Genomic DNA, 64826 nt, shown 5'->3' on the forward strand with positions numbered 1-64826 from the left:
TCCAGTTAACCTGCATTCAAAGAACATATTTTGTGGTCATTTCTACAAAAGAAAATTTGTATGTCGATCATCCAAATCCTTTGTCTCCTTATTAATACGGATGGAAAAAGAGTTCACATGGCCCAGATCCAGTCTACTTTTTTTTAGGCATGAAGACGTCCGATCTCCTGCAATATTTGATATGTTCTTGCAAGAGGGAATAAATATGTAGCAAGAAATGTATTTGCCGAGAGCAGCAAATGTCTTGCTGCACTGAGCTTTATCCATGTCAGGGCAGTGATAATTGCCTAAATATTTATTCTAAAGAGGACATCAACCTCTAAAGAAAATCAAATGAATGACGATGATGAAGATGAAAACGATACTATTGACTAATAGCGAAAGAGCGTTTGAGCAAAGGGGCAACATAAAGCTTAAGTTGCCTCACTGTTATTCAATGTAAATATGTATATTATTATTGATTTTGTGTTTTGTAATAACTCTACTAAATGGATGTGTACTTAAGTTCCGTATGAGATGATAGTGGTAGTTTAGAAAAAAAGAAAAGACCTTGCTAGTGATCTAAACAAAACAAAAAAACACAAAAAAAACAACAACTTGCTTGTGCTTTTCGACCTTGACGTGGTTGGCAAGCTTAAGAAAATTAAATCATATTGTATTTATAACTGTCGAACTAACAGGAAAACCAAAATAACATAAATTTTTAACTGTGCTGTAAACATGGTAAATATGCGCTTTAGAGCAGTTTTGCGATATGTTTTAATATTATAATAGTTTTATCAATATTTTGTCGGTATAAAAACAAGATAGGCGAGGAATTAGAACTTAAAAAACTAGTAATATATGTTAATAATATAAAACCAATAGAATTTGTGTGTGTTTAGTTGCAAAATTAAATATTACCGAGCGTTTTGCGTCAATAGCCGTAAAAATTATGATTTTCACAAAAATACGAGATTTTTTCATTTTAAACACTTTTAAAAAAAATGAAAATTTCAGAAACAAAAATTAGATAGATTATAGTTTGTCAAATGATATATTTCATATTATATTGCAGATGAATTTGTTCTTAAACTGCATTTTTCGAACAATATTGTCAAATTATGACTTATATTTTCCCCCCTTTTTTGCCGTTTTTTGAAAATGTGACCATTTCCCAATTTGACGACTAGGCAATTTCTGAATGTACGATCAAAGACCTTTCAAATGATATATCATATAGCCGTGTGTTAGGTAGGTGCATTAAAAACCTCCGAATCCTTGTTTTGGCGCTCGCCTACATGCTTTGTTTCAGTTGTATAACATTTGCGATTACAGGGCCTTTTATAGTTGACTTTATACCATATATGCCGCATGCGGTATGGGTTTAGATCATGGTTAAAGTTGTACTGTGACCTATGGGTGTAAGTTTCTATGTTATTTGGTCTCTGTGGAGATATGCCTCATTGGCAATCACACCACCTCTTCTTAGTTGTATATTTATGACGTCATTTGATATACAAATCAGGTGATGGAGTATGATTCCAATGGGCGACTATCAACCAATGAAATTTCAAATGAAGTGGATGTAAGCAATTAAAGGCAACCGTGCGACCTTTAACAATGAGGAAAAACCCATACTGTATAGTCGGATATGAACGGCCCCGAAATAACGGAATAATCCAAATCATAACAAAAAAAAACACACTTTTATATGACAAACATGACCTAACGACAACAACTGAACTACAGACTCCTGCTTTGGACAGGCACTAGTATTGGCTGTGTTAAACATGTTTGTGAGCGCTTAACACTCCCTAACTTGGAACTAAATTAGAGCACATCATGAGATAAAACTATAAAACCCAGTAGAAGGACCGAGACAGATCGTGATAACTCTGTTTAAAAGAATCGCTACTAGTATTTTCATTTATCAAAACTGGCTTTATGTTATGACTTCCAGCTGTATGTACTAATATTCAACATACAGAATCCTGATAAATGGTACAAATACTGAGAACACACTGGAGTGAAATGGAAGTTAAGTGATGACAATAGCTTGCGGATATCGGATGTTCACTGATGTCAATCATAGATTCATGTTTTACTATCTAAACCATGTTTGTGTAAAAACACACCAAAAACCTAATTAAATGTTTAAATGATATAAGTATAACACCAAAACTAATTTCTATGATTTCAATAGATTTATTATGTACAATTTGTAGATAAATAAATTATGAATAAATAATAAATAAATAATAGATAATAATTATTAACATTAACAAAAACAACAATTTGGCACTATCTTTCTTTTGCGTAGTGTTATTCATAACATCACTCTATTTCATAGAAACTAACGTCTGGTCCTCGGGATTCCTTCTGATTACCCATAAAGAATTTGAAAATACTTTTAAGTGGGTTTTTATGTCTTTTCAGGTTTTTAATTTGAATTTTGTTTGACTTCTTTGTTAGAAAATGGATGGCAAGATCACACTTAGATTCTACGTTAAACCTCACAGCTTTCATGTTGGGAGTTGTTGTCTTTTGTGACTTCTTTTCAATATTGGGATTTGTTGTCTTTTGTGTCCTCTTTTCAATGTTTGGAGTTCTACTTCCAGATATACATCTTTTGTTTGGTGTGTGCAGATTCGAAGCAATGGCCGAACGACGTTCCACGCCGTTCAGGGATGCTAGGCTAGTAGACTGAGCACGGCATCTTGTTATTCTACGATCTTCAAGAACATTCTCTGTTTTAATCTTTTCAATAGCAGCTTTCTGTTTAACCTCAAGTAATAAATGCTTATGTAAACATGGTGCGAAGTGGTTTGGGCTCCAATAATTTTCACCTTTGATTCCATTCGTGTTCGTCCAAAATACAGCCAGTTTTCTTTTAGACACCTGCTTCCTAGGAAATATGATCCTGTTGAGTTCTGGGCGTATTGATACTGTGCTTTTTAGTTTAGGGTATATAGAATAAAGTTTACATCCGACAACTGATGCTAAAGCGTACAAATGCCAGATACCACAATAGTTCCCTCTTTTAGCTGTCTTTATGGCATCTAGTTCATACACGTTTTCAATTGATTCCGGGTCAGAGTTCATTCCAGGTTTAAAATTTGCGCTGTAGGTTGTTATTGTGGAACAGTACGGGAAAGTGTCAAAATCGTAAATCTTGTGGTTAACGTCATTAAGATAAAAGTTCTTATTCAGTGCTAATTCACATGCCATGCGTACTCTCATCTCCACATTGTGATGTTGGTCTCCAAATACTAACATAGAAGCGCTCCTTGGCAAGCAATTTCCATCCCCAGAAACCTTAATTGGAACTAATTCTGGAAATTCTTGGGATGGGAAAATGTCCATTGATACTTTGTCTAGTTTTATGTCCAATGCATCTTGTGATATCTCCAATGGAAATCCCTGAAGTTTATTCTTAATCAAAGTTGCACATTCCTTAAAAGCATGGAAACCCTTGCCCGATGACAATGACAAGTAGATTAAACTGTCGTTGAAGAATTGGAGTCGCTGCAAGTCTTGTCCTGTCCTATAAGTAAAAGAAAAAAAGTTTTAAAATAACATTCAAAACTAAAGATCCTGTACATCAACTAAATAAAAAAACTGTAATAATAATAAAAAATGAATCATCGATCTGACATATAAAAATATTCCGATGTTTGATTTTTCAAAATATGTTCATTGACCATATAAACTTTAAAAATGTTTAAAACACCGAACTGACATACTAACTTTTTGGTAATTTATTTTTTAAATATTCTGAAGGTCTATAAAGATAACAAATAATGAAATGAAAATAATAATAATGAAATTGCAATTTGTAAATTTTTTTTTATCATGAAATATTTTTCAACATTGATAAACAGAATATTATCCTATTTTTGTAATTTATAGGTTGTCCCTGAGTTTTCAATCTTCATCAAGTTTTTTTTTTTAATTATAATTTGTTGTTTTACTAACCTGTGTTTTGAATCCATCGTTGTTCCTTTCGTCCGTAAGTGATGAATAAAGTCTAAGTCACTAATGAACTTTAATAATTTCATTTTCAGTTTATATGTATAAAACGAAGCCAATTTTTATGACATTAAACACAACTGATTAACCCAAGCGATAATTTATTACACCTTGTTTAATTGTAGTGCAATATTTGACATCTAATTAAATTATTTTAATTGTTTTGTGATTAACTGCCCACTGCCGATTCTATTGTTAACCGGTCAACACATTTTGCTTGCAGTTTTTAACAATTTTCTGTCATAAGTGTCATTAATAAACTACAAGGCATTTTTATTGGTACAGTAAATCATAACATATTATCAAATTTGTTTATCAACTTTTAATTGTTGTTACATATGTATTTAAGTTAGTACAAATTGATATCTATATTCCCACCAGCTTTTACATGTATTTGATATACTTACATTTTAGTTTGAGGCAAACATTTAATACTCCTATTACACAGTTATATATAATTACATTGTAATGTCTTGGTTTGTGGTGAAGTAACTTAAAAAGCTATCTATATTGCGGACAACTCAATTAAATATTTGGTACTTAATAATTTGGGAGACAAAACACAAGGGACATCGTTTTTTTGGCTTTTAAAACATCCATGTAAAACAGTACCAAATATTACGCTGGTTTTCATGAAAGAACCGGGTAACATCTCAAATTTAAAGAATTGTTAAAAAAAAAACTAATTTAAGGATGATTTAATTTTCTTTGAAGTACAATTAGTTAATTGTAATATACATATTACATAGTTTCCCCTAAATGTGTTTGCTCAATAAAGATTTAATAAAAGTTAAATGGTTCATAATAACTGTACTGTTATATACTAACTTTGAATTCAAATAATTTAACTTTAAAGTCTGTATAGTATCACTGCAATTTGTACTTTTCGATTTATGATCACACAATTTGTTTTCAATGGTACAATTTAAAAGCAGTGCTGAGAGAAGTAACGCTAGATTTTTTTTCTGTTACCGGGTACCATCTTGAATCGTAAGGTTATATGCTGGTATACAATTTAATTAAGGATGATTAGATTTTCTTTGAAGTACAATTAGTAAATTATAATATACATTTCCAATGGCTTTAAATAAAATTGGATTTTTTTAAAACACAGACCTTTCGCTTAAATGTATTTGCTCAATCTTTAAGTCTACTAGTATATCGTATAACTGTAATTTCTAAGTTCATTTATGAACTCACATTTGCTCTTTTTAATTGGTACACTTGTTTTTCACCAATTTAAGTATACATAAATAAGCTGTTTGTCTGCGAGAGACGAAACACGATTATTATTTGTTTATTTAACTAGAGACATAAACAGATTGAAAAATATCGTTGGAAAAAGTAAAATTTGTTTTCTTATATTGGAATAGATGATTAAAAATATGAATTATTATGGTAATATATAACTATTGTCAAGCTGTTAATTTTTTCGTTTGCATTGGTTCACATTTTTATGTCGTGACCGATAGTACTGACTCATACGGTAAAGTATTTATCATTGTTGAAGGCCATACGATGACCAGCAATTGATTATATCAGCGTCGTTTAAACTCTGATGCATAGATAGTTGTCTCATTAGTAACATCTCTTTACAATTTTTACTGCAGTTACATAATAAATTCCACAAAATAGATATAAAAATGCAGTAAACATGAACGATCTCGACAACCTAATATGCTCAAGTTTTGAAAATTCAATTACCCCGAGTGCTAAACGAGACATCGTGGTGGAACCTATTTTTTTTTAGAATTTAAAAAAAAATCAATAATACGCGCGGATCGGAAAATGCAGTTTATTGTTCATCATAACCTCATACTTTTGTATCTTTTGGAATTGAAATGTTCATGTTTTTTTTTACATTTTAATAACATTATTTGCATATATATATAAAGACAGGACGATAATTCATATGTTTCAATTTTTCTAAGTTTAATTTTGTCCTAGGTCTGACCTCTGAAATATTCATTTTATTGTTGTCGACAAGGGACGTTTGCGCTTTTTCATAGGACATTTGCGCTTTTATAATTGGACACTTGCGCTTCAAAACATTGGACATTTGCGCTTTTACATATGACATTTGCGCTTTTGCAATATTTGGTTGTTATGACATCCCTCCTCTTTTCCGGGGCTAAGTCCGACAGGATTGTAATTTCCTCAGACTTCCCAGTCTACACAATAAATACAAGGGGAATATAGTTCCAATTTTTAAATCCATGACTCAGTCTGGAATAAATCTAGTATAAAATATTTGCGCAACAATTAAATGTTCCGTCCGTTTTTTAGTGAATATGTTAATTTTTCTTACTTAAAATATTAGTATTCCCATTGTCCGTTTTAGTTCTAGCATTACACTTTTTCACGGTACAATTCCATGAAAGATCTTCACTTTTGAGAGTTTGACCAAACAATATGAAAATCCATCATGACATATACATTTTTTACCTTTAATAAATTAAAAGTCTCTACAACTTTAAACTCTATGTCTAAGGCCGTGTTCACATCGGTGCATTACGTTTGCGCGCATTACCATTACATTTGCGCGCAAAAATCATTACGTTTATATTTTTACCTGAGATTACCTGTAAAACAAATGCGCGCAAATGTAATCAAAAGCTGCGCGCAAACGTAAAATATTTTAATCCCCAAATGCGCGCAATTACCATTACATTTGCGCGCAAAAATCATTACGTTTGCGCGCAGCTTACGATTACATTTGCGCGCATTTCTTTGGCAGGTAAACTCGGGTAACTCAGGTAAAATACAGGTAATAATGCTTATCAATTTATTAATTTGCTTAATTATTTGTAAGGATCAGTACCCCTTCCGTTAGTCTTAGTATGTTGTCTCTTTGACACATTCCCCATTTCCATTCTTGATGTTATCATAAGGCACATATTTTGAAAGTATTCAATCGGTATTTTTTTAGGGAAAATAAAGGTAATAATGCTTATTTTTCTATTAATTTGTTCAATTATTTACAAGTATCAGTACCCTTTCTTTAGTATAAGTCTCATAAGGCAGGGACAAAAGAGATAAAACCGCAGATTTTTATCGATTTTCAGACACAATTCAATAAGTCAAAGGTGTATGCAAAATTTTAAGAAAATCCGTGACATAGCCCATTCATATATTGTAACTTGACCTTAAGCTATAACGGAGTTTTTACTTGCTTTTAGAATTCAATATGAATAGTATTATATATAATTTGACTGATAAACATACTATTTTTAAAATTAATAATTGATTAATATGAAAATACAAAAAAAAAAGTTATTTATAACTTAATATAATTTTTATATTTTTACCTGAGATTACCTGTAAAACAAATGCGCGCAAATGTAATCAAAAGCTGCGCGCAAACGTAAAATATTTTAATCCCCAAATGCGCGCAAACGTAGTGCGCCCGTTCACATTGACCTAAATTCGGTGTTGTGTTAGTGTAACTCACACGTAAACTAAACACAATTGCGTTCCCATTGATAAAACTCATGTGAGAACAAAGCTTATGTACAGGTAGCTAAACAAGGTGTATAGATGTGAACAAATGTAATGTGAAACCAGTGTACACTACAGTAAACTAATTGTAAACATGTTTACTCTACACGGCGTTTGGTGTGAACACGGCCTAAGACTTTGTTATTGTGAACTAAATAATGCCAAATATAAGTTGATTTCATTTACGTAATGCTTACTTCTCACTAAAATTACAGGTATACGACTATAGGTAAAAAGCGCAAATGTCCGGTCAATTTAATACAGGTGAATCAAAATTTAAAGCGCAAATGTCCTATCGATTTACAGGTAAAAAGGCGCAAACGTCCTGTGCCCATTGTTGTTCTGTTGTCACTACTAGGATTTTTTTTCCAGTTCTTGATTTTATCTGGACCATCTGCTTTGTAAGATAGAACCATCTGCTTTGTAAGATAGATCTCATTCTGTTATTGTATTTGAAAAGGCGATGTGTTTCCTTATTTCGATAGTTGGCTTTTTTCTTTTTTCTTTTTCGGTTTTCTTCCCTGTGTTGTTTTCCCATACATATTTAATCATCCGACTTAGAGCGTTATATATAAGTGGTTGTCATTTGGGACCTTAAGTATCCCACTTTATGAAACTAACTTATTAAGACGTTTTGGTTTTTCTGTTGACTTGTATTGTCTGTTAGTGCAGCGATGGATGTGTTGTTATTTTCATACTATATGATGTATTTAAACAAGTTCTTTATAAAATTGATAAAATGTAAGCAAACAAGTATTTAATTGATGAATATTTTAATTTTACATTACTAATATAAAAGTGTGTGGGCTAGCTGTACAGTGATGTTTATTATTATCAATTTTCAATATACATGTATATACATATATATATTTTTATCCCGTCTCTCATAATTCTTTTTCGAATGGCATTAATATTTTATATTATTGTATGTATTCTTGTATTATGTTTATATGTATTTTAATATTAATGGTGAGACGTAAATAAACTATTTGTATTGTATTGTTGTATGGTAAACGTCAATGATATAGCACCCAACTACAAAAAAAACGAAAGACATTTAGATGACAATAAAGAGTTGAACAATAGACAGGTGCTTATACATGTACAATAGTGCCAAGCTTAATTGTTTCCATTTCATATCAAAAACTGTGAATAAATTAAACGGAAACAATCAAAAATATGGAATTAACATGTATATTTTCGATATTCGAAAACAGTTACACGCGTTGTTTAATTTAAAAAGAGAAAAAACGGCGGGCGTCTTTAATGGCGAAGAAACTGTAAAGTTACCCTTCTGCAGAAAATTGGATTTCACCCCGGTTTTTTGTGCATTTCCTTTTGCTCAATCTTACGTTCTTGGTGAAATGTTTTGTTATTGCTGTTTGTCGTTTTGTAGTTTTTCGTTTTACTTTGGCAATGGTGTTACCTGATTTTTATTGGATTGATGATTTTTGTTTACCCCGTAATGCCTTTTCTCTCTTTTCTACAGTTTTCATGACTATCAATTTTCCAACCTATACTTTCGTGATGATCCATGGTATTTGTATAGTTATATCCTTTCATCGTACCTACAGGTGTTCTATTTAAAATAAGAATCTTCAATGTTCGAGTTCCAAGTTTTATTTTAATTCAACTTTGAAGACCTCGTGCACAAAGGTCTCTGAGATATATGCAAATTAGATACATTTTAACCATTTACTTTTAAAACATATATACAATAAGGTTGATAATAAGTTGATAAGAATGTGATACTATTTGAATAAACATATAAAAAGGAAAAAAGTGAGACAATATGTGAAACATATATTAAATGCATGAATAAGTAAAAATATGACAGACAACATAATATTATGCCACCTATAGACGTTAAGCACGTTATTGCGTCAATGCCGTGAAATGCGACAGAGCAATTTGATAAATAGCTCTTCTATGAAAACTAACTAGTTCAGCTTTATGAAATTTATATCCATAGATTAGGCAGGTATTAATGTTTCCAAAAATATCAAAAATATTCTTTAACTTTTCATAATAGTTTCAAATAATGATACAAATAATACCAAAACGTCAAAAATATGCGTGTCAGACGTAACAAGTTATTCGCAAAATAACTTTTGCGGGAATTTTTGTGGTCTAATAAAAAGTTTAAAATCCGCGAAAATTCGGATGAATGATAAACGTCTAATATAATTTATGACGCCATTGCTGTTGTTTGTGTTGATCGAACGGTAAAAAAATATTTTTTCAAAAATGAATAATTCTCGCCATGGTCAGGTTTCTGAAAATGGTAAGTTATCAAAATTTATCGCTTTTTAAAATATTAGATGATATAAAAAAAAAAAATTAAAAAATTATTTTACAAATGTGCTTAGATAGACCATTTCAAATCCGGAATTTTACAGCACTCGCACTTCAAATAAAAACGCATTGGCCTCTGGAAAATGTCTTGCAAGATTGTCCAATGTCGAATTTCGCCGCTTTTTACAAAAACACTGTCAGTTTTAACGTCATTTTATTAAATACTCAATTTGTAGCATATAAAACAGTGCTTTTTCGTAATTGTGCTTTCACCCCACAATACGATAACATACTTTTTGATAAGCTGTTAAGTCGAAATGACTTCGTTTTTTTAACAAATCAAATGTCTTGCAAGTTTGTCCACTGAGCAATTTTCTTACGTTCTGAACGTTTTCGATTCGGGACGCTATACGTATATGTGTTTTCAAATTATTTCTAAAAGTTTGTTCTTTGTTTTGGTGTTAAACACCACATCATGTATAAGCGACATTTGTTGTATTTTATTGACCTGTCATCAAAGGTAGGAGAAGCCGCGAACTTAAGTTAAAATAGTTGCAATAACTGTTGATTAGGATCGGAGTCGAACAAATCTCACCACGAGCGTATCTTAAAATTACCATGCTTTTTATAACTTTATATGAACTCATTAGGCCAATCATCCTCCTAGGCCATCGAATTTGAAAGCAGTTCGTATTATCATATGATATATGAACGATATTTCATTGTTTCTAAATAACAAGTACGGTTCGATTTTATGTTTTAAGATCAGAGGACAAAACAAAATAACCAAATTACAAATTTCGAAAATAGATAGAATCATATAAACCACGATAAGAACTGCAATATATAAAAGTAGTTATAATCAAATAGAAAATGAATAATTATCTAAAATGGAAAAACAACATATGGAAATTTGTCAATAAATAGGTAAACTATTAATAACAGAACAGAAGAATTTCATATCCGAGACAGAGAGAATTAAATATTGTAAAGAGATAAAGAAACTAAAAAGAAAAGAGCCAAAAAATAAAAGTTGCAATAAATATAAAGAAAAATACAACACAAGCCGAATCAGAAGTCCGAACAGTTCATTTGCTTGCGTATCTACCAGTAGCAAATATTTCATACATATTCAAGACTTTGAAGTATTCATATCAATCAAAAATGATCACAATCAAAACGAACAAAGTATACTCGACTACCGACGTAAAACGTCAAATTTTGACGTTACCAATTGGGACGCAATATCGTGCGTAACGTCAAAGCACAATTTTGCAAAATTTTGTGGATGCAACAGCGATCCGATGCGATCGGTGTTGAATAATTATGCTTTAACTTATTCTTATCGGGTCTGAATAGATCTTTACCAAGAGTTAACAATTTTACCTCAGAGACATCAAATTCAAGCCTCACATCTCAAATATAACCCTTTTCGATTGGAAGTATGTAGGACATTGAATATTCATTAATGACAGAAGTTCAGAAATTACACAGAAAAAAACAAAACACAGATAGAAAATAAACAGCATTTTTATTACTGTCCATTATCTTAAAGTGAGGCCTTGCACAGAGAGAAAACTCGACTCTCACCTCAATACAAGATTGAGACAGCCTCTAGCACCGGTGTGATGGTGAATTATTTGCAATCTAACGATCACGACACAACTGTGAATTGAAGAATACAGTCACGGAGCAATATCAATAAAAATAAATCTGTCAAAGAAAAAAAACCCATTTACTGTCATAACCATACCGTAGCGCACAAAGACAATACAAACATATAGACAACCGTAGGGCTCATCAAGTATAAGTTACATAACTTTGACGGAAATAAAGTATTTGAATTGCCAATATTTTGGGTAGCATTTGTATGATATAACACCGACACCCGGACGGAAAGAACATACGCGGAAAGCAACTTACTTAATTTACACCATAGTAAGTTCATATGCATACGCTCAAGCGTTTACATTTCAAAATACGTAATTACATATTTATAATAATTGATTACTAGTTCAATGGAAAACTTTTTGGCAAATAGAACTTAAAGTAAAGAAAAAGAAACATTAAAACACATCTGTATAATTTGTAGATCTGGTCTCACTCATCATTTTTGCTTTTTGTAATGTTTCTTTACATGTAAGTTTTTAGAGTTCCTTTAGTTCCCACACTCACAAAAAGGGTAAAATCGTAATTCCTTTAAGGACTACATGTATTTTGTCAATTCTGATCCTTGACCTATATGATATTTACGTCAAGAAGTGATAAAAAACCCTGTTCAAGCTCTGGTTTGCTCTCTGCTTACACACTTGGCTCATTATAGACATTTTGTTCTCACTACTGCTAATTTAGGTCACGGCTGCACCGTATTGACTTCTACCGTAGATATACAAGATGCACGGATTATTTCTATACGATTTGGTGTAACTTTCTCAGCTTCAGATTGCAGACACGGAAATGTATCCATGACTTCTTTTCTCATTTTCAGATCTCGCCTCAGATAAATCAATGGCGTAAAACAACTTCCAATCTTTGTCACTAATGATGGAATTGAAGTCACTAAAGGTGGTAGGGCAGTCGTACTCATTATTGACCAAATCATGGTTATTGCATAGGGCGACCAGCATAACAGGAAAGCAGCTGCAGTATGAAAACAATATAAAGTTAGACGAATTATCATCAAATGATAACACATGGTTTGAGAACTAGACGCGCTTTGTCTATAAAAATCATCTGATGCGCTCGAATCAAAGAGCAATTAAAGTGCGAAGTTGAAGAACATTGAGGACCCAAAAGTTCCGAAAAATTTCACAAAATAAAAAATGAATTTATGATAACTTCATACTAGTTGTCCTAACTAGATTAAAAATGTTAAATACAAATTGGAATCAAAGAGTTATCCTCTTATATGGTATAGACGAAACGACAGATGCATTAAATATGATAGGAACTGCTTTCTGCTTTTAAGCCTTTCCTATCGTGACATTTGACTTTATATGGAATCACATGGCGACTTACGAATGCCTATTATACGAGAAGCTTTGCTTTCTCTACCAAAGCACCAGACATAGCTTTATTATGAGTTCATGCGGTTACCTCCCTGTTTTACATCGATGAAATATTGTGGCATTATAATTTAGTTTTCTTGTGTTACTGTACATTACTTCATTCCGGTATTCGGCGGAGTGTGTGTTGCTCAGTCTTAAGTCTTGTGAGAAGTGTTTGTGGACATCAATTTTGTTTTTTGTTTTTAATAATTATATAAAAAAAGTATGAGATACTAGTAAGTTATTCATATTATAAGCCTACAGATTTACAAATTTTTTCCTTGAAGTGTTTAAATGCCCCAAAAATTGCTTTTGGCCATCCACAAGAACTTGCGGTCATCCGATGTTCAGTACTTCAGTACTTTGATTATACTTGTATTCGTTATTTTCGATACGAATGCGACAATAATCGGCGCTTTCAACATATTCACTCGACTTTGTTCAGCATCAATCATTTCAATATCATATACTTATATATAGCGTGCTTTTTAAATACGGAACGAATTATTTAGTTTACGTACCCACAATATAAACTATCGTAAGAGCTAGTGTTCCTTCCAGGTTCATATTCTTATGTCTATTCACTGATATGGCAGATATGCTGATGTTTCTGTAAACATCAAAAAGATGTTTTCGAGTCTCTGAAACCTTTAAAAGAGTACATTAATACGATATATAGATATAAGAAGATGTGGTAAATATGCTTTTGGAAATAAGTATGGCGTTCATTATCACTGAACTAGTATATATTTGTTTAGGGGCCAGCTGAAGGACGCCTCCAGGTGCGGAAATTTCTCGCTACATTGAAGACCTGTTGGTGACCTTTTGCTGCTGTTTTTTTTCTTTGGTCGGGTTGTTGTCTCTTTGACACATTCCCCATTTCCATTCTCAATTTAAATTATTAATCGATCTGTTTATTTCATAAAAGCTTGTAAAAGAAAAACACATTTTAAAAAAGAACAATCTGCCTCATGGCAATGCCAAGGTAACCTGTCTGCAATTTAAAGAAGAATTGAGGTACGAAAAATGACAGAATGATATCATACTTTGCCAAAATGTATTTATATCTGCTTTTACAAAAAAAAAAACATTGTAAGAAATATAGGTCACCGTTCTTAGTTTCAAGCAAAGGGTTTTGCAAAATTGCCTCATTTTGTAAGGATTATACATGGGGAAAATGTTATAATACGAAAAGAGAATTTTCAGTTTTGAAATTGAATATTGAATTCTTTCAGAAATGAAACCAATAGGTTTTTTTTCTTGCTATATGACAGAATAGAAAAAAAAGATTACCATACCTTATTTTTTTTAGATTAATTAGACAAACCTACGTTTTAAAGAACAAACAATATTTGATTATTATCACCGCAAGGCAATCAGATATTTAGTATGTTTATGTACAGTAGCGATTTACCTTTGAAAATATTTTCCAGTAACAAAACATCATACCAGAAACTGGAAGAAAAAATGCGACGAACAGCAATGTTACTAAATACGATCGGTACAAAACATCTGCGTTTTCTAAATCCATAGAACAGGTAGTTCCTATTCCTTCTAGCACATATTTGTTCCACCCAACTAGGGGACCAACAGCTATAACCAATGACATAAGTAGACTCCCTGAGATGGCGATGATGCTGAATAAGTTAATGGATTGTTCATTAAATTTACGGTGCACTACTGAAATATACTGGTCCACGGATATTAATGTTAGGATAAACATCGTGCACAAGCCACAGCAAGTCGTTAAAAAGCCATAATAGACGCAACCAGTCTCGCCAAACAGCCAGTATCCTGCAAAACTGGACGAGACCACCATAGGATATCCTAGAGATGCCATTATAAAAGCTAAAAGGCAGACTACAGCCATATACGAATTTATTCTAGTCAGTACATATTGGGGCCTGGTAAAGAAAACATACAAGACAGTGCCATTTGTAAATAAGGATATTGACGTAGTTATCAATAGAATACACCCAACAACTAAATTGATCCATGATTCGTGCCGAGATCCTTGTTCAGCTGATGTCAAGTTCAGTGTCCCTTCTGATTCGTTCTGGGAAGAGTTGATCATAATTGTGGTTGATTTCTTCTTTCCACTATATTATATAGTTTCTTGTATTTACTATATTTAGTAGGTCCTTATGTTAGGAGATCTACAAAAACACAAAAAAGACTTATAAAGGAATCATTAAAGTTTACAAAGAAACCGTATATATTTCTGTATGGCATTAATCAAGTATCAATAGAGACTTTCAGTTAAATCAAAATTGGGATTGGAATAGGGGAATATGTCAAAGAGACAACAATCCGCCGGCCAAAGAACAGATAACAGCTGAAGGGTACTAATAGGTCTTCAACGCAGCGAGAAAATCCCCCGACGAGTTTTTTAAGCGAGAATTCTTGCGAGTTTTATTTATGATATACATTAACACTTTATATGATCAAAAGGTATCTAAAAGAAATACCAGCAGCCATATCTACCAAGTGCTTCGCTAAGCAATTTCAGAAAAGTTGATCCCCCCCCCCCCCGAAATGCATTTAGTTCGGTGACTTTTCTACAAATTTGAGAAGTATTGACCCCTTAAATACATTTAGTTCGGTGGCTTTTCTGTAAAAACAAGGAGTATCTATAATTTACGGATTTAATAGACTGAAGTCCTTTGCATGTTTTAAATGACTTAGTCCCTTTTTTCTAATTTCAGGGTGGCTACATAAATGACTCTATGATACATTCTTATTTTACATTAACGAAGTTAAATACTTTTAAAAGTAGTTTAAGTATCAAATTATAAAAAAAGATCTTAGAAAGTTTGCGCAGTTGTATTTTTACCTTTATTTGTCTTTACTATTATCTATTATTGTTATTCATTCAATTAATTAAAATGTTATTTTTCTACAAGATAAGCATACGCCTAACGGAAGAAAAAAAAATCCTACCTGAAGCCAATTTGGAATTTATTGTTCGTCAACTCTGGTGATGCTCTTCATAATATTACCAAGTCATTGTTCATAAATTGAAACACGTGTTTTAACCCGAGGTTCATTCCTGTTTTTGTTGTTGTTATTGAATCAATTATTTCATATAGGTAATCAGCATGTTTACCAGTTATCACATTATTAACCAAATGTGTGAGATAATCGTTCTTGTGTTTTTCTCTTTTAATCTCTGACTAAGGTCAGATACATATCGTTGAATTTATTGTGTTTGCATTTAATAAGAAAAGAAATCGCTTTAAATAACATGGTTTATTTCAAATTAAACTTTGCTTTAAATTTCTATCTCTATGAAAATGAGTATCGTCTGAGGAACATTGATGAAGCTAGAATTTTTTTTTAGTAAACACATGAGGAATGGACAAAATTTTTATTGGCACAACATGAATAAAATCAGAGGATTCCTGATGTTTTGCAAAAAGTTAAAACAGGCATCTAGTATGTAAATATTAAATTTGAAATCATAACATGTTATTCTATCACTGACTTTTGCTTATAAAAATATGTTAGCTTTACCTTATAAGTGAAGTTAATTTTTGTCACAACAGTAGTTGGTCTGAAATACTTGCAGACTAACCATTCTTGTCAATATGTTTTTATTATGCAATTGTTGTTTTTGTTTTTTTAGATGAAAGAGTTCGCGAACTTGTTCATTATCAAATCATTTATGAAAATTGGATATGATATATATTTGGTACCTATTTCCATTAATTGTTCCAAAATCAATACACTCAGCGATATTGTTTTTTGACGCGCAGGTGTTCTCTTAAATAAATCAATTTACTATCCCTAAAGAAGCTTCGATTTACTTACGAAACAGCCTCATATGAAATAGTTCCTTTTTTGAATGAAAATCTAATATACAAAAGCAAAATCTCGAATTAAAAGTATTTTATTAAATTAAATTTTATTGAGACTCAGTCACCGCTTGAACAGCTAAATACACCTGTCCACACCCATATCTAAATTGCGCTAAATTGATGATAATTACAAAACAGTTCATCTTATTATAATAATAATAATAGACGTAATTTTGATAATTTGTGAGAAAGATTGGTTGTCGTCAGTTGCAATCTGTCATATTTATCTGTCATTCATAGTTGTGGTATGAATTTGCATGATATATTTTTTTAATAATTGACAACATTTTGTTATACCCGGCTTACTCTTCAGTATAAGTTCTGCTTATTGTTGAACTTCGTACAATGACCTGTATACTGCACATCTTTGTGCGTTGGTATTTATCCGGAAAATTGTAGAATTGAGAATTGAATCACACCTCCAAATTTTTATACTAAAATCGGTGTTGTAGTGTTTATTTTAGAAATATTGTTGCGTTCTGTGAATATCTTTTTGACCTTAGTTAGAGGCGGATAAAAAAGTGATAGATACCAAGGATGCTACCAAATCATTAGTTTAAAAAAAAACCAAGACAACACCATGATAAGAAAAGGAAAAGAAAAAAGGGTCTGGGTGTAAGTTGTTTTGGTCTTTTAAAATACTAATTATAAAAAACCAAACGAAGCGGAATCGGCAATAGAACTCCAGTTTTCCAAAAAGGTTGACCACTTCCTGATAAGAGAAGTCACTTCTCCATCTCCAAAATCGTAGATTAGGCCCTGTCTAAATATAAGTTCAGAAAAATCTCCCTCTGTAAAGACTACATAGAATACTGAAGATGAAATCCTAAAATTGTGTCGACGCAGTCGGTCTTGCTCCACTTAAAGGTCAAGGGATTTTTCTCATTTTTAAGCTCAACAGTGGTCAAAAGGACAAAATTAGCTATATTCATTTCTTGTCGTCTGTCATCCGTCATGTTTTAACTCTTACAAAAATATCTTATTCTGAAACAACCTGGCAAATTGGAACCAAACTTCAACATACTCCTCGTTAGATTATTTATTTTAAATGATATGTCCGATGATTCCGCCTGGCAAAAACATACTAGCTAAAAAATTAGAGGTGAAATGCAAGTTTTGTCTATCATCTAGAAACTGCTTTAGAAACAAAAAATGACAGCCACAACGAGAGATTCGTCATGTGGAACACTGGCTTTTTGTATAAATTGGTGCATTATCATGAACAGTACGAAGTGCGCACCTTATATTACTTTAATGGAAAATTATGTTGAAAAGGTATTTAGTTTTTTTTTTAAAATAACATTACAAAAAAATAATTTTGGTCCTTCGAGATAGTTCAATACTCTATTGAATTAGCTAAAAGTTATCAACCTCGACTATTTATAATATTCTTTCAATCTTGAAATAAGTTGCCAGCATGGGGACCCGATCTCTTATTAAGTTATTTCAGTAAATCCGCTCTCTCATTCAGTTTTTTTCCATTATTCGTGTAAAATTAAAACATTAGTTCAGCCCTTATATTCACTGTATCCTCATTAACAAACAAAAACACCTTACTCTTTTAAATCTGCTCATGTAGATTCAAGATTCAATATTTCATCATAGTCTTACCACATACAAACATAAAATGAGATTCACATAAATAGATTTAAAACATTAAAACATTTGCATTGTATGCACCAATCTTAAAAAGATTTATGAGAGACTTCTAAGATATAATATAAACATATAGGGGTAAATTCAGTAAATAAATATACGTCATCAGGGACCGCCCATTTAGGTGAGAGCTTTCTGTCTAAAAGTGAAGTCATGTGCTCTTCTGATTGGTAGATAATGTTTGTAATAAATATTTTTTGGTAGATGGATCAAAACTAGAGTTGAAAAAAAAAATGCTGAATGTACTAAATTTTTTCCCTACAGGGTTGAAAAGTAATGAGGGTCAATATAAAAATTCGGTGCTAATCTACATTGTTTGTAAACAAGGCCATGTGAATGCCCAAAAATGCCGCATGACCCTATGTTTTTATTGTTGCAAAAGATAGGGCTACATTTGTACTTTCATGAATGATATATGAAAGTTTTTAATTTCTAAAGGTAAATCAAGTATTATTTCCACACATAGATTAGTACGGAAGCGTATTAGCGCCACACATTTTTTTTTTCCCTATGTTTGCGTTATAACGCAAACATAGGAAAAAAAATAAAAAAAAAAAATGTGTGGCGCTAATACGCTTCCGTACTAATACGCTTCCGTAGATAAGCATTAAAGTCAATGGGAGATTTGTTTACTGAATTTACCCCTATAAACATATTTTTACACATTTATATTTGAAATTTACAATATACATATTTTCTTAATGAGAGTAAAATATTTGTTTCTTTGAGAATTAGTAAAATAAAATACTATTTCTTCTTAATAAAATATTATTGAAAGTTTTGGCAACTATAGCAGCAACATTGTCGTTACTTCTTTTCTTTCATATCTTCCAGTTTCTAGTTTTAGTGGAGCTACTCCACATCTTAATTTAGCAAATGACCTTCTGTTTTTTATTGACATAATATTTTTCAAATAATTTTCAGTACAATAGGTAGTTTTAAACAAGCCCTCAGTTTACTTCCCTCTGCATATGCAGCAACTTTTGTACACCAGTTTGACTTAAAATTATTAAATACATCTTCCTCAATTTATTAGATAAAACTTTTGTTCAATATATTTAATTCAAAATTGTAATTTTGCTCATATTTATACAATTTTAACATCTCTATAACTCTGAAACTCCAGTTATCAATTCTATTATTACACTTTCGTATGGACCACTTAAAATTTTTAAAATTTATCATGTGCGACCCGGGTCCATTATGGAACAATGTCTCAAGACACTTGACCATTGTTAAACGCATGGAGGTTTACAGCCCATATCACCAGCTATGGCATCATTTGGTTTGTTTTTGCCTACATCCATGTAAAATCTCATGCCCCTGTTTTGGACTGCATTTATGCAGGAAAAGTCCCTGGTTCCCAAATTACCTGCACCATAACGAATAACTGACCATATGATTGTATCGTACAGTTTTGATTTTTGTTGTGCTTGAAACCACCATGTGATTTACTCTTCACAATTAACAATGCTTATATTTATATATATATATATTAAACATTATAGATGATACAATACAACCTTGTTTCAACCCAGAATCAACATTAAACCATTCATTCATATTACCATTTACACGTACACTACATTCTACATTAGAGTTTTTATAAATCTTTTTAAGAGTACATAATAGTTATCAAAGGTACCAGGATGATAACTTAGTACGTCAGACACGCGTTTCGTCTACACAAGACTCTCCAGTGACGCTCATATCAAAGTATTTATAAAGCCAAACAAATGTAAAGTTGAAGAACATTGAGGATCCAAAATTCCAAAAAGTTGTGTCTAACACGGTTAAGGTAATCTATGACTGGGATAAGAAAATTCTGTTATAGATAATGCATATTTTAAGGTTTTTCTTGTCGTAGAACACACCGAGGGATGTCAGGATTGATCAAATGAAAGACCGACCGGAGGGAGGTCTTTCTTTAAACAATCCTGACACCCCGAGGTGTGTTCTACGACTAGAAAAACCTTAAAATATGCATTATCTGACTTATATACCGTCAAAAAATATTAATTTTATGAGATTTGTAAAATTTAGTATCTTTTTTTATAAAAAATCTAAGTTTTGTAAACAGGAAATTTATAAAAATGACCGAAGTGTTGACTACTGGGCTGGTGATACCCTCGGGGACGAAATGTCCACCAGCAGGTGCTGTAAATAGTTATCAAAGGTACCAGGATTATAATTTAGTACACCAGACGCTCGTTTCGTCTACATAAGACGAATCAGTTACGCTCATATCCAAATATTTATAAAGCCAAACATATAGAAAAGTTGAAATTTTCCAGTTTGTCAAACAAAAAAACCTCTATTAATTAAGTCATATGCTTTCTTAAGGTGGTACCTAACACTTTAACTAAAATTAATTTGGCTCGTTTAATTTTCTTGAAACTTTGACAAAGTATTTACTTTGACCCTTTCATAAAAATATATAAATTTCAAAAAATTTGAACCAACCGTTTATTCAGAAAAAATACACTGGTTATATAGCAGTTTGACAAACACTTATTTTGATCATTGAAAAGCTAAATATTCCCTTATGAACACAACGTCATTAAAACGTTTTGCTGATTTTACAGAGTTGTCTCCCTGTAGTGTTAGGTACCACCTTAAAGTCTATAACTCTATATATGTTGACAATTTACACTTTTCCGGGTTTCTATTATTAATGTGTTAGTGCTTATATGATCAATTGTGTTTTTGCCTTTCATAAAACCATTTTGCTTAATATCATTAATTATCTCCCTTTCATATAACCATTTGACTAATCTTCCAGAGCACCTGATTTCACTCCCGGTTTTTAGTGAAGTTCGTGTTATTTCTTAATTATTATTTACAACTGTTGATGTAAATGTCCTTTGGTTTTGTGAGTCTTTGTTTACTCCTTTGTTTGATTGTTATTGTCTTTCATTTAAAATACTACAATACATGTTGTATGCGATTGGAGCTAGAGTTATGACCCTATAAGAGAAAGGATCTCTAGGGTCTGATTTAGAACATTTTGGTATTGGGGTTATAATTCTGTTATTCCACATATTTCATTCATGACCAGAACTGACACATAAGTTAAATAATTTATGTAAAATAGAAATAATAAAAATATTCTTGCTTGAATAAGGTCAATACTTGCACTTTTACAATTTTTTGCATTCATTACAACTTTATGAACCTCATCAATCGTAATTTTCTTATCTAAATCAATACACATAATGTTTTCTTCAATATTACAATTTTCAACCTTATTATACTCTGCCTTGTATGTATGTAGAGGCTACATTTCTTTTTAAAGATAGCAGTGAAAAATCAATGCAAGAAAACCTCCATTGTTTCGGACGTTAATCAATCAACAATCAATTAATCAATTGTTTGGTTTTTTTTGCATGTTATCCGGGTTAAACAGTATCAAATAACAAACAATCTTGTTTTTTTTTATTATTATTGTAACATTACCATGAACATATATTTTTGATTTTTTTAGTTTATAAATTTATAAAAAAGATTCATCCAGCATCTACATCAGTAAGAAATATATTTGGTTTGGTTTATGACGACGTGTTTATTTATAAACATGGTTTTGCGTGCAAATCAAATTACATAAACTGCTTGATAAATGAATTAGGTATAGACGATTCATTTGTAAACTAAACAAATACCCCCCCCCCCCCCCCCCCCATCGACACTTATTAAAGAGGAAATCCGGGATAATCATACGTCTGTTATTTGATCCTTTGGAATTTTACCCAAAGATGAATAACTGAATCTTCATCACTGTGTTGGATACCTACAATACATAAGAGTCTTTACACACAAAGGTATATTGATGGGTCTTCCAAGTGCGTCACGGAACATCTTTTAAAATTATTAACGTAATTATTATCGGCTTAAAAGTAATTGAGAAACTGCCTATATTCTATAGGTAGCGGGAATCAGATGTCGATAGTAAAAAATTCCAAAGATATTTTTTTAGAGTACACACAATCGAAGACTTTCATTTTGTACTTTATTTGACCTTTTTAACTTTTTGGGATTCGAACGTCACTGATGAGTCTTTTGTAGACGAAACGCGCGTCTGGCGTATACTAAATTTAGTCCTGGTGTCTATGATGAGTTTATTTATTTGCAATAGTATTAAAATATTTGACGTTTTTTACACTTACCACAAGTATTCCCAAGTCCAAACTAGTTAAAAGACCAATTGATAGAGTTGGTATTATTTTGTTTCATAAAAAGAGTGGTCAAAGTAGATACAAGTATCTTGTCTTAGAGAGGTACGAATAAAGGCAACAGTATTATACCGCTGTTCGAAATGCATAAATCGATTGAGAAAAAAATTTAAATCCGGGTTACAAACAAAACAGTCATTATCATGAATAAGTCACGTTCGGTAATTAAAAGATAAGACGACGTAATGACAAACCACAATCTAACACGTTGTCAAAATGTCCTTAGTTAGTATGGACAGACACATCGGACGGATCAACCAATTCGTGATGGTGTCCGTAAAATTTACGGAGTGACATTTTTAATCTGTCCTCCTCATAACTTTGTTCGAGCAATTACTGCTTTAGGAGCACACTCCTGTATATAAAGTCAGTAAAGTGTGAACATGCACGGGCATAACGTATCAACTGAGATATGTACACACCATAAGAAGGGGCAGAGGATATGGTTTTGCTGAGAAATGGGAAGTTGATAATGGAAAGTTAAAATCGTCCCATTTATCATAGATTTTAGTGTGAAGTCGTCCATCTGTGTCCAGATCACTCCGGTTAAAAAAAATATTCTCCGATTCAAACAAAGAAAATTCTCTCCGATTCAAACATTATTAAGATGCTTGATTTCTTAATTGACGACATATTGTAACGTCGGGAGGACGTGTTTTTCAACAAAATATCGGCATTTCAATGAAGACCATTACAGAACAGGTAACACTTCCAATTCTCGATGGGTTTATCGTGGTTCGTGTTGCTCTGTCACTGGTTTATAACTGAAAGTTTTATTAAATATTTTTGTTTTTCTAATTGTAATTGTTTGGCCAACTTGTTTTGTTTGTGTTAAATATATTGTAACTGATTTGTTTTTATGTTAAACATATGGTCGCCTGATTTATTTCTTCTTCTGTGTTGTTTCTAAATTATCAACGCCTTCACTGCCTATTACATATCTATCATTTATTACGCCTATCTCATTATTTCTATACACCCCTTTTACCAATCTATTAATTTAATATTGAGAAATGAATAAACTCCTATATCACAATTATTAAACGTTCTTTTAAAACTACACTCCAATCACAAATTAAACGTTCTTTTAAAACTACACTCCAATCACAAATTAAACTCAAAATCAATTTTTTTAAGCGGATTGCAGGTGGATATCTACATGGAAGGATGTATGATAAGATGCATTATTTGATACCGAGATTGGATAATAGTGTAAACTTCAATCCTTTAAAACTCCATCAGCAGTGGCATCGACCCAGTGGTTGTAAATGAACACATCATAGACCTGGTATCTATGTTGAGTTTATTTACAACCACTGGGTCGATGCCACTGCAGGTGCAGTTTTAATTCCCCGAGGGTATCACAAATCCAGTAGTCAGCACATTTGTGCTGACTACTGTTCTGACATGGATTATCACTCTTCAGCTTTGTACTTTATAGTTTATTTGGCCTTTTTTTTTTGGATTCGAGCGTCTCTGATGAGTCTTGTTGTAGATGAAACGCGCGTCTGTCGTAAATACCAAATTAATCCTGGTATATATGATCAGGCTATTTAAGATCATGGTAATTTTAGTTATAAATAAACCGGTGGATACAATCTGGACGCATACGCAGAACTGTCATGACATGTTATACCTAGTTTTGGAACAAAATAGATATGTGCATAATCCAAAAACAATTTTTTCACTCTTATGAGGTTGGTTGACTGTTATGGAATAACTGTGTCACATATGATTGTGGATATGCCCCAATAAATAGAGAACATATACCAAGACGCACATTCAATATCATAATTTGAAATTAAACTGAAAACACTTTGACGAAAAAAAAGATAAAAGAGACAATCAACAGTATACTAACACAAAACAGAAAACTAAAGACTGAATAACACGATCCACCAAAAAAACAGAAGTAATTTGCCGTAACCGCAATCTGATTGGAGACAAACTGCATTAGCTTGATTAACTTTTATCTTCCTTTTGCATATTTAAGCAATTAAAATATTTTTAAATTAAACTGCAGTTCCTCGATTGTTCTACCACCAAATGAATTTTATTAATAGATTTGTACATGCATGTGCCACAACTAAGAAGACACTGTACCTCTTCCGGAGCAACTGAGTACACCACTTGTTTTTGGCACGGTTCGTGGTGCTCAATTTTTGTTTTTTTATGCAGTGTTTTATGCGAGTGTATTCGCCTTTCCATCGTTTTTGTATTTTTGTCATAGCATTGTCGATTTTCATCGACTTACAAGAGTTTTTAATGTCCCTCTGATATCTCTGCCTTTTGTTAAAAAATTAATTTAAAAAATACAACATGTAGCTAAACTTTACTTGCAAAAGTTTTAAGGAAGATCTATATATAAAGGCAAAGCCGATGATTAGTAAGCTTCTGAACTCATTACACCTACATTGGCTTAAATATTTTGATACTTTTGATAATATACAAAATTATTTTACCAGATAAAGAAAAATTTCAAATGAAACATTTCGCAATATTTCAAATCGTTATAAAGTATAACTAGCTAAAGATAAGATACAATCTTGTTAACTATAATAAAAATGATCAACAAAGACTGCCGATGGTTAGATTAACCGATATAACCATAATAATTAAAATATTTTTCAAATTAGAGATACCAAAAAGAAAAAAATAACAAAATACTAAACTCCGAGATATTCACAATATTCACATGAATGTTTAGTGTTTGAGACCAGATGACAAATTATACAATAAGTTTTGTGGGAAAAATCGTTGCAAATAATAAAACCAAAAAATTTCATAACAACAAGCGATAATTCAACTGATCTTCATTTTATTCATTATTTGAACCCGAAGCAGCTTTTTGCATTCGAACCACTATTGAATTGCTTCAGTAATAAAATATTCTGTAATATATATCGATGGCAATAACAAAAAACAAAAATTCATAAAAAAATAATGTATCCGAGAAAAGTTTTAATATATTGGTGCTTGGTGTTTTCGAATAGTGTTTCCTAAACTACGGTTTCATTTATGGTTTGTCCTAGGCCTGTCTTACTCCTTTTAGACATTTTTTCCGGGTTACAGCTACTTTTTGTTTTTGTATGTGCTTTTGTAGATAATGTATTAACATTACTAGCATTACTAGCAGCTGGACGAACTATTTCTTTCTGATTGAATATAAAGTTCTCTGATTCTGACCTCAGACACTCAAAGTGTTCCTTTACCACTCTTCGCATTTTCCGATCTCGTCCCATGTAAACCAATGGTGTAAAGCAACTGCCAAGTTTTGTCACTAATGATGGAATTGAAATTAGTAGAGGTGTTAAGGATTTTGCATCCACTATTGCCCAAATCATGGTAACTGAATAGGGTGCCCAGCAAAGCAGGAAGGCAACTGCATAATTAAAAAATAAAATATAACTTTAAACGAACAAATTCTTTGATTGAAAAACATAAACAATTAAATTGTTACAAATATTTGCTGAGTACTAGTAGAATGTTCTTTAATATCACATTAAACACGAACTATAATACAGAATCATTAAAGCATGTTGTATACATGCAGGCATCAAGACTGATGCAACTATTTAAACAGTAGTCGGGTATCATTTCGAAGCATCTTTTTTTAGAATATGTTTCTTTAATTTTTGACCGGTGTTTTTTTTAATCTTCTCCTTGCATTGGTAACTTCATATATATTTTTGCACAAAGCTTTCGCGTGATCATTCAAAAGGGATGAATCTAATTCAAAAAGTTCATTCTGATGTGAAAAGGTTCTGTAATTTAACCTATCCCTTTACAAAATTTTTAATTGTTTGAAATACTAAGGGTTTTCTACCTCAGACATAGATTACCTTAGCTGTTTTTAGCAACACTTTTAGGAATTTTGGATCGCAATGCTCTTCAACTTCGTACTCGTACTTTATTTGGCTTTAAAAAATAAATTTGATTCGAGCGTCACTGATGAGTCTTTTGCGTCTGGCGTATATTTAAAATTTAGTCCTGGTATCTATGTTGAGTTTATTTGAAGATTTGAAATCACATGAAAACAGAAAAAGGTTTGGAAAGACTCATATTTACAAATTCTTTTGGAAGATTTTCAACGAACTAAAGAACATTCAGAAAAATTATTATTTTAATGTCAACCTTCACAATTGGAAAGACTTCATTGTTATGTGCGACATAGTGTTACCGCGAGCGTTAATTGGGACTGGTCAATTACGAGAAAGGTAAAATAAAGTATATAAAAAATATCAGCAATTTAGTTTGTTAAATTTCATATTTTCCCCGAGATAAATCTTTATGTAAAGTGAATCAGCACTATTATTGTTGAAATCCCTTCACAATTCTTCAATTCTGTTAATTTTTTATTGGCATTATTTTATGCAGAAAGAACTTTGTGAAAAATTTAGTTCAAAGAAATTAAGAGAATTAAGCCTCATTTTTTATTTCTACGCATATCCTAACTGATTTTTTTTTTTTACCTCAATACATATTTTTGTTAATTTCAACATAACTCGTAGCAATAATGTGAAATATTTAGTATAGATTGTAAGTTTTAAACTTACCCACAATATAAACTAAAGTCAGTGCTAGTTTTACTTCCAGGTTGATATTCTTTTTTCTTGTCATTGACATTGGCGTATCTGTGTGTTTGTTGCCCGGAAAAAGATTTTTCCTAGTCTCCATCACCTTACAAAATACGTTAAAAATTCATGTTTAATTGCTTATTATATTTCATAGAAAGAGTGTAACACATATTAACTTGTAGCAGTTTAAATCTTCTTAAAAGCAATGCACATTAGAACTTTTATGGCCATAGGCCAACAAAATTCTGAATCAGTTTTTGTTAAGAGCATATTACTTGAAAATGTTTGGTAAAGCAAACGAGATACCTCATACTATCTATGTTTTTTTAATTTATTTTGAAAGTGCAAATATTAGTCGAACAGTCTAACAGTTTCTTTTATTAATTTTCTTCAATATTGTAATATCGTTATTGGAACTTATTAAGCGATGTTATTTTAAAACTAGTTCAATAAAAATTACTACATGTATATGTATGATGGACTCGCTAAAATGATTCTTTCTTCCGATGGTCTAATTAATGACTTTCACCAATAGGATTCTTTTTAGACTTCATTAAGCCTGTACGGAATGTTGAGTCTGGTTATCGGGTGAACCGGTTATCGTAGGCGGCAGTATTTAACTAACAGCCGTGGTTATATAAAACAGCGTCATACAGTAGATAGATCTTTTTTTTTATTAGGGATGACCTCAGGTTCTCAAAACGGGTAGACTATCTTGCTCCACTATTGACACCCCGTCGTATTGATCATGGTATGAAATTTTCAGTGATGTCACAATCAAAGAAAAGAAAACTAGATGACCGTTACTAAATATGAAACATATCCATCGTCATCTTGTGACATATATATTCCATTATGTATCACTGTCCATAAAACTTTGGAAAGGGTGTGTTCATCTTTACCACTTGGGTAATTTGGTTCAATAGCTTTTCTTAATAGCAGCAACCATGTACTAAGGAAATCATGATAAGAAACGCAAGTTCTAGAATGCCTTATCTACTGAGAAAATTAAACGCCGTATGCAGGCGCTGCTCCCAACTTGTATACCCGAGGAAACTTTCAGATACTAGTATGTAGACGGGTGCCACATGCGAAGCAGGAACTGCTTACCCTTCCGGAGCACCTGAGATCATCCCTAGTTTTAGGTGGGGTTCGTGTTGTTTATTCTTTAGTTTTCTATGTTGTGTCGTGTGCACTATTGTTTGTCTGTTTGTCTTTTTCATTTTTAGCCATGGCGTTGTCAGTTTGTTTTTGATTTATGAGTTTGACTGTCCCTTTGGTATCTTTCATCCCTCTTGTATATATGGATTTTGCATCAGTTCTTTCTCTAATTTAAATTTGTATATCTTTTTTTGTGAATTTACATCAATAACACACAGGTTGCATTCAACTTCTGTCATTATTTATCATCGACCCACCTATTATTTTCACTTAAATTAAACTTGCGCTAATTTATCCAGAAGATTTTAAAACGCAATAATTCAATGAACAACGATAATTTACCTTCGAAAATATTTTCCAGTAACAAAATCCCATAACTGCAAGTGGTAGAACAAATGCGACAATCATCAATACCGTTAAATATGATCGGGATAAAGCATCTGTCAATTCGAGATCGGGAGAACAAGTGGTTCCTAATCCTTCTCGTACATATTTGTTCCATCCAAATAATGGACCCATAGCCAGAATTACTGAAAAAAGTATGCTTCCTGATATGGCAGAAATGCTAAATGAGTTTATGGATAGTCCATTAAACTTACAAAGCACTACCATGAGATACCGGTCCACAGATATCAAAGATAAAGTAAACATAGTGCACAAACCAAAGGTCGTCATTAAAAATCCATAATACATACAACCAGCATCACCAAAGAGCCAATATCCTGCAAAACTAGATGAGATAACCATAGGATAACCAATAATTGCCTTTGTAAAAGCCAGTATACAAACGACAGCCATGTACGAGTTTATCCTGGTCAACATGGATCGCTTTTTGATGAAGAAAACATACAAGCAAGTACCATTTGTAAATATTGATAATGTAGTAGTAGTTAATAATATGCATCCAACAACTAAATTGATCCATGATTGTCCAAAGTCCTGATCTTCAGATGCTAAATTCCATCTGCTAACTGATTCGTTGGTGGTATTGTTTATCATGGTATACGATGATGCATTGTGGGTAATGTTTATCGTTGTTGACGTTGACTCATAGTTGGTTATGTTTATGGTGGTTGACGTTGATTCGTTATGGTTGGTTTTAATCATGATTGACGGTTGATTTCCTGCTAGCTGCCTTAAAAGTTAAGCCCAGTTACTTTTAAGAAGGTCCATTGTTAAGACATGATCTACAAAAATATATAAATGTCATATCATTTAAATATACCAATTTGAAAAGTTTGTTTAAATAAAATGTTTGATTTCGTTGTGTTTTATTTTCTACTTCAAATGAGGATATATCTGAGACTAACAGGTCTTCTTTAGTCTGAAATCGCACGACTTTTTAGAATAGATAGGAAGTCTAAGTGTTTCACGTATTTATAGTTTGTTTTGATTACTTTTGGTTTATTAAGAAATCCATGACTTGACTAGATATTTTTTTTATACACAAACTACATGTATACCTTTGAAATACACATGCTACAATTTAGAGAGAAAATTAAATAGACGAGAAAATTAAATTGTAGTATTGTTTACGGAAAAGTAGTTTTGCTCAATGTCATCTAATTTGCTTATTTTTAACAAAAAAAACATTAAAAAGACAATTTATCTGGATATCACAAATTTGTTGTCAATTTACACTTCTAAATATGTAAATTTTGTCCTTGGTTATCCGATTTTAGAACAGTATGTTTTCTTGTTGAGTGTATTAATATCTTAATTGTAGTAATCTTGACTGTGTTGTTTACCTTATCGCCACCAATACTTAATATAGACGTCCGAATTGCGTCATAATAAAATTAACTGTATGTTTTGTACGTATAACGGACTTTTAATGAGCGGTAGAAAATGTTTCATATTTGAGTTATCTCCCATTTGCCAAGACTAATGCAAATAAACTAAAAACAGATATAAATAGTAAAAGTATATATAAATAGATTGTTTGCTTTTTTATTTGTGTATTTTTATAGAATATTTTTACCTATAGATTTGTTTTTGAAATATTTTTGTTTAATATGTTTGCATTTATATGATTTGTCACAAACTTATACATGTATATGTTCAGATGAAACTAAATAAAAAAATATTTGAATTGAATTGATATTGTGAATCTTAGAAAAATCAACAGTTTCATTATCATGTGTTTAATGATTCAATTGCAACCTAACTGTGAAGAGGCTCCGATTTGAGATCCTCCCCTAAAAAAATGAAAAAAATACAAGCATCAATGAAAATTTCAGATAACAGATATCCTATTTATATTTAACTTTTTCTTTCTTCGAAATTCATAGAATTGGATTTTAGTAGCAGATCTTTAATTGCTTCTCTCATATTAATTAAATACATGTAACTAAAGACTCGGGTAAAAAGTAAAATAACGGGAATACCGAACTCCGAGGAAAATTCAAATCGAAAGTCATGATCAAAATAAAAAGATCAAACACATCAAACGAATGGAATACTCGAGACTTGGTACAGTCATTTCATTATATAGAAAATGGTCTACATGTAGCTAAACCTCTCAGTTGTATGACAGTCGCATACAAATCTATTTAATTGACAATAATGTGTGACCAAAGCAAACTTTTACATAATAGGTAAACAATCTTAAAAATAGAGGTACAGCAGTCAGCATTGTGTTATAATCATAATCACTATAAAAATACTGATATGTCGTCAAAGAAAAACAAAATGGCATATAAATAAAGCACGTCAGCAAAAACGATAGACAAGAATACAAAAATGTACCACGGCTCAACAACACATAGACTGGATGCATAAGTACCGAATCACGTCACAAGGATATTACCAAAAAGGAACCATTATGAGTCATTACCCAGAATATATACATTAAGACCATCTTGTATTACTGAGACAAAAATGCAGTTTAGGCATAAGACAATATTTGTAATTTATCGTTGAGTTGTAATCTATAATAAATCATGTGAATTACCCGTTTGGACAATGCGTTAACGAAAAATACATATAAAATCATTATTTTATCCTTGGTTGTTATGAGACGCGTTAATTGTTACTAGGGTGCTCTCTTCGAGGTCCGTGCTCTTAGTATATAAAGACACCGATCCATTGTGTAAGCTTCCATTTGTTGTTGTAAGTTTGTCATTTATTATTTGGCTGTCGACGAATAACAATCGCTTCTTCAGGAATACCAGAAATAAAGGAATTAGAATTTGAAGCTGGAAAGTAAGTTTGTAAACCTAGTTGAGTTGAAAGCGTTGTGGTTTTGAAGCAAGCGGTTTTTAAAGTCTTTACGATTGTTGCAAGCTACCGGGTTGTTCCGATACTGTAATTTCCCTCAGGAATGGTCGCAGTCCCTCGAACAGGTGGTTTGTAATAGTCTGGTGACTTTTGTGCTTCGGAGACTAGGTATTACAATTATTGCAAGCTACCGCGTTGTTCCGAAACTGTAATTTCCCTTGGGAATGGTCGCAGTCCCTCGAACAGATAGCTTGTAATAATCTGGTGACTTAGGTGCTCCGGAGACTAGGTGCTTCAAAACTAGTTGTCTCAGGAACTAGGTGCTTCAGAGACTAGTTGTCTCAGAGACTGGGTGTCTCAGAACTAGGTGTTTCAGGAACCTAGGATTTTTGAAGCTTGTTCTTAAGTTTAATATAATTGTTTGTCAAATCAGTTGGGACCTCGGAGTCAGTGAAAGGATCAAGGATAAATCGAGGTTCTAGTTTTCAGACTACTGTTTGATACAAAGTTATTTGTGTAAATAGTGTTATTTCTTTATTAAGTTTCAAAGTTGGTCTTGTAGTTTTAAGTAAAGCCTCCAAGTTGTAGTTAGGTTTTTTGAGTTAATTAAAAGATTGATATTGGAGTATCTCAGATTCTGTGAAAACGGATACGAACATATAGTTCATTAGCCAAACACGTTACATTACTTGTGAATATAAAAAAGAAGATGTGGTATGATTGCCAATGAGACAACTATCCACAAGAGACCAAAATGACATGTCAGACATTAACAACTATAGATCACCGTACGGCCTTCAACAATGAGCAAAGCCCATACTGCATAGTCAGCTACAAAAGGCCCCGATAAGACAACGTAAAACAATTCAAACGAGAAAACTAACGGAAGTTGATACGGAATATGTATCAACAAAAGGAATTTTAATCAACAAGGTCTTGGTATCTTCCAATAAACTTTTTTTTTAATTAAAAGGACTAGACGTTCTTTGACATACTATTAACACTGGTTCATCAACTTTTTTTTAATTAAAAGGACTAGACGTTCTTTGACATACTATTAACCCTGGTTCATCAACTTTTTTTTTAATTAAAAGGACTAGACGTTCTTTGACATACTATTAACCCTGGTTCATAAACTTTTTTTGAATTAAAAGGACTAGACGTTCTTTGACATACTATTAACCCTGGTTCATCAACTGTGGCACAGACATTGGTGACGTTTGATAAAGTCCGGGTTGCAGCTGCAAGCCTGCAATCAATAATTTCAGATATTTTTAAATCATTTTTTGAAACAGAAATATCTTTCTTCATTGAAATCTCGATTTTTTTTTTTATAAACAATGTTTTCATAACTATATACAAGTACATGATATATAGAAAAGAATAATCAATGATAGTGTTATTCTCATTCATCGCTCATCAATTGTGGCACGCGTACAAACATGTTCATCACATTTTGCCATTTATGCTTCCCAAAACATACAGATTTAGCATAAAATTATCTATGTTATCATTTAACTCAAACTTAACAAATTTTTTTAATCTCTTAGAACGGTCTCAGATATCGTAAATCAATTTTAATCTAAATTTTCACTTAGGTTCTTTTTGCATTTATTTGTTAATTTAACAGCAGCCCATAAATATTGGGAAGGAGGCTGTTAAAATATCTTAAGAGTCAGAGAAATTTGAAATTTTCTGAATTTTAATTATTTGAACGCACTTTATGGCATCTTAAAATATTTACTATATTCTTCAGTATAATTGAATGATTAGTTGAATATTTTTGTTTGCTAAATGGTCAGAAAAAAACATTTCTTTCATATTCGAGACGAAAAGAAATTAGACAAATAATGATATTTTGCAGAAATAGCCTATCTGGATGAAGAGTGGGTATTGGACAACACTGTTGATTGGACCTCTTGTTTTTTTACTTTCAAGCTATTTATTCCTTTTTGCAGCACTGACATAGTCTTAAACTGGTAAAGATAACTTAAATCGGAAAAATCGGCTTCGGATTTAGTGTCAGTTGCGGATCAAGAAATTTTCATTAGTGGGGCCCACTGACTGACCTAAGAGGGGTCCCGCTCCATTGATTCCCAATGAAAGCAACCATATTTTTTCCCCAAAAGGGGGCCCCTCCCCCCTAAATCTGCTTCTGAGTGTTTATCCGATCGGCGATTACCATTCCGCACTGCTAAATCCTCTTGTGGATCTCAATGACAGATGAGGGATCCTAGCCTGACATTCTGGTCCAAACGAATACTTCGTCTACTGTAGAGCACTGAGCCAGAATCCCAGGCTAGGAGAAGTCAAAGTAGGCATTTTCTCTCATCTTCGCCTGTTAATAGGACAACTGTGAATATCAGTATTCACAATATAACTTTAACATTTTTGTGTGTCGGCTATTTAAAAAAAAAAGTCAGATCTTTTATTCTTTCTGTTTAATTCATTCATATTATTTACAACCTCTGGATGAATTTTAGCTTGATGTATTTTATAAACATCAATAAAAATTAAAAAAAATCAGTTCTAACTTAATTTATTGTTATAACATGTATTTTGTTTGCCTAATATAGTCCCAAGTGTTGACAGTGGGTTACTTGCCATTAATTTTTGTACCCCTCCTAAATTTATTTCTCCATGTTTAATGCCTCAAATTGCAAGAAGGGGGTGAAATTACACTGTAAACACATTTGGGTCCAGAATTTAAAAGGAGAGTAGTGATTTGGTCCAGCTGAAAAAGGTTAAAAAATAGCACTTCTGAAGCTGTCAAAAGATTTCAAGACACCCTAAACATAACATTGTCCATATTTTGAGTTAGAGCCGATGAAGCTTAAGTTTTCTATAATTTTGATATATTTTGTCCCAAAAGTAGTACAACATATTGAAAAAATTTAATTGAGAAAGCGCAGGTGGGATTTTTAAATTTTTCATTAATGTTCTAAAAGAAATGCACTACGAAATAATTGTGGTCTCGGACCATAAGGTCGCATGGTTCTGTATTGCCCTTTGTTTTCTGTCTTAATGGCACACACGCGCATCTAAATCTTTTCAAATCATTGTAAAAAAACCTGAAAATTGAAAACTTTTAAACTGTTGAAAGTCATATGTTTTGAGCAAGTTGGCTCTGTCTCTTGAAAAATATAAAATTCATCGTGAGTTAAATAAAAAGTTTGACCAAATAAGACCGAACACGACTGTGTATGTATGCATTCGACCCACTCAACGGAAATGGGAACCAGGATCAGCCTAGATTGTGGACTCCAACAGTAAAAATATTACTTACTCAAGCGACACTTTATTAGCGGAAAAAGTAGGAGAAAAACGGTGGAAAATAGAAAAAACAAGTTTTGCAAATGTTAACGATAAGTGAATTGTATGAAGTATTGTACATTCTGTATAGTTTTATACACTTACGCTGTTCCTGTGCAGTTCACTAGACAATAGACTTACAGAGAAAGAGTCAACGACTCATTATTTAAAGCAACTGTAATGATAATATATAAAGGCAATGCAAGCTTTAAATGTCATGTGGTAGTTTATGTCTGCATTAAAACTAATGTAGGGTATGGTTCTCGTTATTGTGACCGTACACAAAGACCTCAAAAAGACATCAATATTAAAGTGACCGTGTAAACGATAAACATCTGTCCACATGGTATGTTTACAATAAAAAAAAATCAAACTTCAAATGATCCATCTGCAACTATGTTATAGCCCAAAAACCTACACCCGTACAAAACAAAAACTTGATTTTTTTTTCTTTTGAGTATTAAAATGAATCTGAACAAAACAATTATTTTTGAGATTATTGTGATCAAACTTGCACTAATAAGTTTCTTAGGTTAAAATTAAGATATTTACTTTACCTTATAAACGAATAGATGCAAACTATCTTATCTTGTTATATAAATTTTGATATGTGATATTATTTTATTTTGTTAACAGTGCATACACAAATAAGTAAATATTCAGAAATTTCCCAATTATCAGATAATTAATGGAAGGTAGGTATTTTACAAATTTTCATGTCAGTAATTATTTCCTCGATTTGACCACAATCAATAACATTTATAGTTGTATTTTGTGATCAGCAGCTGTTCGATTCTAAATAAATCAATTCATAATTCACTACAGCTGTATATCTAACGTTGCTGTAATCACAAAACTGCGCATGTCTGAACAAAAAGGAGGAACAACGTAATAAGCTTAATTGATATGCTCAAGCGAGAACAAGACTTAAGTGATCTAAAAAAGTATGAATTCTGTATTACACCTGTATATATCATGGACCAAAGTTAGTTATAAAGCTAAACAATTGCATTTATTACTCTTTTTTGCAAGTACAGAAAGAGACTTTTCGAACTTCTCTTAAAGTGATTTTTACTGCATGCAATTGCGTATTGATGTGCGTTTTTTTAGTCCACATTGCCCAGATGTAAAGGGGGAGGGTTGGAATCTCACAGAACGTGTTCAACTCGCCTTTTTTAAGGAACCTCTGGCATTTTTTAGTTTTGTATGTTTCTTTTTTTCTTTCGGTTCATTTATATGTTTATGAGTTTAGGGTGACGGGGATTCTCTACATTGTGCACATGTTTCTCCTTACTATTTAACCAAATGACAGGAATATTGCGAAAATTGCCAATGAAAAAAATTGCCAATGTGTTTATTATGTGTTGGCAGACAGGTACACCTTACACTTGTTCGTTTGTCTTTGCAGATTATTGCTGTACTCTACTGTTGGTAATATTCATTTGTCAGTCGTGGCTGGGTACTTATGCATACTATCATTGTGTTATTGTACTATGGTAAATTTTTGTATTCTTGTCTTTCATGTTTTGCTAATACGCTTTGTCTATATTCCTTTTCGTTTTCTTTCTTTAAATATTTGTTAGTTTTTATAGTGATTAAGATTATATACAATGTTGTACCCATATATTTTATGTGGTTCAGGTCTTTTTTTAATGTTTCGTTTTTATATAAATTATGGCGTTGGTTTTCCTGTTCGAATGTTTTTACACTAGCGATTTTTTTTCCCATTATAGCTTCCTGTTTGGTGCGAACCAAAGCTCCGTGTTGAAGACCTTACTTTGACATATATAGTGGTTTACTGTTACAAATTGTGACTTGAATAGAAAACTGTCTCATTGTTACTCATACCACATCTTCTTATATCTAGAAACGAGATACACTATTCATTTCCTGCATGAAATGATACTAGTAGTACTACCACCCAATTAGCTGTAAAATTACATCTTTTTGTTTGGTGCATCAATGATTTACAGGATAATAGTCTTACTATGTAAATAAGATACTTGGTTGCAAGAACAAAATGGGCTGATAAAAATAACAATCATATTTAAAACAGATATATATTTTTCGTTCATTTTTTGTACATAAATTATGCCGTTAGTTTTCTCGTTTGAATTGTTTTACATTTGTCATTTCGGGGAATTTTTATAGCTGGCTATGCGGTATGTTAAGGCCGGCCCGTACGGCGACCTATAGTTGTTAATTTCTGTGTTATTTCGTCTCTTGTGGAGGGTTGTCTCATTGTCAATTATACCACATCTTTTTTTTTATTCACAAAAGACACCGAAGTTCCGGAATATAAGATTTCAACATAATCAGATATACAACAAATACATGTAAATGTTTTTGATATATGTGCATCGATACTTACGGAGCAACAGATGTTGGTGAAGTACATATATACTAGTCAACAAAAGAAACGATACACGACTTTGAAATAAAATTTATCAAAAAGTAATAAATATAAAACAAAATGAGATACATTATTTTAAATAGCTTTCATTTGCAATGTATTCTCATGTGATAATGAAAATCAAAAATTGTCGGAAAGTATCTAAATTCCGTGTAAACGATCATAGGGTGCAAATTAGTTTTGCGGAAAGTTGAATAAAAAAATCGACACATAATTTTCCAAGTACTGAAAAAATTTCAAATTTGTTAAAAAATATTTAATATGCTTATTATTATGTTGTAACTAATTGGTTGAAAGATTGTTTTTTCAATTTTTTGGGGAAAAAAGTGTTTTTTGAAATCTCTAAAAATGGAACTTTTTTTTTTAATTTCGTCTCAAATCAATGGTTTAGATGTGAAAACAACACACAGTAAATTTGGAACCTTTCGGATTAGTTTTAAGATTGTTACTGCTTTTTGAATATCACTTTACACATACTGTATAAATGGTAAATCAGTTGATAATGTATACATTTTAACCATTTCGAGTTTGCTTAAAAAATAAACGAGGAAACTGTATAATTTTTGAAAACAAATTGATGGCAAACACTGTCTTTACCTTCAAATGAGAGATTGGCATCATTAGTTGGAACTTTTAAAAATTTTCGTTTTATGTAAATTTTGTAAAAAAAAAAATCGCGAAAAAACGTCACGAAAGTAAAAAAAAAGTTTTTAAACGGATATATATTTCAATAATGATTAAGTATTACTACCTTCAATATTGGTCCAATAAACGAAAATTTTTATCTTTAATTTGAAAAAAAGTCTTGTATCGTTTCTTTTGTTGACTAGTATATATAGCGAGTGGCTGCTAGTCTGAGCCTGGTACCGGTCATATAATGATTAATTGGATATTTAACTAGTATATAACTTAACAAATCAAATTAACTGAAAACAAGGCATGAATGAAATGTTTGGTAATTTGTTGATAGTTGGACAACATTTCGCTAATTGCCTGATAATTCTTGCTAATTGTGTATAAATGCTAGTTTGTAGCATGTGTTATTAAATATACAGTAAAACGAAATATTCAGTTTAATTTTTTTTTTCTGTTACATAATATTGATTAGACGTTATTCATAATTACAGAATCGGATATTAAAATCGTGGACTAAAAGTTGTCCTATTGTTGCTACTTTTAGTCTAAATATTATATTAACGGATAACATAATGTAGTGAGATTTTATCCTATGAAAAAGCCATTTCCAGACGTTTTTGTCACACTCAAGTTCAAGTTCATATTCCTCTACTTCCATTTAGTTCATCCCTCAGGTATGTGAGTATTGTCGAACTTTCACTATACAAATGTGATAACAAAGGTAACGACATATAACAGAGTCTGTATTTACAAAAATTGGAAAGTTGTATTCTCTAGAGATTTATTAAGAATAAGAATGACACAAATTAGTTTAAGCCTATTTGGTCATAATGGATTGGGAAACAATAAAATTGAGAATGGAAATGGGGAATGTGTCAAAGGGACAACAACCCGACCAAATAAAAAACAACAGCAGAAGGTCACCAACAGGTCTTCAATGTAGCGAGAAATTCCCGCACCCGGAGGCGTCCTTCAGCTGCATGGCCCTAAACAAATATATACTAGTTCAGTGATAATGAACGCCATACTAATTTCCAAATTGTACACAAGAAACCAATATAAAAATAATACAAGACCAACAAAGGCCAGAGGCTCCTGACCCGGGACAGGCTCAAAAATGCGGCGGGGCCAAACATGTCCGTGAGATCTCCCCCCTCCCCCCATACCTCTAACCAATGTAGAAAAATAAACGCATAACAATACGCACACCAAAATTCAGCTCAAGAGAAGTCCGAGTCTGATGTCAAAAGATGTAACCAAAGAAAATAAACAGAATGACAATAATACATAAATAACAACAGACTACTAGCAGTTAACTGACATGCCAGCTCCAGACTTCAATTAAACTGACTGAAAGATTTTGATTTCATCATATGAACATCAGGCACAATCCTTCCCGTTAGGGGTTTAGTATCATACCATCATAGCATATATGAGAAGAACATAACCCGTGACTTGACAACAGTATCGTAATTATATCCCTTCTTAATCAGTCTATTTAAAGGTTTTGTAAGTTTCTGAGGTGAATACTGACACCTTTGTGCTTTATAAAGAATATTTCCATAAAAAATTGGATGTGAAATACCTGAACGTATAAAAAGTCTGCATGTTGAGCTATATTTACGAATGATGTCTTTATACCGATGATAAAATTTAGTAAAAGTTTTGACTAGTTTGTGATATCGAAAACCCTGGTGTAATAATTTTTCAGTAATACATAAATTTCTCTCGTTTAAATCTAAAACATTGTTACAAACACGAGCGAATCGTACAAGTTGAGATATATAAACACCGTAAGATGGTGACAAGGGAACGTCACCATCTAAAAACGGATAATTAACGATAGGAAATGAAAAATCATCCCTTTTATCATAAATTTTAGTATTCAGCTTTCCGTTAGTGATATAGATATCAAGATCGAGGAAAGGGCAGTGGTCATTATTAGTATTAGCTTATTTAAAGTAAGTTCAGCAGGATAAATTTCATTAATATACATACTGAAGTCGTCATTATTGAGAGCCAAAATATCATCCAAATATCTAAAAGCACTTTTTAGGTGTTGAAAACTCATATTATTCCCTTTCCACTTTGCGGGTACGGGTGCTGCCTTGTAGCGGCATTAGCGGGTCTTTTCCGAAATCTACAAGGGTGTCATTTTACTTTTTCAAGACCATACTCGCAAATGGTGTCAAGGTAGAGCCGCAAATTCAGTCCCGAAGGAAATGTTCTCCCCGGATCAGGAATCGATTCAGGAACCTTGGTGTTAGAAATTCGATGCACTAACCACTGCGCTAGCCACTGCACCACGGCTCTCTATTTATTTTTTCCAACAACACAGGCTAAGTTGTTATTACAATTTATGTTATACGAATAACATCATTTTGATATTGTTTAGCAAATTAAAACAGAGTGTCAATTTGAATTTCCGTGTTATTCAAATCAGTGCGTGATAAATATCTGTTTCTTTCATTTTAGTTGTTCGATGTTAACAAATAATTTTGGTGATTTTCGTTTCTGGAACCAATATCTAATTTCTGAAACGAAAACAAATATACGAAAATGTAAATTACAAATAAAAACACTCATTGATAGGCGTATGTTATTAAAATCATTTGTGGATAATGAGGATCCTATTTTTATGGCCGAAAATTCGTGTTTTGAGTGCTTTTTTTGATTTCGTTTGCCAGGAAGTCTTTGGAAGTAGATTCCATCCACAAACCCCAACTCCCTTTATAGATCTTTAGAAAGTAATGAATCCGACACTGAATTATGTAATGCAATGGGGTCTCATTGCAATAACGGACAACACAACATAGTTACATGTAAATAAAGGAAGTATCATTTGTTGAATTGCAAATGTGTTTTTCGAAATACGGCATGATGAAATCTGTCTAAGAAATGATATTTGTTATAATCAGTGAGACAAAGCAAAACATGAAGACACTCTGATGTCAGGTACTGCTAGGCGAGTGACATTTCCAGAAAAGACGCTTAGTTAGTTAGTGACTTTAATGCACCCACCTAACACACAGCTGAATTTTTTTATATGTTATAGTATAATATCTGAACTTCCGTTTTTGGTCGGTCGTAAAAAAATCGTACGGTGCAATTTTTGTAAAAATTGAATTAAAATCGAGAAATAATTCCAAATTGAAAAATGACCAACAGTGTTGAAGCATGAAAAAAATAACATGTAGCTTTATTTTCTGTTGTCACAATGCAAAAATTATGTACGTTTAACATGTCAACGTATAAAAAAATACTTTTCAAAAATAAAAGAAGTAATCTTTACGAAAAAAAAAAGATTTTTGTAACAATTTTGGATTTTTTTATAAAAATGGTGCCAATTTTCATTTTTTTTTTTATTTCTTAGATATTTTCGGCTCGAAACCAAAATTAATGATGTTCGTATTATTCAAGAGTTCATTACTTGTTTAAAACATATCATTATCAATGTATTATTGTGGATTTTATACATTTTTTACATACTCCCCTTTTTCAATCAAATTTCCAAAATCGCTTTCTCTGTTAATTTCTCTAAAGTTAATGGACCTAAACGCTTCGAAAAAGAATATGAATTAACCACAAAGGCATTTTTTGGGTACTAATATTACGCAAAGTATAAAAAAATAAAATTAAAAGGACCGTAGAAGCTGAAATGTCAACGTTTTTTTCTTGGTAGAAAACCAATATCTTACTGTTCTTAGTCAATTTGCATTTACAAAAAGCAGAGATTATGAATAACTATTGAAAAATACTTCTTTCTCAATTGGTATAATGCACATTTTAATTTTGCAACTAAAAGTACGCAAAAATGTGTCAAATCTGATATTTTTACCATGATCTTGAACGTGAGATATGTCAACCTTTTAAAATTCCTACCGTTTTAACTATCGCATATGGTAGACTTATCGATGGTGCAAATTTGGTCAGTATTTTAGAGGAAACATAGCGTATGTGCTAGGGCCACGCCAAGAACCTGTATGTTGACATGCTATAAATACTTTGATATATGGGGATATCTATTCATTCAGTTGACAATTTTGAATTCTTCGTAGATATTTGAAATACAATAAATTTTCTACCTCAGGGGGTATATATTACTTAAGCTGTATTTTACATAAGATTACGTGTTTTTAAATATTCTTCGAAGTTTTACTTGGTTCGAGCGTCACTGATGAGTCTTATGTCGACGAAACACGTGTCTAACGTAAACAAGCGATCATATGCCTAACATCTTTCAAATTGATTTTGTCGTTAGTTGCTTTTTATGATTTTTGCTTTTGTTTGTAGTTTTGAGCATGAATCAAGCTTTTGGATATCTAACTAAAATTGTTTTAGAACCTTTATAGTTTATACGGTGTTGGCTATTGCTTCTTGTTTTAGGTCATACGATAAGCTATGGTTGTTTACCTCAAAGCATTTAGTCTCTGGTATACAGAGATCATAGTGTCCTTTTAATCATACTTAGCAAAGGTACCGGGCTTATAATATGATATCATCAGGCTTCTTATTCTAAATACGGATCAACAATTTAAGAGGAGCAATGTCAGAGGGTCGACGATGATCTGACACTTCGTTGTATTGTAGACATGGAACAATTGTGTGCTGTTTACGAGTTATATAACCAGTGTGAACTATGGTTGGCGATGCACCATGTTAATTATGCATGTATAGTTTCTTTTATTAAATATATTATGTACCTTTATCAGCAGTTCATGCTCTTACAAGTTATATAGCTCATCATCTATCTGTGTTTCTAAGAACACTCTCTTTAACGCTTTCGAAATCATCAATAGATAGCGGGTCTATCACAAGTTAAACAAAAATTCATATTGACATGTAGATCGGTGCTGAAAGAAAACTCTTAAGTGTCCGAAACCAAAAATACGTATGTATAAGTCTAATCAAGACGATTTTAGCAAGCTACATAATATCAGACTTCAAACCAAAAAGATTGACATCGTGTCACGCCTACCACCAAGTGCAATCATCATTCAAACGACATGTTCTGAAAGCTGGCAAAATAAGACATGGTGTCTTAACAAACTCACACGGCAGTAGGTTTACCTAAGTATGAGTACGGATGACAAAAGTGGTCTTAATACGTCATACTTTCTTCAGGATTTAATAAATTTGTTCTTGTGAAGGAAGAAAATATGCATTAGGGAACTTGCACATGTACTGAAATCATTGCAAACATCTGTTTCACAGAATTATGTCAGTAACAGCGAAGTATCAAAAATTGTTCCAGTAAAGCAAAAGCTTCACAGGCTCAGTTTTAAAATATGAATTTCGACTGTCTTATATTGTTAAAAATCACAAAATAGAAAATTGCATTATTTTTAATAAATTAGATTTATTTCGTTTCTTTTAAAGTAATAGATTATTCACAGAAAATCCTCCAGAATGACAAAAAAAAACACAATATACTAGTATAGGGTTAGCCGAACTATATCCCGCAAATTCATATTAGTTGATAAAAATCTATATATATCTAAGTTTTGAATACTGGTAAGACATTAATGCTTGCATTTTTAACTGCAAAACTTTTGACTGCACAAACGTGAGTGAAAATAAATGCAGTCGTAATAAAAAAAAACACGTTAAGAAATTAAAGTGTTTGTAAAGTATATAATCCCAAGTGTCAAAACAAGGGTCACCTTGGGACCGAAGTTTAATTGTAAATCACCGCATTCTAATTTTGTATCTGGGGTCAGTTTCACAACAAATCTTACGACTTAAGCTGGTCGCAAGTCATGAATAGTTCAGTTTACTTGCGATAAATCTTGCCTTCAGTTTTTTTGTAAAACCGACTTCTGTATCTGAAGTTTGGTAAATATAAAAAAAAGAAGATGTGGTATGATTGCCAATGAGACAGCTGTCCATAAGAGACCAAAATAGCACAGACATTTACAACTGTAGGTCACCGTATGGCCTTCAACAATGAGCAAAACCCATACCGCATAGTCGGCTATAAAAGGCCCTTGGCAATGTAAAAACCTTAGTTTTGCAGCTATATATGTCGCGGACAGGACTCCATTATGATTGGATCCATATCATAATGACCTGATTTTAGTTTATGACCATCCCCTATTAAATGATGTATATGCATACTTAGTTTGGAAAAGGTTCAAAATATATGGACCGGACACAAAATCAGACAAGAACGAATCAAACAATGTTTGAAAACTTGACGGCTCAAATGTCAATGCCACTGTTAAAATGGACTGATTTAATTTATGAAGAACCACGTGCCATCCCATAATACATCTCTGAACTAAGTGTGTTTAACATCAGGTCTATAGTTCAAGGCAATGCATTTTATGTTTGAAATCATTGGTTTTTGGATCAACGGTATATCTGTATACATGTTTAAGTTACCTGATTTAATTTGACACGGGCCGCAAACAAGTGTGGACTGACGGACGGACAGATTTAAAATGTGATTCATATATCCTTTAACACTTTGATTGTAATTGTATTAAACATGTAAGATAGAGATTTCTGATCTTGACACGGTGTGTAGGCTGTTAACAAACAAGAGACTATTGTCACTATTGCCGTGACAAAGATGTCTACTTTTTACTCTCTTTATTGCGTTGTTTTCTCTCCCTTTTACTCGGCCAACTTACAAATATTTCATCATATTTTTTTATTTTGCATGGCACACCATCAATTAAAGCAAATATTAACACATGTAAGACCCAATATTTGTTATTATACGTCGTTTTTGTAGAAAGTACCGTTTTACCTATAGCAGAGTGAAAACGTCAAAATGACGTCAATTATCGCCAAACCATGAACGATATGCAACTAAGAATCAGAGAGACGTTATCATAGTATCGTATAAAGTAAAATTTGAATTACCTATATTACCAGCTGCTTTAAATAAAACAACAATACTACAAGTGTTTTTCTTTCAATTTTTTATGAATGACCTTTGACCCCAATTTAAAAAAAATTGCACCATATTTCATTTTTACGACCGGGAAAAATGGAATCTATACATTTTTTCCTTTCGAATGATATATAATATAGCTGTGTGTTAGATAGGTGCATTAAAAATATTTTTTAGGTCTGAATGTCACTCGCCTATGCATGCAGTACATTTAATTTTGAATTATCTCTCTTTGCTTTTAATCAGTTAGCAATATTCTAGAGATCAGGAAATACAACATAAAAGTTGTTCATTCATTATGTAAATGTTTTTTTTTTATTTGTACCTTTTAATTGGTCTAAATACATGTATTTGTTGTTCTAAAAAGATATGCTAATTTTGCACTGTAGAACACACTTTTGTATTCCTCTATAGTTACATGTATGTGGACTTAAGTCAGCGATTTGTTACATTAATGGGACAATTCCTGTCCTATATATACAGAACGAAACGTAACCGATATCCAGCGGAATTGGAAACACTTACTGATTTTCAGAATTTCCCTATTTGAGCGGGAGTCAGTCTCCCGTTCAAAACGGGAGTGTTAGCAGGTATTTACTGTGCAATAGTCAATCAACTTAGAATCATGATAATTTATTGTGACCATAAAACTTTATCAGTGGTGATAGCTTGGTGTTCATGACAACAATTTTAGTACAGGCCATGATAGAGTTCAACTTGATATACCGTGCACAGAAGATATTGAAATTGATGTATGTTAATACGTGCAGCTCACTTTTGGAAATCTTAAATCATCAAGCTTCCTAAATATACTCTAGCATTCTACCACTGAAGGATAAGACTTGGTCCTGAAACAATACCATAGTGCAATGTACATGTACATGTACCTTGAATGTATTTCTTTTCATGTAAATACCTAACAAAAAAAGAGTGGTTTCAAAATGAATAGTAATATCAAATGTATATGTATTTTAATTTTAGTTTCTTGTGTACAATTTGGAAATTAGTATGGCGTTCATTATCACTGAACGAGTATATATTTGTTTAGGGGCCAGCTGAAGGACGCCTCCGGGTGCGGGAATTTCTCGCTACATTGAAGACCTGTTGGTGACCTTCTGCTGTTGTTTTTTTATTTGGTCGGGTTGTTGTCTCTTTGACACATTCCCCATTTCAATTCTCAATTTTAGTATGTTGATAGCTTATGTCACAAAATTTTACAAAAACATAAATTAGAATTTGTAGATATGCTTTTCTTGTTCCTAAAAGTCAAACATACTAGTACACCTTCTTTCATTATCTTTTTGAAGAATTGTTACGTAGTAAACATTCAAACCTACTTTTGTGTTACCTAAATATTGCAACTGGCTGTAAGATTTTGCTGTGAAAAAAAATGTGCCTCAGGTCTATAAAGTCGACTCTTTCATAAGAAATTGTGAAAGAATTATTTTGTTGTAATATTTAAAGTCTTCTCGTTAGTGTCACTGACCAACACAGTTACACGAAGAAAACAAATAAATGTCGTGTTTTTTCATTAGAAAATAACAACTAATGAATACAGGTCAATTGATTTAAAAATCTAACATGTATAACTCTATAATAATTATTGTAATAAATTGTTATATATCGGAATATTACAGTGGCCGATATAAGAGTGATATAAGAGATAGTGTACTAGGAGAGGGCACATTTACATGTATTTTCTGGCCTAAGATCACAATAAATTCCCTTTGTTCGTGGTCTAGGAATATAGTTCCTAATTATTATATGGGGTATTTCTTCCTAGGTAATATGTCTACTGTTATCTTTGAAATGTTTACTATTTTAGTGGTCCTCATAGTTGCATATATATTGAAATAAGTAAAACATGTGGAAAAAAAATATTGTTGAAAGTGAAAGTAGTGATTTAGCCAAAACGAAAGTAGGGTAGAGATTGGCCTTCGTCATTTATTCAAGATTCAAATCCTGCCATCGGCATGTCAATACGGCTCTCAAAAGAAAAAGCACTGATGGATTGTCCTGGGACAAGCATATTTTATTGGAATAATAATGGTCTATAAGCAGTAAAATTTATTTCATGATTGTGGCGGTGCAATTTTTTTAATTCACCTTGACTTTAATAAAAAATATGCATTGTAGCCAAGGGGGAGAATAATTGTGTTTTGAGGCCTTCTTTTATATATTTTTTTATGTTGCTATGTGTTCTGGTGTGAAAATAAAGACAGATCTCTACTTCGCCACAAATGTATGTCTATTATACGCATTTCGAGGTAGGTGATCGATACATTACTTTTTTTTATAAAGAAAACTGTTGTGGGGACATTAATTATCAGATCAATATTTTATCTCTGCATTGAATTGTTCTATATATAGGAAAGCAATTTATTTTTAAAAGTAAATAAAATAACTTAAAAACAAGAATCTGTCAAACGTACACGGATGCCCCACACGCACTAAAATTTTCTATGTTCAGTGGACCATGAAATTGTGACATAAACTCTAATTTGGTATTTAAATGATGCCTCCTTCACACGGACATTTAATTCGAATTGAATTCGAATCGAATGCGAATCGAATTCGCTTATCGCGTTCACACACTCTTCTTTTTTTTTTTTTTAACTCGAATTGATTCGAATTGGCTACTTCGAATTATTCAATTCGCAGTTGAAATACGCTTTTGTGAATACGAATTAAAAGTTAACGTCGTTTGGATAGTGAAGCGAATTTGACGCGCATTGTAATTCGAATTAGAATTGACGTAAAACGTTTCGAATGCGAATTAAACTAATTCGAACTAGTTAATGCGAATCGAATTCGGAATACGTGTGAACTCAGCATTAGAAAGATCATTTCATAGGGAACATGTGTATTAGGTTTCAAGTTGATTGGACTTTAACTTCATCAAAACCTACCTTGACCAAAATGTTTAACCTGAAGCGGGACAGACGGACTAACGAACGAACGGACGGACGGACGGACGCACAGACCAGAAAACATAATGCCCCTCTACTATCGTAGGTGGTGCATAAAAATTATCATTCAAATCTAAATGCTGTTTTTCTTTAGGCAAATATATGTTGTTTTTGATTAGTTCTATACAAACGAATTTCTTCTTTCTTTTTCTTTCTGGCGTCATATTATAAGTTATAGTACTAACAACTCTACAGTATTCTAGGCTTACATGTTAAGTTGTATCTAATTATAAAGTGTTTTGTTAATACACTAAAAAGGAATACGTTTCTCAATAACATACGCAAACATTTTTTAAATCAATTCTGTTTTTATTTTTCGTTCAAGTCTCTCAACACAAGTCCTGTTTCTTCCTAATACTTAAAGTTGTTCGCCATTCAAAAATACTTAATATTAGGCTTACTTGTTTAGATAGATTACCTTAGCCGTATTTGGCACAACTTTTTGGAATTTTGGATCCTCAATGCTCTTCGACTTTGTACTTGTTTGGCTTTATACATATTTTGATTTGAGCGTCACTGATGAGTCTTATATAGACGAAACGCGCGTCTGGCGTACTAAATTATAATCCTGGTACCTTTGATAACTATTGTTCAGATGTACCTAGAGTTTATTGTTCAGATGTACCCAGAGTTTATTGTTCATGGACTTTGGTTCATTATTTGGTAACTTGCGGGGGCACACACTTATGTTGTACATATTTCTAACATAATCCGTTAGGGGATCTTATTGTTATCGAATTTTCCCTTTGCAATAAAATGAAAATATGAATAGCCCAAAAGTTTACAAGTTTATGTTTTTCATAAATATTTTGTAATAGGGTTCTACATAGAAAAAATAATCAAGGAGAGTTGAAGGGTGACTTTTTTTTTGTACTAACAGACAAGTCCTATTTCAAATAATTATACACGTATCAATTTTCTAATAAAAAACAAGCAGTTCAACGTATATTTTGTAAACCGGTTGAAACGTCTAGAAAACTTAAAAGTAAAAGAAATCAAAAGAGTCAATAAACTAATCATAATACCCTATTTAAATCTTCAATGTTTTCATAAAACTTTGACCTTAGCATACCATATATTTTAAATTACAGATATAAACAAACCGTCCTGTTTATTCATGCAATAATTTAAACAATAAGCGACAGACCAATTGCCTTTTGAATAAGTCATAACAAACAACAAACAATAGTTATGCGTAATTATATACTCTTGCAAAAGGACATTTAAAATATTTCAGAACATGACTTATCCCATGAGAAGACATAAGGGTATGTAATCTATGTCTTTGGAAGATCTGTTTTGAACATCGATAACAACATTGGAAAAATACGTGTTCTCAATATAAATAGATATATTAGTGATAAAAGAATTTTTATAGTGATTGTTATGGTTTAATATAAAAAGAATAATTTTCTTTGGTTAGAAAAATCGAACAAACACTGATTTATTTTAACAATATTTGAAATAACCGTTTAACCGTGTAAACAAATCGATTATCTATATAGAAAGAAACATTACGGCGATACCTGTAACAAAGGTAAAAACGGAATTTACTGGAGAAAAGGCTACTGTGTTGTCGCTCCAGAGTGTGAATATAAACTTATTGATATCAATTTAGTGGTTTGAAAACAATGTCAAGTGAAAATGAAGGACCCAAATATAACCGTGGGCGAAGAGGAAGTGTTGATGATACAATGAAAGAGTTTTTAAATCCGAAAATACAATTCCAAAAAGAAGAGCTTCCGAAAGGGTCTAATGCCTTACAGATACTTATTCATCAGTGTGAAAACGAGATACACAAGGATGGTTCGGGGAGTGATTCTGATGTAGATGAAGACAAAATAAAAAAGCCAACAAAGGCATATATGGGACGGCGAAGAAATACCATCGCCTGTAATTATAGCCATGATGCAGGCGTTGAAGGACAATTCAGAAAAATGTCTCTCGCGCCAATTCTTGAAGGAGAAAGGGGCAGAAGCAATCTTTTAAATGTTCCGAAGGGACCTAGAACTCGTTCGCTGTCGCCTATGCAAGAGAATGTGATACGCAAGAACAGCATGAAACATACTCATCTTGGATTTGGATCAACTCGCACAAGGGAAACTGTTATCAAATAATGCTACTTGGTGTTAGAGATTATTTAATTCCGTCCTGTATGTCAAAATGTAAAATAATGATGAAACAGACTGTAGAAAATGGAAATTTATTTTTAATTTGTACAATACTACTTACTAGTGTAAATATTTTTATTAAGTAGTAACCGAGGAACATGCTTTGTAACTTGTAAGGTAATATATAAATATATTTAAAAAGAACTCGATAGTTTCTCATTTGAGTAAGAAAAATCTGTATAGTTTTACAAGCATTTCTAAAAAAAATATTATGTATGCATAATAACGCTAGTAATATATGATCGCAACCCCTCCTAGAAATGTGGCAGACAAGATCACATTTTAAGGCGATTTATTCGTAACAAAAGAACAGACATAACATGTGATTTAAATTATCATCCTAAAACTGAGAGTAGGCTAAAATCATGTGCTATCAAAATAAAATTATTTTGTTTTATGTTGGTTGAAGGTCAAAAGGTCACACGAACTTGTTACATCACCACTACTTGTAAAGGCTTGTTTGGTATGGTTCCTAAATTGTTTACCGGTAGGAACCAGATTAAAGATTTCAGATACTATTATATACCTGCAGTCCCTTAGAACCTGTAATAAATGTGTCCCTGTTAACTTGTAATTTTTAGATCAAATCGGTATTATTTCTATCCAATTAAGCCTTGACCAAAACAGAAATGAAAACGTAAACGTCCAATTATCATAAAACAAATCTGACCTGTTGTATGCTGAAAGGCCGCATGCATGAATAACATTTTGTAAAATAAAACAAGGTATGCCACTTTTATTTCTTGATAATGTTACAAACCCCAAATCAACCATACACAACTATGAGATATACAAATGTACCTATCTTGAGTACAGGACAGACAATATGCAAAACATGATGTTCCACCCTCTCTGGACACTTGTTTCAGGGGTCTGCATTGCCCGAATTTACTTCCCATATGTTGTCTGTGAATATTAGACTTTGGTTTTATCTCATAATAACGATATTTAAGAAAATTAGCGTTCCAACCTCGGTCATTGTTCTTACGATCTCGTTCTCCATCGCTAGTTCATCACTTTTTATAGAGTGCGACTTGTAGTCGGATTTGTACTTGCCATTAGTACCACGACGTAATAGAACAAGACCAGCTTAATATCTTTGTTGAGCACCTGATTTTACAACTTGATTTTGGTGGGGTTCGTATTCGTCAATCTATTTTTCGTAACGTTGTGTTCTATGGACTTGATTTTGCGCCTGTTTTTCTTTTTATTATAATGTTATCTCTTGTTTTACATCTGGAATTGTATTGACTTTTGATATTCTTTTGTACTCTTGGATATTTTATATAAACAATAAATTCTCGTTATCACTAAAAATAACCTAATGGTATGCCAACTTGGTAATGAACGATAATTTTGCTTAAGATAGCAGAAAACTGAACTAGAAATTGGGAATGCTACTGTTTGTGCTGCCTATTTGTGAAAATCAAATTTACGAGTTGCATTCGAGGGGTACTTTAGTTCTTCATATTCTTGCAAGACTTTTGTAATAAGTAAACATACATAAGTATCTGTGAGTTATAGCTTCCATATTGTTTTGGCTTCAAACCTAAGGAAAAAGAATATATATTAGATAAGTGTAGTGCCTGGTGTTTTCTGTACATACATGTCTAGACTTTAACCAAAAGCGGAACGCATCGTGGCTAAAAATTATGTTGGGCCGAAGAGTTGAATTACAATAAAAAAAACCAGACGTCACATGAATTAATTCTCTAGATATTAAGACATATAATTTGTAAAAATGTGAACCTCTTTGGTAAAAAAATATGTTCCGACCACATGGATTGGACATTGCAACATAGACCTGTCTTCTCACTAACTTTGACAGGCTTTACAACATACTCTAGATCTTCAGTTCTTTTTTATAATTAGTTTCTTAGGTTTTATTATCCCGCTGTTGCAAAGGACCCCGAAATAGTTAAATCACCTTCATTGATAGAACATACATAACTATATTTTCTTAAACTTTTTATTCAAGTGTTTTATTGATTTTCTGAGGGTTGTAAATGTTTTATTACATAACTACTTTGTTTTTTTCGGAAACGTTAAACTCTTCGATTTTTTATAACTACTTTGTTAAATTTCATGTCTGCAATAAAGCTTTAAATCGGTTAGTATTTTCTATCTTAAAGTTAACTAAGATATCATATATCTATATATGTATTGACAACAGTTTAAAAGTGTACATATGTCTGCACTTAATTATATATCTCTATATATATAAAAGAAGATGTGGTATGATTGCCAATGAGACAACTGTCCACAAGAGACCAAAATGACACAGACATTAAGAGCTATAGGTCACCGTACCATCTTCAACAAAGTTCATACCGCATAGTCAGCTATAAAAGACCCCGATAAGACAATGTAAAACAATTAAAACGAGAAAGCTAACGGTCTTATTTATCAAAAAAAAAAAAATGAACGAAAAACAAATATGTAACACACAAACAAATGGCATTCACTGAATTACAGGCTCCTGACTTGGGACAGGCACACACATAAATAATGTGGCGGGGTTAAACATATATAAAGCGGTATCCCAACCATCCCCTAACCTGGGACAGTGGTATAAGCACTTAATTATATATCTCTGTCTGCACTTATTTATATATTATGTATTCCTTTGTACGTGCGTTACACGTTGTTTCATATTTAAACATCCAGGGATGGATACATTAAGATCATTATTCATGTTTAGACAAAATAAAAATAAAAAATCGATTTTATAGAAATAGACTTGCGAATAGAGTGACTAGGGATTAGAAATATGTTCACAATTGGTCAAAATGAGGCGGTCGTAATTCGGCTATGCGGAGTGTACAAGTTTGTAGTCAGAATGGGAACGCAGAATTCGATTCCTCGTTCTATTACATGTAGTCTTGTCCGTATTTTACCTGTTGAAAGAAACAATTTCTGTCCCTATTCAATATACCTTCATGACATGTTTGCCATTGGACATTAAGTTAAAATTGATCAATCAACCGTCAACTTCCGACATGCAGTTAATGTGTTTTGATCTTGTCATTATACATTTACAACATGTTATAGACCATGCATATTTTAAATAACAGTTAACAACGAAGTTTTAACACATTACACATTTAACCGAAATTTTCCGTCTGACTAATTTAAAACAATTCTTATTTAAACTTCCTGTTTGAGTGGCTGATCAAACAAACATAGACTCAATATGAATGAACAACACATTGGTCATAAAAAATCTTATAATCGTCACTGAAGGCTTGTATTGACTGTTACTGTCACCTACTGTGACCTAACATAGCACAGACCACATACAGTTAACGATTCATTAAACAAGATAACTAGGCTCGATGCAGTATTGATATCTCATTCAGTAATGTACAATCCAATCTTTATTTAATTATAGTAAAGAAAAATATTGAGCATAGTGTTGAGACCTGAACATGAACGATAAGCAATCGTTTTTTTTTCTAATTTGAAATGTTTCTTGGAAAGTGGAATTAAAGAACTTTTGGAAATAAGGATTGTTTTTTTTTAGTTAGATGGGTGTAGTGATTTGTATTATGAACTGTATTTCAGCGAATATTGTTATTTAACCTTTAAATGGTATCCACACATGTTATTTTGTGAATATTTGAAACTTCGCAGGCCGCATTAATACAAAAAGTAAGCAATGATTCAAGAGCCAATAAAAAAAAAAAGATGTGGTATGATTGCCTATTAGACAACTGTCCAAAAGAGACAAAAATGACACAGACATTAACAACTATAGGTCATCGTACGGCCTTCAACAATGAGTAAAGCGCTGATTTATGATTATGTAGCTCCTTCTTGATAATTTAGTTAGATTATCAAGTCTGGTTTCAATGGTACGTCAGACATCTGGACCGTTTGGAGACAAATTGTCATTTTCATTGAGGCGATGTGAAATTGGGAACTATATTCTTTACTCGGACACTGAAATATTATAAACATTATGTTTGAGCGAACTCAAGTGTGTCTGTTGTTCATTAAGAGCCATGTACTTCTAGCGACAAACAACATTTCCCCAAAAGAAACCATTACAAATTGTTTACAATAAACCTATTGGATTGATTTATCTCCCTGTATTAGGTGAGCACGTATAGGTATAGTTTCTTTATTGTCTTTTTCGGAATTCATTTTCAGAAACTGTCTATTCTCTTGTTCGGAATTCATTTCCAGAAACTGTCTATTCTCTCGTTCCATATAATCTTCTAGATACATACATTGTACGTGCAATAACATGTAAAGTGTTAACAAAGAGTTTACAAAAATACAACTGGCCAACAACTGCTTAACACGCAAGGTGATTTGGGATTCGATGGCTACAAACCCTAAATTTAAATTGCTTAAATGTTTAAGAATTACAAATGTGAAATAAACATATAATTCAAAACAGATTACATCTGATTGAAAGAATTTGTCTCATTTAAAAAAGTTTAAAATGAAAGTTTCAACAAATACGTCAACGCGGTATTCAAATGTGTATTTCTAAATCTCAAATGAATCTTTCATGAATGTTTCTTTAAGATTTCAAACAAAGTTCTTTGATACATATTCGAATGGAAATTTATCATGCTTGAGCTTAACAAAGGGGTAAATATGTACTAATACAATTCTTATTGGATTTGAATTTGATTTTTATACATGCAATAGAACTTTGTGAAAATCAATTTATTTCTTTACAATGTTTACTTACTGATCGACCTGTGTTTAAATATAGTTATAAAACCGACACGAGATAATTTGATGTCTCGTAAAGGATGCATTGGGATTATGACAAGGTACTATTGTAACTAAGAAAGGTAGAAGACAGGTAGTTTATTTCAAGGTGACATACCTAGTACTAAACATTTATCGACTAACGCGGTGAATACTTAAATACGAGACTAAAATATTTAGACAGTGTATTCTTAAATATACAAGTAATGATAGGCAGAATTTATCATTTTGTATTAGTACTAGAGGCTTAATTTTGAAGATTAGTATCTGTATATTCTCACATTTCACTTCTGGTAGAAACATGTCATTCTAGACTAGTCTGTGTGGGAACATTTGAACGATTTTTGCAAGGTAATGCAATCCATTCCTACAAACACACATTTATTTCGTTGACCGAGATATCAAATTGCATAATTATATACATTGTAATTTCGAACTTTTTAGAAAATAATACACATGTTTGTACTGAGAACGAACACTCTCATCGCTTAATTAAAAGCGGGATCAGAAAACAGTTCTTGAATTTCCAATTAAAAGCATGCATTTGAAACATTGAAAAAAATGTCAATACGAAAAGATATGATACCAGGAAACAGCCTTCAAATAAGAGTTAATTTACACCGTTTATTTCATTATTAGAATATGATACGAACGAATTACAATTGATTTAAAAGTCAATCCAAAGGTATCCATTGCTATGCTTGAAAATTGCCGCGAAATGCCATGATTTCAAGACTTCAAGTAATGATATCAGCTATAGTCTCTCTACCTTATGAAAACCGAAATTACTTTAATTACCATATCAGCAATATAAACAATGATAATACATTACTGCGTATGTCTGCCAACCTACAAAGTAAACACAATAAAAATATTTAAAGACATGCCTACGTGATAATTTTACACAAGGTTTTTGTTGCTAAGTTTTAAGTTTTTGACGTATTGTTAGAAGTGGATTGTCTGTCTGTTTGTCGTCTCGCGATTTTTGCAAAGTTTCCTGTCGAATTATGAGTTTTTAATGTCCCCTAAGGCCTTGGTTCCTTCCGCCATTTTTTAACACACATTTGTTTCGATTCTTTTGAATTTTAAGGAGAACATTTGTCTTCGTGTTTCCTACTGGTTGTTGGTTTAAAAGATATTTTCAAATTATAAAGATTGGAAGCTGAGTTAATTCATGAATTCTTCTGAAAGTAGTGTTTGGGATTGTACTTCTCGGTGTGTCTTGAGTTGTTTGGGACTTAACCCTCGATTTTAGATATGAGTTCATCTTTATGAAAATAATGATGTAGGTCAAACGTTGTAACATCCGCATAGAGGTCAGATACAGCATTAATCTATATATATACTTATAATTGTATTGCATTGTTTCCCTGGAATGACATTGTGAGGTTTGCACAAATTAAAATGCATATAAAAATAAGCAGTGATAAGGAGACATAGTATGATTACAAGTGATTGGTGTCTAAAGTACAGAAATAAACAACCATACTGTATAGCAAGCTTTAGAAGATCTGTGATGAATATATGTAAACAGGACATTTAAAGACAAAACTAGTGGCTTAATTATAATGCAACAATATACGAAGAACAATATTGCAAATAACAACAAACAACAACCACTGCAATACAGTCTAAATCGAAAGGCACACGAAGGATGAACGTAAGGAGTTTACACATATTTCTGAGCGCTCAATCGTTCCGTCAACTTATGCTAGTAGTTAATCAACACAATATAACTAATAGAGGGCCGAAAGATACCAGAGGGACATTCAAACTAATTGATCGAAAACAAACTGACAACGCCATGGCTAAAAAAGAAAAAGACAAACCGACAAATAATAGTACACACGACAAAACATATAAAACTACCTCCTCGTTGGTAAACAGATGACTAAGAATAACGGAAGGTAAACTGATTAGGATTGGAATGAGTTGAATAAGAAAACAAGTATAATTTACATGTATTTACCCACAAAGAATGCTCACAAATGTACACCAAAGCTGCGTACAATTGTAATGCATTTACTCGCAATGTAATGATAATGCGTGCAAATATAATACACATCAAATGTAATTATTAAAAACTACATGGAAATATTTAATCACACATGGACGCAAATAGATTGCTAAACGTATTTCTAGGATACGTGCATACATATTCATTAATGAACTATTTGCGGACACTGTTTAAATTACTGACTGGACATTATGCAATTTGGTATTTTTGCACAGGTTCATGTAGATAAGTACAATTGATGAACCTTAATCACGTAATCTGTTCATTCAACAGTCGTTTTACAAATATTAAAAAACAACCTTTGGTCCATATAATTTATATTTTAACAAACTTGTGTATACTGACTTCGTACTTATGTGATTTGATGACATAATCATAAACAAACGCTTCTTCAGTGTAGGAGTCGTTAATATAATTAATAGATTTAATAAAATGATAAAACTAATTTACCAAATTCTATACAATTTATAATTATATTAGCCATGAATAAAAGGAGTGTTGTCCTTTTTGGTAGGCAATAGCCATACACTACTAGTGCATACTAATTTCATTGTTATTATAAATAGCATGTTGTGAATGTATCTTCTTAAATAGAAAAGATTTTAAGGATAGTTACTAATAATAACTTAAACTAACTTTAGAAAATTTAAATACTAAGTCTTACTTTTAAATTATAGTAATTAACATTCCTCGTGTCCAACTTTACATTTTAACCTTGTATTTATATTAAAAACCCCAAACATATGTGTTATACAAATAGTAGTTTCACAGGAGAAAATTTTTGTAAAAGATCATGGAGATTTACGAAAAACGGTTAAAAATTGACTATAAAGGGCAATAACTCCTAAAGAGGGCAACTGACCATTTTGGTCATGTTGACTTATTTGTAAATCTTACTTTGCTGAACATTATTGCTGTTTACAGTTTATCTCCATCTATAATAATATTCAAGATAATGACCAAAAACAGTAAAATTTCCTTAAAATTACCAATTTAGGGGCAGCAACCCAACACTGGGTTGTCTGATTCATCTGTTCAGGGCAGATAGATCTTGACCTGATAAACAATTTTACACCATGTCAGATTTGCTCTAAATGCTTTGGTTTTTGAGTTATAAGCCAAAAACTGCATTTTACCCTTATGTTCCATTTTTAACCATGGCGGCCATCTTGGTTGGTTGGCCGGGTCAAATTTTTTTTTTTAAACTAGATATACTAATGATGATTGTGGCCAAGTTTGGTTTAATTTGGACCAGTAGTTTTAGAGGAGAAGATTTTTGTAAAAGTTAACGACGACGGACGACGGACGACGGACGCCAAGTGATGGGAAAAGCTCACTTGGCCAGGTGAGCTAAAAACAACTGTAAAAAAGAAAGAAAAAAATCGTCCAAAAGAGAAACAAATCTACACAACATGGAAATCTAAAGGTTAAGAAACATGAACGCCACCAAGAAACTGGGGGCGATACCAAGTCCTCAGGGAAACAGAATCAATATTTCAAAAAAATAAACGTTATAACAATACTATTAGAGCTAAATACTACAGGGCAGCGACCACAATTATAAGTTGAAGATAAGGTGAAATTAAAAATATGGAGGGTAATCGCATGTTTTTAATTGTCATAACATATTTATTTGCATATAGAAATTGACAATGAGGGTCTGTGGAAAACAAAACTTTACGACAAAAGAGATGATTTCAGCTTTCCAATTGTGAACTTTTCATTTCTAAGAAGCAACATTCCAGCAGCACCTGCATACGGGGTATATATATCTCATAATTGATACGATATTCCAGTGCTTGCATTTCCTATCATTATTTTCTTGATAGAGAGTTGCTGCTATCAAGGAAGCTATTAAACCAAGAGTTCCAAATGGTGCAGTTGAAATCATCCCTTTGTAAATTTTTCGGACGCCGTCACGAGTTGGTTGACCATTATGGAATAACCGTTTCACAAATGATATCGGATATATTCCTTATTTCAAAACTACAATCTCCTTCCCCTTTATGAATGCTACCTACCGAATAGGACTATTTTCCGGATTTCATGAGCAACACGACGGGTGCCTTCCGGATAACCTGAGATCATCCCTAGTTTTTGATGGGATGCGTGTTGCTTAATCTTTAGTTTTTTATGTTGTGTCATGTGTACTTTAATTGTTTGTCTGTTTGTCTTTTTCATTTTTAGTCATGGCGTTGTCAGTTTATTTTAGATTTATGAGTTTGACTGTCCATCTGGTATCTTTCATCCCTCTTTTATTGCTGTATGTCTTTGGTCTGCAAAAACGGGAAATGAGGTCCATGAGGTCCATGAACTTGCAATTCATGATTTGTCTTTGGACAATAAGATACGAATATGCATTATATTTAATCTCCTCTCCTAAAATGGGTTAGGTGTGTTAATATGTAAATACTTTTTTAACTTTAGCCAAAAAGGTGTGAGTTCCACGTTTAAATCTTAAATCTAATCTTTACCTATGGGATTGGTGACCCTAAAGACATGCAAACATGATTTGGTATTGTATAGGAAGATTTAGATTTGTTTTAATGCTAAATGTAATCGTCATAAAATAAGTATGATATAAGGGTTTTAAATAAATTGGATTAGCGAAACTTCCTTAACTCTTTACCATTCGGCAAAAATTGCACTATTTTTGCCGCAGAGGAACGATCAAATTTCAATCATTCATAACTTTCTTGTTACTGTTAGTAGACTAATCAACTAAGACTTTTTATAGAAAATAGTTTTTCAGTATTATTATTGAAAGGTTTGTAATCTTTTTTTGTCATGTTTGATCACGTGATAATCAGTCCAATGTCACGTGACAACAACAAAAAAATCGGAAAATTGTAAAATTTCGATTCAAAATGTCCTTTTTTGTAGTTTATTTATGGAAATAGTATCAACAGAGCATTCAAATACAATGTTAGGAATAACATCTCCGCGAAAAAGAACCCTCAATGGTCTATTTATGTGAGAAACAGCAATTTTTATAGCCAAACATGCTATGCGGTGATTTGGGTCAAAATTGCTTTTTCGAGCTTTGGGTAAAAAACGTAGCTCAACTGTGCAACTGAAGTGCATCCACACTTTTATCCCCACAATCATTTAAAGGGCAGAAAACCAAAAATCTGGCAGCCTCAGCATCCCTTAGTTACCGATTTGTAATAGATTATCTTAATATGTATGTCTCTATTATTCTATAAACGACTGTAGCTAAAAATCGGACAATTTACTTTGTCACAAGGAAAAAAAGCAATTTTAATTTGAAATTAGAATTAAATTAAATTAAAGTCAAGATATTTAATATTTGTGTTGGTTTTTTTTAACCGTACATTCACCATTGCGGGATGCGAACCCAGATCGCTTGATTACTAGCCTTAGATGCATCCCCTCAGCTACGGAGGCAGACAGTTAAATGCGATTAAATTCATACTTATTTTCAATGTTATTTATAATATTTATTTATAAGTTGACCATTAACATACAAATATTAGATTATAATAAGATACTAAGAAAGACGTCAAAACTGCATTTTTTTACATTTTTAAAACAACACACAATGTGGAATGGTGTGTAAACCCGGGGAGAATAGGGAAGAGGGTGGAAAAGGGGGGTGGTACTTATGATTTAATGTCAAAACCAAGTAACACAAGTAGTAAGAAATGCATTTTATTTATACTATTTGGCCTCTGGAACAACAATATGCACGTTTTAAGTGGTATTGGCAGAAATTCTAAGAAATAGTTGCTGAAAGTTACTGACATATTGACAATGTTAACTGTTTGTATCCGTTTTTCGTCAGTAGAAATTAATCTAAAGAAAACTTATTGAACCTTCATTTTATAAAGCTCAAAACATAACTGAAAGAAAACAATCCATTAAGAACCGATTTTTGCAGTTTATAGAAACCAAACACAATGTTTTGATAATTCAAGATTTACACAATCCTAAAGTTTTTTTTACAAAATTTTAGCAGATTTTTTAAAAATCGACGATAGTTTAATTGCTTTATTTTACCATAAAGATCAACCCCAAAATACACAACTGGCGTTTTAATGTGTAGCTGAAACTCACAGGTTTCATTTAAGCCCTTGGTGAAATCTGTTGATAGTCAAATGACAGAGAACTTAAGGTTTTAATCTAAATTTTACGCAAAAAAGTGCTTATGTCCCGAATTCGGGTCATAGGAACGGTAAAGAGTTAATAAACTGTGGAGTGATATAATCAGTTGAACTTCCTAAAAAATTAAAACTATTTTTAAAGTAGGGTGAAATAATGGAACTAGCTTAGTTAAAAACTCTAATATATATATCACAATCAACGTCTAGCACACTAGTCATCCAAACAATGGAAAGTCCGTTTTTCTTTTAAGTAGTTGTTTTTGTTGTTATTGTTGCTATGAATGGATGTGAGTGTGTGTGGTGTTTTTTTTTTTTTTTAGGGGGGAGAGATTTTCAAAAGTAAAAAAAAAAAAAAAATTAAGCAGAAAGTCCCTAGGCAAATGACAAAATCTAAATTTCTAACACTTTAAACGAGTGGATACCAGCTGTTATATTCATGACTTGGTATATGCATTTCTTCTGTAGAAAATTTTGGATTAGACCTGGATTATAGCTAACTAAAACGCTCACTTGTAAGGCAGCCGCATAAAAAAATCCATTATACTGACAACAATGTGTGAACAAAACAACATACATAATATATAAAAATGCCAAAATAGAGATACATCAGTCAGGCAACATTATGTTATAATCGTTATCATAAAAAACAACAACAAATAAATATGTCAAGGAAGAATTGCACGAACGCAAATAAACAAAGCCCATCAGAAGAAAAAAAAACGGATGAAAAAAATACAAAAAATTACCACAGCACAATGGTTTGGTGTACAATCACCGAGGTGAATACAGGTGAAGTTGGTATATTTCTACTGAGGTGGGAGCAATTGATACCATAACAATTAGAATCGTCTCGTTTGTCATAGATTCCAGTACTGAGATGACCATTTATGTTAAACTCGAGGTAAAGAAATGAGACAGAGGAAACCGTGTCTAGTGTTTCATTAATTTCTAGTTCTAGAGGATATATAATGTTGGAACCCAAACAGAAAAATTAGGATCGTTAATGAAGCTAACATAATCAATATAATTATCTGAATGTGAAATTAAATGATCTAGCTTCTTTGATTTTTTGTTTATGACAATTGTCTGAATAATTTCGACTCATATGAATAAGAAAAGGTCGACAAGAAGAGCCGAACAGTTCGTTCTCATGGGAATGCCGATCATTTTTTGAAAAAGCCTACCTCCAAATTAAACAAACATGTTGTCAATAAGAAACTCTTGAATACTCATCACTTGCTCCTCTGCATAGCATGTTTTATATGTAGGTTCACTCTTGACAAAATATGCCGTTTGGTATCCAAAATTTATAAATCAATGTCGTATTCTACCATTTCATGCATAAAAGCATTGCGGATTATTTCTTTTAGACGATTTTGTTCAATTTAACAAGGGGAATGGAGGTATACAGGGTTGAAAAAAATCAAAAGTTTTGATAGAAATTATTTCAGAGAAATGGGATGTATACCGTTCCCTTTCATGAACAATAACAATTTGCAAATGCCATTCATTTTTGCCGCAATATGTGTCACTATGTATTAACGTTTGACAAATATATTTAATATTATATCGTTTTAATTTTGTCTAATATTAATGACTAATGTCACATTTAAGCTTACGCTTCAAAAATATAAAAGTCGTTACATTCAACATATTACATTTCTGAAGAAAAACAAATTTACCAAAACGCCGAAAATTTAAATGTCATTAACATTGAATAAAGGGACATTTGTGCTTATTTGCTCACCTTTTGCTATATGGGTAACAAACAATCGTTTAATTGTCATTTTAGATAATATCTGGTTACATTTTCTTCTTATTAATTGAATACATGTACGTGTTAAACTAAAAGTATTAAGTGTTTGGAAGCATTTTGTTGCGCAATTGACACATTCATGTGTGCCAAAGTTCACACAGAACTTTCTGACATCCAAAAAGTCTTGGAACCCGACAAAGGAACCCTAGAAACTTTAAACTTAACATTTTATTTCAGCTTTATGTGTTTTCATGCGATTTTCAGTGTTAAGACCAAATTTCTTTTGCTTTTCCTTTTTTTGATATTTTTTGCATTTTATACCGAAAAGAAATACAACCGTTGTACTCTTTACGCATGGAGAGATATTGTCCTCATTGTAAATACCATCAGATAAATTTGAGTCTCAACAACTCTGAAAGTGGAACTGTGAGTAAATGAGTACCTGACAAAGCAGTTCATGTCAATGATTATATTTTAAAGCTATTGCTTTGATAGCCACATTTATTGACTATCTGATTTCACATGTCTGTGTATAAACAAAAGGTATTTGGAGGAAAAAGGAACTGTTAGTAAGAGTCAATATAACTATTGAGACCAATAAGAGGATGCATTATTTATGAACAAAAGTAAGTGTAATTGAATCCGTAATTCTTCATTACATTAAAACATGAGTATTGATTGTATGATGGAATAAAGAAACGGTAGATTTATATTCGAGTATTTTCCGGAATCTGACACAATTATGGAAGATAAAAGCATTCTTGTGTAATTTTAAAGAGATCAATACACAGGTATATCCGCCAAGAAACCACTACGTAGTACTTCAATAATTAAATGACATTGCGAACAAATTTTACTTTTGCCACTTGGTATATTCTCGTTTCCCACCTGCTTATTTTAGCATTTTGTTTATGCTATATAAGGTATCAGAGCTTTACTAAATATTGGGTCTCATCAGGGAAAAAAGTCTAGCGGTGTATCAAACTTTAAACCTTGGTTGCCAGTAAATACAAATGTATTATTCCCGGTTCCCTCGGTTTTAGTTTGTTACCCCGATTTTGTTTTTTGTCCATGGATTTATGAGTTTTGAACAGCGGTATACTACTGTTGCCTTTATTTATATAATTATCTGTCGTCATAATTTTCTACATGCATTCATCGTCGATTGTCTTTGGGTTGAAGGATTATTTCCTGCATCGCCAACGTCGAAATCATGTTTAGTTATTGCTAAACTCCGTCCGTCTGTTCAAAAGACATTTCATAGTCGCCTTCGTCAAACTTTTAAAGTTTTTCCGAAGCAGATGTTTTCAATTTGTATTATATTTTATTGATAATTTTAACACTTGTTATTTGGATACAGAAAATACCGGTACCGTAATATCCCGGCTTTGTTAAGTATTAGTAGTTTATACTAATTTTGTTAGTACTAATTTGTCTATCTATTTTTGAAATGTATATATTTATAAGATATCTGTATATTTGAAAAAGAAGGGGAAAAATGACAGAGATTTGAAATTTTAAAAATAGAAAGAAAAAGAAAGAAAGATTATGTCTTACTTACAGCAATCATTATAGCTCACAAGGATCTTGTCCTTTGAAATATATTTGTTCAAACAACCATGAGGAACATACACATAGAATTAAAAACATACATATGAACCAGCATATAAAAATATCAAATCATAACATATATGGTGATGTATATAAGATAAAGAAAAGCAAATATAGACTAGGTTATGTATACAAAGTACCTATCATTTCAAAATAAAATATTTTAGTTTTGGAAGCCAGGGGTTTCAGCAGATATTAGCCATGTCAAAAGGGTTACTGTATTGAATATATTCTTTTCTAGTGAAAGCGATTCTTTGTTATGATTAATTGTATACTTTATGACGGATACATGTTATACATTGCAATCTACCTCAACGTTTGCAGACATGGTCATTTCAATAATTTTGAAACGTTTTGTTTCACTTGAATAATTGTCGATAATACGTTATGTAAGCAGCTCATAAGGATAAATTTGTTTTCTTTTATCACTAGACTATACAATCCTATATTCAATTTCGTTGTCTCTAAGCGGAGACCTACACATCAGAAGACCTGTGATACTGATGCAAGTTTCTCCACTGATAGGTATAAAGCAATGGAAACTTGGTAGAAACTCCGATGATCTTTCTCGCTTTTCGTTTATGACAGACAACAATTCATTTATTTGCCTTAGCTGTATTTGGCAAAACTTTTAGGAA

The 64826-nt window shown here is 32.1% G+C and overlaps 4 protein-coding genes across 4 annotated transcripts; all 4 read right to left on the reverse strand.

Moving 5' to 3' along the window:
- Positions 1–2284: 2284 nt before the first annotated feature.
- LOC134709306 (vertnin-like) lies at positions 2285–4269 on the reverse strand. The gene is made up of 2 exons (XM_063569472.1): positions 3958–4269; positions 2285–3526 (listed from the first exon to the last, which is right to left on the reverse strand). The coding sequence occupies exons 1-2, from the start codon at positions 4038–4040 to the stop codon at positions 2317–2319; spliced, it is 1293 nt and encodes a 430-aa protein (XP_063425542.1). The 5' UTR covers positions 4041–4269; the 3' UTR covers positions 2285–2316.
- Positions 4270–12100: 7831 nt separating this feature from the next.
- On the reverse strand, positions 12101–13497 carry LOC134709314 (vasopressin V1a receptor-like). The gene is made up of 2 exons (XM_063569485.1): positions 13373–13497; positions 12101–12444 (listed from the first exon to the last, which is right to left on the reverse strand). Exons 1-2 carry the CDS (start codon positions 13416–13418, stop codon positions 12158–12160), a joined length of 333 nt encoding a protein of 110 aa, XP_063425555.1. The 5' UTR covers positions 13419–13497; the 3' UTR covers positions 12101–12157.
- A 747-nt stretch (positions 13498–14244) lies between these two features.
- On the reverse strand, positions 14245–14998 carry LOC134683484 (visual pigment-like receptor peropsin). Its single transcript, XM_063542824.1, has one exon. It carries the CDS (start codon positions 14923–14925, stop codon positions 14245–14247), a length of 681 nt encoding a protein of 226 aa, XP_063398894.1. The 5' UTR covers positions 14926–14998.
- Positions 14999–25492: 10494 nt separating this feature from the next.
- Positions 25493–35490, reverse strand: LOC134709325 (melanopsin-like). Its single transcript, XM_063569495.1, has 4 exons — positions 35420–35490; positions 28674–29518; positions 27150–27273; positions 25493–25975 (listed from the first exon to the last, which is right to left on the reverse strand). The coding sequence occupies exons 2-4, from the start codon at positions 29436–29438 to the stop codon at positions 25593–25595; spliced, it is 1272 nt and encodes a 423-aa protein (XP_063425565.1). The 5' UTR covers positions 29439–29518; positions 35420–35490; the 3' UTR covers positions 25493–25592.
- Between the last annotated feature and the right edge of the window lie 29336 nt (positions 35491–64826).

This window comes from Mytilus trossulus, chromosome 1, assembly GCF_036588685.1.
Source record: "Mytilus trossulus isolate FHL-02 chromosome 1, PNRI_Mtr1.1.1.hap1, whole genome shotgun sequence".
Taxonomy (NCBI): Eukaryota; Metazoa; Mollusca; class Bivalvia; order Mytilida; family Mytilidae; genus Mytilus; species Mytilus trossulus.

Excerpts from the sequence above, each read along its gene's own strand:
- LOC134709306 (XM_063569472.1), bottom strand. The coding sequence starts at position 4,040 with ATGAAATTATTAAAGTTCATTAGTGACTTAGACTTTATTCATCACTTA. Across the intron at positions 3,527-3,957 it reads ACGATGGATTCAAAACACAG|GACAGGACAAGACTTGCAGC; the intron begins GTTAGTAAAACA and ends TTTTACTTATAG.
- LOC134709314 (XM_063569485.1), bottom strand. The coding sequence starts at position 13,418 with ATGAACCTGGAAGGAACACTAGCTCTTACGATAGTTTATATTGTGG. Across the intron at positions 12,445-13,372 it reads TACGATAGTTTATATTGTGG|CTGCTTTCCTGTTATGCTGG; the intron begins GTACGTAAACTA and ends TTCATACTGCAG.
- LOC134683484 (XM_063542824.1), bottom strand. The coding sequence starts at position 14,925 with ATGATCAACTCTTCCCAGAACGAATCAGAAGGGACACTGAACTTGACA.
- LOC134709325 (XM_063569495.1), bottom strand. The coding sequence starts at position 29,438 with ATGATTAAAACCAACCATAACGAATCAACGTCAACCACCATAAACATA. Across the intron at positions 27,274-28,673 it reads ACTGGAAAATATTTTCGAAG|GTGATGGAGACTAGGAAAAA; the intron begins GTAAATTATCGT and ends GTATTTTGTAAG. Across the intron at positions 25,976-27,149 it reads GACTTTAGTTTATATTGTGG|TTGCCTTCCTGCTTTGCTGG; the intron begins GTAAGTTTAAAA and ends TTAATTATGCAG.